Genomic DNA, 72,089 nt, shown 5'->3' with positions numbered 1-72,089 from the left:
TGAACAATATCAGAAAAACGGATCCCGGCTATCAGAAGTCGAGTGTTTCCTGAATTTGTCTGTATTGAGGATGTCGATAAAATAATCAGCAGCGTGCACTACTCCGGGGGAAGGGTCTGCTTCATGCAGCCAGGAAAACACTTAACAGCTTCTGAAACCAGATTTACTCCTATCGAGAACTCAAGATTTCCTGTATGAACGGAAAGGGTCAGGCTCTTTCACTGCACAAGCTTGTTGAACCAGGTCCAGCCCCGTAACCACCCGGGGCCCGACAGCTATCCCTGCCCCTCAGGGGCGGCCCGGGGCACCTTGGCACTGCCTTCCCGGTCCCTCCAGCTAAGGGAGCCTCCCAACCCCCGGAAGACAAGCGCCCCCAAGGCTCCTTCGGCCGCCGGCCCCCGCGGCAGCGCCGGCGGTCTAGCTCTGGCCCGCGCGCCCCGACGCCTGCAAGGTGCAGGAAAACCAATCTGAGTCATGGTGCGGTCAGTCTGGGCCGCGCGCCGCCCGGGCCCGCGCCTCCGGTCCCCCGCGCACGCCCGGCAGCCGCTTTTCAATCGCTTTTGCCACAACTTTCTATTGCCTCCCCCTCCGCCCCCGCCGCCTCCAGGGCGCTGCCACCTGCCGAGTGGCGCCTTCCTCACCGCCGTCCCGGCTCGGCCCCGCCATGACCCCGGCCGCCTTACCCAGGGGGTCGTGGCGGAGCAGGGCGTGCGTGTAGTCGTTCACCGACCGCGGGAAGGGGTACAGAGGGCCCCCGAAGCCGCCGGGTCCGTAGGCGGCGGCCAGCGCGGCGGCGGAGTGGTGCGAGAAGGCGGGGTGGATCGGCGTGGGCTCGTACACCGGGGCCCGGTAGGAGGACACGAGGCTGGTGAAGGAGGAGTTGGGGGACGGCAGCGTGGGCGTGGGGGTGGGCGCGGCGGGCCCGCGACCCAGGATGTCCTCGATGTAGAACGGCGTCGGGTGCGCTGGCTGCAGCAGCGGCGTGGGCGCGTACAGCGGCACCCCCACGGCGCCCGCCGCCGTCGCCGGCCCGGGGTGCGGGTACTGCATGGCTGCGCCGCGCTCCGGCCCCTCGGAGAGCTGCCGGCCCGCGCCGCGGCGCTACATTTATCCGCGCTCCGCGCTCCCGGCGATAGGCTCCGCCGGCCGCGGGGTGGGGCCGCGCTCTCTGGCCCCTTCCTGCCGCCGGGCCCTGCGGCCAATGGCGCGGAGCCCCGGGAGCCGCCTCCCGCCCCCACCCTTGGCCCGCCCCCGCCGGCCGAGCTCTCCGCCCCCGGGACGCGCTCGCTTGCTAGCCGCCTCTGAGCACCCGGCGCCCGGTGTCCAGCCGCCGCCGACGCTCGGGACTCAAAGCACCCTGGCCCGGGACGCCCTCGACGGAAGCCCAGTGCCGCGTCCGTCGAGCGAGGCGCGAGGCCAGCAGCTGCCTGCAAGGCAGACTCAGGCGGCCCTAGCTTCGGCGGGGAGGCATCTCCGCCGAAACTCGAGGGCACTGGTCTAGGCACGGACCCACGGTGGCGGCAACCGGCCCGAGCAAAGGGCTACTGGACTCGGGCCCCGCAGGCGTGGACGCCACTGGTCGGGCCGCGCCTTCGCCGGCCTGAGAGCACCCTCCCTTGTCGGCGCGCTCCCTGGAGTAACGGTAGCACTGGCTGTGGCCCCGGGCGTCTCCAGAGTGCTCGTAGCGGGAGAGTGCCCTGGGTTCCTGGGGGAGCTCCAGGGAGAGAGAGCCACGGCCCTTCCCTGCGTCCCTGTGGGTAAGGACGATTAGACATCAGGTGCTCCGGACTCAGGCCTCTCTAGCCCGCGTCATTCGGGGGCCCCAGGGACTCAACCACTTCCCCGGGGACGCTGGTAGAAGTCCCTTCGGGCAGGAATCAAGGGAAGGTCGGGGTCCTACGGCGCCTAGCAGGAGCTGTGCAGTCTTCTCTGACCCCATGCGGGCTGCTCCATGTCCCCGGTCCCCAGGTCCTGGGGGATCGCAGCTGCGCGCAGTCCCGCTTTCCCGTTTTGCACGTGTTTTCTATTGAAGCGGCGACGCTACCCGGTGTGGCCTCGGCTCTGTGCAGCTCCACTCGCCTGCGGGGCAAGGGGGCATTTTCTTGATTGACGCCCTCCCGCGGTTGTCACACCTCGCGGTGAGCGGTTTCTGCTAAGGTCCTCCGTCAGTCGTGGAATTGGAAGAAAGAAAAAAAAAAAAACTTCCCGGCTTTTTCTATTAAGAGTTTTTATTTACATCTTGGGATTGTTTTTCCGACTGCAGCGGGACAGCACTAGACAGAGTGGGCTGGGAGCCGGATGGCTTGAGTTCGAGTCTCAGTCCAAACTCTGTGTGTGTGTGTGAGCAACTACTGTATGCCAGTGTGATGTGTGTGTGTGTGACTGAGCAACTACTGTATGCCAGAACAAATTTTAAACAGTGACTTACGTCTGCGCTGGGAGAAGTGCGCGATGACCAGAAACCTTGTAAGAGAGGACATCTCCTCCTTGGGGGAGGAAGATGAATTAAGGAAGGGAAAGGGTTCCCCAAGGAAGTGATGTTTGAAAAATGAGTAGGTGTCAAGGAACCCGGAGAGGAACTAACATTTCCAGTCCAGAGAGTATATTATTTGAGTGTTCTCAGTACAGCTTTTCAAGTCACCGTCCCTGAGTTTTTCTTATCTGAAACATTTAGCATTTAGCCTAAAGGTTTCTAATCTTTTGGGATTGGGATCCTAGGCATCTTTCAAAATCTGATGACAGACAAGAACTACAATATGATAAAGTGATAATACAAAGTGATAATATGCTATCACTTCAGTTAAAATGTTGACAGAAGAATATTTATCTGCATCTTTGCTCTATTATAGAAACTATCTCCAGAAGTATACACAAAAACCTAGTAACATTGGCTGTCTATGAAGAGAGAGGTAGGGTTAGAGGGAGAATGTACTGTACGCTTTGTGACAGTCTGGAATTGGAGAATTGAACCGTGTAGATGTATATAAGTAGGTCCTTGAAGGAGTGGCTGATTCTAGGTTGGGGCAGGAAAATACAAGGTGAGCTCCAGGCATCTGGTACCAAAAACCACAGAAAGAAAACAGGAACCAGCTTGAAGGGTCTTCCATTGGCCAAATTTGGGGTCATTTAAGCATCAAAACTATGGATTAAAAGAGTTCATAGTATCACTGCCTATAGTAATACTCAAAGAGAGACCAGAAAGGGATGGTAGATGGTAAAACTGGACGCATGCTAGCTAACAAGTGATAAAAATCAGAAAAGTAATAATTCATTCAAGAATCACTGGACACCAAAACCATCAAGGGAAACATTGTTAAGGATGAGGATTTTCACAAGGTCTCATAGTGTCACCCCAGATTGATCGGATTCTGGATTTTTTTAAGCTATAAAAGACATTTAGGAGGATAATGGGCAAAAACTGAATAGGAACTGTATGTTAGATGACATCATTAGTGTTCACTGTTTTAGATGTGATATTGGTATCACAGGTGAAATATCCTTATTCTGAGAGGTACAAGCTAAGGTACTGGGGTGTGAAGAGTCATGAAACCTGCAAGTTACTTTCAAATTGATACACAAACATGTATACATATATGTATATGTAAAGATGGAGATAAACCAAATTGAAAAATTATTCATTTGTGAATTTAAGTGAAGAGCATACAGATGTTCATTGTGCTAGTTTCAGCTTCTCTGTAAGTTTGACCTTTTTGAATATAAAAACTTTTAAAAAGTATGATTTTTATTTAAAAATGAAAACACTCAAGTCTTTTTAAAAGGTAAAATTATTTAAATTGTTTGTTAAATCTGCATACAAGCTTAGGTAGTGCATACCTCCTGGAAACCATCCGTGGAGGGCCATTTGCAAATCACTGGTCTCTCTGGGGTCTGGTTTGATGTTGTGTGCCCCCCCAACCCCACCGCACCCCCACCCCACCCCACCCCCAAGTCATAATTCTCCTCCAAAGACGATGGAGAATTCAGTCAGGTGCTGGGAGACTGTGGCATGAGGGGTATGTTCTTCTGTACCAAGGACGGAGATTGGATTTGGGGACAAAAAAAGAACAGTGGTTATGTTAAAGGACTTCAGAAGTTATGTTTGAGTCTTCAAAGATTGGGACCTCAGGAAACTGACCAGGTGACTGTGATTTAATATTTTGTCACAAAAATTTTCTCCCTCATCTTTGTTTTTCTCCTTTTTCCTGCCCCTTCTACCTAGCACATAATTGAGATTATTATTCCAATTCATTTAATGCCCTTACAGTAAATCACTAGTGAGCCTTCATTCTCCATCTTCATAAATAGTATGAGTTTATAGTTTATTCTGTACATGACTCAGCCACAAGCCAAAAAGATCTAGGTCTACAAGCATTCCAAAAATAAATATTAAAATACTAGGGAAATAATCACTAATATAGGAAAAGGAAGCATCATTCCTTTCTTTGATTTAGCCACAGATCCTGTGAGGTGATGGAGATCTTATAAGGCATTGGTATAACATTCCAACTCAGCTACATAATCCTAACCAGCAAATTGAAGCACTTAATTCTGTTAAGCTATATAACACCACCTCTTCTAAATCCAGTCGTCAGATCCATGTTCATTTTGCTATAGTTAAAAAAAAATTACAACCACATTTGTGAATGTCACATTCATTGAACTACATAATTTTTAATATCACTTGTGTAGGTTTTATAGTTTGTTTTATTGTTTTAAAAGTCATTTGGGGCTCTAAAAGAACTAGATTTTTCCAAAGTTGTCCTTATAATTTTTTTTCTCCCAGTCAGAACCAATAAAACAAAACTGTTGTAGCTATTTAATTCAAAATCTCTTGGAGTTTCAATATTTTTTCTCTGCTGGATACTAAAACCAATAAAGCTACATGAGATTTTAATTATATTCTGAATTTAAAAAGACTCTTTAAAATTTTGGCACCATTTATTTTAGTCACTACTATTGTGTGAGATACCAAAATTTGTAAGAAGAGAAGGTGGTTCTTACCTCTAGTTTATCTAATATCAGCTTTGGTAAAATTTTTGCCACTTATTTTCAATAATTAAATGTACATAGAAGTAAAACTTCAAATTAACTATACCTTGAGAGCACGAATGGATTTTGTATAACAATGTAATCCTGTTTTTGCTTATACTAAAAGTTTTATTATCTTCAGCCATTGGAATGACTAAATCATTTAGTAAGTCACATATTGAATCATTGTATTATATTTTATTTAAAATTTGACAATATCTAATTAGTGTTTTAGGGTTTTACTGACTTACAAGATGCTACTATGATCAAAAGAAATATTTTGTCCTTGTCATGAGTGGGATCAGAGCTCTGGAATACACAGGCAACAGTCATCAGGACATTGCTTCAGTGGTCACATTTCACATACTCTCATGTACTTTACATAACAACATAATGTGGATAAATTTTACCAACCATTGAGCTTTGGGTGGAGCTTATGATATTTATTTGCTCCATTTAAATAATGATGAAGAATTCAATAACAAAAAAGACAGAGATCACTATTTTTTAAATGGGCAAAAGATCTGAATAAACATTTCTCCAAAGAAGATACACAAATGGTCGATAAGCACGTGAAAAAATGTTCGATATCATTGGTCATCAGGGAAATGCAAATGAAAACCACAATTAGTTACCACTTTGTAGCGGTAGGATAGTTATAGTAATTTCTTTAAAAAAAAATAATGTTGGTAAGAATGTATAGATTTAGAACCCTATGCATTGCTGGTGGCTGTTTAAAATGAAGCCACAGCTGTGGGAAACAATCCGGGAGTTCCTGAAAAGGTTAAATAGAGTTACTGTATGACCCAGGAATTCCACTCCTATGTATACACCCAAGAAATGAAAATGTCTGTCCATACAAGAACTTGTACACAAATGTTCACAGTAGAAATATTCATGACAGCCAAAAAGAAACACCCCAAATGTCCCCAAATGTCCACATACTGATGGATGAATAAATGCATGTCAAGCAATGGAATATTATTTGGTAACAAAAAGGAATGACATAATGATACATGCTACAACATGGATGAACTTAAACATTTTGCTAAGAAGCCAGACACAAAAGGCCACATTTATGTTTATATGAAATGTCCAGAAAAGGCAAATCTGTACAGACAGAAAGTAGATTAGTGGTTGCCTAGGGCTAAGGAGAAGGCATTGGCACCCCACTCCAGTACTCTTGCCTGGAAAATCCCATGGAGGGAGGAGCCTGGTAGGCTGCAGTCCATGATGTCGCTAAGGGTTGGACACAACTGAGCGACTTCACTTTCACTTTTCACTTTCATGCATTGGAGAAGGAAATGGCAACCCACTCCAGTGTTCTTGCCTGGAGAATCCCAGGGACGGGGGAGCCTGGTGGGCTGCCGTCTATGGGGTCGCACAGAGTCGGACACGACTGAAGCGAGTTAGCAGCAGCAGCAGCAGGGCTAAGGAAGTTGGAGGCAAATGAAGGGTGACTGCTAGTATGTACAGTTTCTTTTTGAGGTAGTGAAAATGTTCTAGAAGTTATTGTAGTGATAGTTATAAAACTTTGAGAATATCCAGAACAGAAAATATTTAATAGGTGCATTATATGGTGTGAATTATATCTAAGTAGAGTTGTTACATTATTTTTTTTTAACGATGAAAGAGTGTCACATGAAAGTCAGTAACGTGCCCTATAATAATTTTAACAATAATATCAGAAGTGACAGTTTGACATGTAATCGAAACTTGTAGATATTCAGCTAAGCTCCCAGGCAGTAGTCCTGGAGAAAGAACAAGAAGTGATGAACTGGGACTCATGGTGTGTGGACCATGGGCCCTTTCTATTCAGTGCGCCAGCCTTCTCCCCTGGCCCTGTGTTCCTTCATTTGCAATCTTTCACCAGGCAGGTGCCCTTCTTTCTGATCACACCCTAGAAAGGAGAGAAAGAGGAAGTTTATTACCAAGGAACCGAATAATCCAAAGAAAAAGTTAAAGCCATTTCAGACTTTGGTTCTGATTTTTTAAATTTTCATGAAATCATTTGAGATCTAATGGGCACAAAATCCCGCTGTCCTTAACTCTAAAGAATACTCTAAAGATTATTTTCTGAGACAAGGAAAAGGCAACAAATTTCATGATTACCAGACCACAAAGATGCAGGCCTTATTCAGCAGGACTGGGGTGGTGATAGAGAAACCTTCAGTTCAGACAGGTGAAGTGGAAACATTTTGGAAATCCTAAGTGTGAGGATCACTGAGACCTAGGGTGGATGACCTCCTGGACAATTAAGTGCCTCACGGTCAAGAAACTGTGAGCTGCCTATAGGCACTCACTCTCTTGCTTGGCAATGACCTCGTCTCAGATAAAACTTAATCTGGCTTCCCAAGGACACATTTTTCCCCCAGCTGTGAAATGGGCCTGAAATACTGAGTTGTTTCACACAACTCATCAAAGAAGTCTGACACTATTAGGAGAGGTGGGGAATATCGATTATGCCAAGGTTTGACCTAAAAGGGAAAGTCCTGCCTGAATTTATAGGTCCCAAGAAACTGGTAACATCAGTAGCTTTGAAGGCAACTGCATGGTGGTGCAGGCGTAGGAGTGGGAGTAAGAATGAGACTGGAAAGGCTTTAGGCTGTACTTTTGTACTTTTTGAATTGTGAACGCAGTTCCTGAAACTGTGTCTGGCATGTAGTAGGTGCTCAATAGATACTTTTGAAAGGGTGAATGGAGTCAAACAAACATAATTTTTTAATTTGAGCTCTGCCATTTTTACTGTGAACTTTGATAAGTTTCTTAACCATTTTGGGGCTTTCCAGGTGGCAGTAGTGGGGAAGAATTCAGCTGCCGGTTCAGGAGACATGGGTCCGATCCCTGGGTTGGGATGATCCCTTGAAGGAGGGCATGGCAACCCACACCAGTATTCTTGGCTGGAGAATCCCCATGAACAGAGGAGCCTGATGGGCCACAGTCCATAGCGTTGCAAAGAGTTGGAGACTACTGAAACAACTCAGCACACCCTGGCCCAGTGCGTTCTCAACCTCCTTCTGTCTGAAAGGAGTAGAATAAATGTTGCCTAGTACAAACACTAAGCAGTGAAGAACTTACTTTAGCCCATCTTTCCTTCTCCCTCAGTGAACACAAGCGATTTTTGGTTGATTAATTTTTAACCTCATAAATTATGCAAAATACTATTTGCATGGCTTATGTTGAAGAAAAAGGGAATTGATAACAGAGGCAGGGCTATATATTTCCTAAATTGTTGCTAGTTGGGGAAAGATCATTTTGATTTGTTCCTCTTCTGAGTTCAGGATCCTGGGTATTAGAACCTTGTATCACTCAGCCACTTAAGGTAAAAAGAGAAGACTCGTGTTGGAGACAGGGAAGAGGGAAGAAAAGAGAAGAGGGATTGAATGATTGAAGTGGAAGTAATGTAAGGGAATTCCCTGGCAGTCCAGTGGGTTAGGATTCCACACTTCCACTAAAGACGGCACAGGTTTGGATGTAAGATCCTGTATGCTGTGCAACAGGGCCAAAAATAAATAAATAATAATAATAATAAGTGGAAGTGTCTACCCAAATTCATGTCTATTGAGTCGGTGATGCCATCCAACCAAAGAGAAAACAAGAACATGAATGCCAGGTTGATTTGGGGTACTGAACTTAATGAAATAGGATATAGTCCCCAAGACTGGAGAAGACTAATGGTTCCTAAAAGCAGAAGCTCTGTCTTGGTCATCCCTGTCTCCCGTCAGCATCCATCACTGTCCCTGGCCCCAGAATGGTGTCATCAAATATGGGTCACTAAGCATCACCCCAGCACTTCTAGGAGAAAGAAGAGTTTGGCAGGCTGATAGCCCAACCCTGAATACAAAACGGGTTTTCTGGGTTTCTAGGGAGAACAAGCAGAGGAACCAGAGATCAAATTGCTAACATCCACTGGATCATCAAAAAAGCAAGAGAGTTCCAGAAAAACATTTATTTCCGCTTTATTGACTATGCCAAAGCCTTTGACTGTGTGGATCACAATAAACTGTGGAAAATTCTGAAAGAGATGGGAATGCCAGACCACGTGACCTGCCTCTTGAGAAATCTGTATGCAGGTCAGGAAGCAACAGTTAGAATTGGACATGCAACAACAGACTGGTTCCAAATAGGGAAAGGAGTACGTCAAGGCTGTATATTGTCACCCTGCTTATTTAACTTATATGCACAGTACATCATGAGAAACGCTGGGCTGGAAGAAGCACAAGCTGGAATCAAGATTGCCGGGAGAAATATCAATAACGTCAGATATGCAGATGACACCACCCTTACGGCAGAAAGTGAAGAACTCAAAAGCCTCTTGATGAAAGTGAAAGAGGAGAGTGAAAAAGTTGGCTTAAAGCTCAACATTCAGAAACGAAGATCATGGCATCTGGTCCCATCACTTCATGGCAAATAGATGGGGAAGCAGTGGAAACAGTGGCTGACTTTATTTTTGGGGGCTCCCAAATCACTGCAAATGGTGATTGCAGCCATGAAATTAAAAGATGCTTACTCTTTGGAAGGAAAGTTATGACCAACCTAGACAGCATATTAAAAAGCAGAGACATTACTTTGTCAACAAAGATCTGTCTAGTCAAGGCTATGGTTTTTCCAGTGGTCATGTATGGATGTAAGAGTTGGACTATAAAGAAAGCTGAGTGCCGAAGAATTGATGCTTTTGAACTGTGATGTTGGAGAAGACTCTTGAGTGTCGCTTGGACTGCAAGGAGATCCAACCAGTCCATCCTAAAGGAGATCAGTCCTGGGTGTTCATTGGAAGGACTGATGTTGAAGCTGAAACTCCAGTACTCTGGCCACCTGATGCCAAGAACTGACTCATTGGAAAAGACCCTGATGCTGGGAAAGATTGAGGGCAGGAGGAGAAGGGGACGACAGAGGATGAGATGGTTGGATGGCATCACGGACTCAATAGACATGAATTTGGGTAGACTCTGGGAGTTGGTGATGGACAGGGAGGCCGGGCGTGCTGCGGTTCATGGGGTCGCAAAGAGTCGGACATGAACTGAACTGAACTGAACTGAACTTTTTCAGTTCAGTGACTGAACTGAACTGAGGGAGAACAAACCTATTCTTTCTCAATAAGGAGGTGACCATCTGGATAGTCCAGAATATTTAGAGGGGATGATGACAAAGAATACGGACAAGAGCAGCAGTCACAGGGCAGCAGCAGGGGTGCAGCAGCTGTAGGTCAAGATGAAAAGCAGCATCTCCTAAACGTGGTGGCTCATGGCACTGAGCAGAGTTCATGAGATCCTTCTCATTTGTGGTCTTCAGGAGCACTCACTGTGAAAGTAGAGCAGGAGGTCATCACACATGGAGGTCCAGCCTTGAAGCTGATGGAAAACCAGCCACCAAATGACTATAGACTCAGGCTTCCCTGGTGGCTCAGTGGATGAGAATCCCCTGCCAATGTAGGAAACACGAGTTCAGTCCCTGATCTGGGAAGATACCCCAAGCTGCAAAGGAACTAAGCCCATGCACCACGACTACTGAGCCTGTGCTCTAGAGCCTGTGTGCCATGACTACTGAAGGCCGAGTGCCCTAGAACCTGTGCTCCACGACAAGAGAAGCCACCGCAATGAGAAGCTCATGCACTGCGACTAGAGAAAAGCCCGCACAGCAATGAAGACCCAGCACAGGCAAAAAAAAGTAAACATTAAAAAATGACTCTATTTCCAGTATTCTGGGAGGTGGGTCATAGAGGATCCTGCTGTGATGTATGTCAGAGAGTGTTTTGCCTATGTTCTCCTCCAGTTCCATTCTTCTTTCTCAAGATCGCTTTGGCTATTCGAGGTTTTTTGTATTTCCATACAAATTGTGAAATTATTTGTTCTAGCTCTGTGAAGAATACTGTTGGTAGCTTGATAGGGATTACATTGAATCTATAAATTGCTTTGGGTAGTATACTCATTTTCACTATATTGATTCTTCCAATCCATGAACATGGTATATTTCTCCATCTATTAGTGTCCTCTTTGATTTCTTTCACCAGTGTTTTATAATTTTCTATATATAGGTCTTTAGTTTCTTTAGGTAGATATATTCCTAAGTATTTTATTCTTTTCGTTGCAATGGTGAATGGAATTGTTTCCTTAATTTCTCTTTCTGTTTTCTCATTATTAGTGTATAGGAATGCAAGGGATTTCTGTGTGTTGATTTTATATCCTGCAACTTTACTATAATCATTGATTAGTTCTAGTAATTTTCTGGTGGAGTCTTTAGGGTTTTCTATGTAGAGGATCATGTCATCTGCAAATAGTGAGAGTTTTACTTCTTCTTTTCCAATTTGGATTCCTTTTATTTCTTTTTCTGCTCTGATTGCTGTAGCCAAAACTTCCAAAACTATGTTGAATAGTAATGGTGAAAGTGGGCACCCTTGTCTTGTTCCTGACTTTAGGGAAAATGCTTTCAATTTTTCACCATTGAGGATAATGTTTGCTGTGGGTTTGTCATATATAGCTTTTATTATGTTGAGGTATGTTCCTTCTATTCCTGCTTTCTGGAGAGTTTTTATCATAAATGGGTGTTGAATTTTGTCAAAGGCTTTCTCTGCATCTATTGAGATAATCATATGGTTTTTATTTTTCAATTTGTTAATGTGGTGTATTACATTGATTGATTTGTGGATATTGAAGAATCCTTGCATCCCTGGGATAAAGCCCACTTGGTCATGGTGTATGATCTTTTTAATGTGTTGTTGGATTCTGATTGCTAGAATTTTGTTTAGGATTTTTGCATCTATGTTCATCAGTGATATTGGCCTGTAGTTTTCTTTTTTTGTGGCATCTTTGTCAGGTTTTGGTATTAGGGTGATAATAGCAAATGAAGCAACCGACAAACAACTAATCTCAAAAATATACAAGCAACTCCTACAGCTCAACTCCAGAAAAATAAATGACCCAATCAAAAAATGGGCCAAAGATCTAAATAGACATTTCTCCAAAGAAGACATACAGATGGCTAACAAACACATGAAAAGATGCTCAACATCACTCATTATCAGAGAAATGCAAATCAAAACCACTATGAGGTACCATTTCACACCAGTCAGAATGGCTGCGATCCAAAAGTCTACAAATAATAAATGCTGGAGAGGGTGTGGAGAAAAGGGAACCCTCTTACACTGTTGGTGGGAATGCAAACTAGTACAGCCACTATGGAGAACAGTGTGGAGATTCCTTAAAAAACTGGAAATAGAACTGCCTTATGATCCAGCAATCCCACTGCTGGGCATACACACTGAGGAAACCAGAAGGGAAAGAGACACGTGTACCCCAATGTTCATCGCAGCACTGTTTATAATAGCCAGGACATGGAAGCAACCTAGATGTCCATCAGCAGATGAATGGATAAGAAAGCTGTGGTACATATACACAATGGAGTATTACTCAGCCATTAAAAAGAATACATTTGAATCAGTTCTAATGAGGTGGATGAAACTGGAGCCTATTATACAGAGTGAAGTAAGCCAGAAGGAAAAACATAAATACAGTATACTAACGCATATATATGGAATTTAGAAAGATGGTAACGATAACCCTGTATACGAGACAGCAAAAGAGACACTGATGTATAGAACAGTCTTATGGACTCTGTGGGAGAGGGAGAGGGTGGGAAGATTTGGGAGAATGGCATTGAAACATGTGAAATGTCATGTATGAAACGAGATGCCAGTCCAGGTTCAGTGCACGATGCTGGATGCTTGGGGCTGGTGTGCTGGGACGGCCCAGGGGGATGGTATGGGGAGGGGGGAGGGAGGAGGGTTCAGGATGGGGAGCACGTGTATACCTGAAATTAAAAAAAAAAAAAATTAAAAAATTAAAAAAATTAAAAAAAAAAATGACTCTAGGCTCATTATTTTCCACCTTATTATCCCCCTAAGGCTGGAAACCCAAGAAACTTTGCTACCTTTTAATAGTCCAGCAGATAGGTAACAACTTCATGTTATGGATGAGGTATTAGGCCCAGAGAAATCAAACAACTTGTCTAAAGGCTCAGAGCTGCTGCTGCTGCTGCTAAGTCACTTTAGTCGTGTCCGACTCTTTGCGACCCCATAGATGGCAGCTCACCAGGCTCCCCGGTTCCTGGGATTCTCCAGGCAAGAACACTGGAGTGGGTTGCCAGTTCCTTCTCCAATGCATGAAAGTGAAAGTGAAGTCACTCAGTCATGTCTGACTCCTAGCGACCCCATGGACTGCAGCCTACCAGGCTCCTCCGTCCACGGGATTTTCCAGGCAAGAGTACTGGAGTGGGGTGCCATTGCCTTCTCCGAAAGGCTCAGAGCTAATGCACAGCAAAGCAAGGATTTAATCTCAGAAATGATTCTTAAACAAGATCTTTCTGTGGCTCTATTGGTTAAGCAATTGTAGCAGGTGCAAGTACTGTTTTTAAACAAGTCTATAACTATTACTTTATTCCCTGGGTATGCAACCATTCCTGAGTGATCTGGAACATTAAAGTGAAAAACAATAAGTCTCCTCAAAAGAAAAAAGGAGGGCAAGTTATTTCATTAAATCTAAATGTATAAGCAAGTATATATTGTCTATTATGCTCAAGACATAAGTACATACATATAGTATACACAAAATTATTAACCAGTTAGCTCAAATATGATTTCTACTCCACTACCTTTTATTTTAAAAATTGCAATAATTGCACTGAGTTCAGTTCAGTCGCTCAGTCTGACTCTTTGCGACCCCATGAACCGCAGCACGCCAGGCTTCCCTGTCCATCACCAACTCCCGGAGTTCACTCAGACTCATGTCCATTGAGTCGGTGATGCCATCCAGCCATCTCATCCTCTGTCGTCCCCTTCTCCTCCTGCCCCCAATCCCTCCCAGCATCAGAGTCTTTTCCAATGAGTCAACTCTTCGCATGAGGTGGCCAAAGTACTGGAGTTTCAGCTTTAGCATTAGTCCTTCCAAAGAACACCCAGGACTGATCTCCTTTAGAATGGACTGGTTGGATCTCCTTGCAGTCCAAGGGACTCTCAAGAGTCTTTTCCAAAACCACAGTTCAAAAGCAGCAATTCTTCGGCGCTCAGCTTTCTTCACAGTCCAACTCTCCCATCCATACATGACCACTGGAAAAACCATAGCCTTGACCAAATGGACCTTTGTTGGCAAAATAACGTCTCTGCTTTTGAATATGCTATCTGGTCATAACTTTCCTTCCAAGGAGGAAGGAAATTTCATGACTTTAATCTTTTAATCACCATCTGCAGTGATTTTGGAGCCCCCAAAAATAAAGTCTGACACTGTTTCCACTGTTTCCCCATCTATTTCCCATGAAGTGATGGGACCAGATGCCATGATCTTCGTTTTCTGAATGTTGAGCTTTAAGCCAACTTTTTCACTCTCCTCTTTCACTTTCATCAAGAGGCTTTTTAGTTCCTCACTTTCTGCCATAAGGGTGAGGTTATTGATATTTAATATCAATTATTTATATTAATATCAATATCTGAGGTTATTGATATTTCTCCCAGAAATCTTGATTCCAGCTTGTGCTTCTTCCAGCCCAGCGTCTCTCATGATGTACTCTGCATATAAGTTAAATAAGCAGGGCGACAATATACAGCCTTGACGTACTTGATTCCAGCTTGTGCTTCTTCCAGCCCAGCGTCTCTCATGATGTACTCTGCATATAAGTTAAATAAGCAGGGCGACAATATACAGCCTTGACGTACAGGTTATTGATATTTAATATCAATTATTTATATTAATATCAATATCTGAGGTTATTGATATTTCTCCCAGAAATCTTGATTCCAGCTTGTGCTTCTTCCAGCCCAGCGTCTCTCATGATGTACTCTGCATATAAGTTAAATAAGCAGGGCGACAATATACAGCCTTGACGTACTAGCTTTCCCTATTTGGAACCAGTCTGTTGTTCCATGTCCAGTTCTAACTGTTGCTTCCTGACCTGCGTACAGATTTCTCAAGAGGCAGGTCAGGTGGTCTGGTATTCCCATCTCTTTCAGAATTTTCCAGTTTATTGTGATCCACACAGTCAAAGGCTTTGGCACTAGATTATTTCAAACCCTGGGCTTTGAAATAATGGGCTTTCCTGATGGCTCAGATGATAAAGAATCTGCCTACAGTGTGGGAGACTGGGGTGTGATTCCTGGGTCGGAAAGATCCCTTGAAGAAAGGAATGCAACCCACTCCAGTATTCTTGCCTGGGGAATTCTGTGGACAGAGGAGCCTGGCAAGCTACATTCCATGGGGTCGCAAAGAAATGGACATGACTAAGTGACTTTCACTTAACTTCAAACTCCATATATTAAAAGTGTTTTGATTACATTTTAATTATCCAATATTTTATTTTAAATAAGTAAAAGATACTTTTTCATCCAAAGGATAGAAAACAGGCACAGTATTTATAGAAACTTCAAGAAAAGCTTATTAGTTTCATCAATTCATGGTGTATTCCCTTTGATAAAAAAAATCAGAGTGATTTTAAAAGTTTAGCTTGATTTTGTTTTTGCTATTCATTTTTTCCCTTTTTGATGGCACCACACAACATGTGAGATCTTAGCCCCCTTGCCAAGGATCAAACCCACATCTCCTAAATTGCAAAGCAGATTCTTAACCACTGGACCACCAGGGAAGTCCCTGTTCTTGATCTTCTAATTGGTGCTCTTGTAACTGGTAGTGTAGAAATCAAATTTATTTTGAGCATGGTGCTAACTGGTTAATTCTTCTAATTCTGAGTTATCCAACCATGTGATCTATAAATCAGTGAGAAATTAACAGCCATTTAAAATAATATTTTAAATAGAATATCTACGAAATAGTTTTTATCAGTTTCTCTTCTTTCTCTTCCTCTTTAGGGGAAAAAGTACCAAGTGAAATGTGCTTCTGAAGCTTCTATTGAGCGAAAGCACTTGCTCCTGCAGATAATTTACCACCCAAGGTACAGCAGCAAGGTTTTCAGTTTCCTTCAAATAAAAGCTTTTCAACATGGAGATTAGATTAAACTTAATAGGATCTAATTCTTATATGCTTAAGTGTTTTTCAGATACACAGGGGGAAGTATCTTTGAAGGCATGGGAGGTTATCATAAAGACTGAGAAAGATTTGGCTGGTAAGGAGCCAGAAGAAACAATAAATAAGAAGAGTCAAATAGGAACAAAACAGGCACACATTTGAAAAGGGAATCTCTCTTGAAATCAGTCCTACTATTTATCTAACAAGTTAGAAGATGTTAACAGGAGACTATTGATTTTGCTCCCACCTAGGATGCAGAAAGTTGTAAAGACCATTGTTGTCGCTCTAACAAGAAAAAATCTAGACAAACACAATCATAACTTTTCTGCACCAGTCAGAGAGCTGAGGTCTCAGGCCAGCCAAGCACTTTGAGAAAAAAGGACTTCCTATTGAGAGACAGGGAAGAGTGATAGCTGACCTGGGAGAAGGAGACACCAGATATCATGCAAGCAAGTAAGAAGAATTCAGCTAAAACATTTAACAAATTGACAAAGGTTTAAGAAGGCAATGGCACCCCACTCCAGTACTCTTGCCTGGAAAATCTCATGGATGGAGGAGCCCGGTAGGCTGCAGTCCATGGGGTCGCTGAGGGTCGGGCACGACTGAGCGACTTCACTTTCACTTTTCACTTTCATGCACTGGAGAAGGAAATGGCAACCCACTCCAGTGTTCTTGCCTGGAGAATCCCAGGGACAGGGGAGCCTGTTGGGCTGTCGTCTATGGGGTCGCACAGAGTCAGACACGACTGAAGCGACTTAGCAGCAGTAGCAGCATGAAAGTACAGAACCCCTGGGAGCTGCAGACACAATGGAAATTTGCACCCACTACCAGGCTCTTCACAGACTTTACAGGTGCTCAAGAAAAACAGAAACCCAGGGAGGAAATCAGAAGAAGCCTCTATTTGTGATGCAGGCTTAGAAAAGGAAGCAGCCACTACTACAAAAACAGGCATGAAGCTCTGGCCAGAGACTTCTTCCTTAGAGACCAAAGCCACAGGGAGAAGGGCAGCAAAAGTTGTGGCTCCTAGGGATGCATGTGAAGACTGCTGGGCATGGGTGCTAAGTCGCTTCAGTTGTGTCCCACTCTTTGCGACCCTATAAACTGTAGTCTTCCAGGCTCTGCTCTCCATGGGATTCTCCAGGCAAGGATACTGGAGTGGGTTGCCATCCAGGGGATCTTCTGAATCCAGGAATTTACTGCTAGCTCCTGCATTGGCAGGCGGATTCTTTACCACTAGGGCCACATGGAAAGCCCACTATGATCAAGGTTTTAAAAAAAATTTACTCATAGAGGAAGGGCAGGAAACTCTCCTGCAAAGAACCTGCCAAAGTTCCCAGCAGAGTTTGGCTACCCCATAGAGGGACAGGATCACTGAGAAAGCCCAACTCCCCCAAGACCCAGGACACAGGGCCTGCTAGGACGAAGGCTGGACCTGGACAGCAGAAAACACTTCCCAACCCCCAGCTTCAGGCCAGCGAGACCCAAGAATGAAAAGAGAGTAGCACCTTCCCATGGCAGAAGTGCTCAGAAACCCTTCACCGGTTCAGGCACACAGGGAAGGCTGAAAGCTGAGGGTGGAGAAAGAACATTGAGAAAAGCTCTCTAGCAACCTAGCTCCCACCCTAATCCAATCACTGAAAACTAAAGTTAAAGAGAAAACTTTGAAGGCAGCCAGAGAAAGAAGACATTAAATGCAGAAGAACAAAGATAAGAATTGCACATTAGGCTTCTTAATAGAAACTGTGCAAACCAGAGGACAATGCAGTGACATTTTTAATGTGCTGAAAGAAAATAACTGCCAACCCAGAATCACACACACGATGAAATATCTTCCCAAAATGAAAACAAAGAATATTTTAGAAAACAAAAGTGACAGAATTTATTACCAGCAGTCCTATACTGCAAGAAATATTAAAGGAAGCTCTTCAACAAGAGTGTATTAGAGAATATGGTATCATACATAAAGACAGATCTACAAAAATAAAGATCTCTGGAAATGGTTAAAATGAAAATAGACATTCTTTCTCTTATTTTTAATCTCTCCAAAGATAATTATCTTTCAAGATGAAATACAGTAACAATGGATTGTGGTTTTATTGCAAATATAAGAGTAAAATGAAAAACACAGAAAAGATGAGAGAGAATAATTAGAAGTGTGCTGTTGTTAGGTTCTGAAGCTATATATGATTCAGTATAATTTTTTTTGAGGGCAGACTATGATTAGTTCTATATATATATGTATAGTAAGCCTTTGGAAAAAACAAAAGTTTTAATGGAGATAAAATGGACTCATAAAAACATTATTTCTAAAGGAGGTAGAAAAAAAAGAAAAAAAAAACATAATTATTAAAGAAATGCAAATCAAAACTACAGTAAAGTATCACCTCACACTGATCAGAATGGCCATCATCAAAAAGTCTACAAACATTAAGAAAGAGAAAGCTGGAGTTATAAGTCAACTATACAATTTTTAAATTAATCTTTTAAAAAGGAAATAAAGCTAGAGTATCTACATTAATATAGAATAAGGAATGGGCTTCCTTGATGGCTCAGATAGTAAAGAATCTGTCTGCAATTCCAGAGACCTGGGTTCGATCCCTGTGTCAGGAAGATTCCCTGGAGAAGGGAATGACTGCCCACCCCACCGGGCTTTCCAGGTGGCGATGCAGGAGACATAACAGACGTGGGAAGAGCCCCTGGAGGAAGCCATGGTAACCCACTCCAATATTCTTGCCTGGAGAATCCCATGGGCAGAGGAGCCATGGGCTACAGTCCATAGGGTCACAGAGTCAGACATGACTGAAGGGACTAACTCTTTCACTTTAAGGAACGTCACAAAGAATAAAAAGGGACAATACTGATAAAGGTGTTGATTCATCAAGAAGTATACAATTCTAAATATATATGTACTTCACAGCGCAAGTGGCTCAGCTGGTGAAGAATCCACCTGCAGTGTGGGAGACCTGGGTTCGATCCCTGGGTTGGGAATATCCCCTGGAGAAGGGAAAGGCTTCTCACTTCAGTATTCTGGCCTGGAGAGTTCCATGGACTGTATAGTCCATGGGGTTGCAAAGAGTCACACACAACTGAGCAACTTTCGCTTTCATAGCACAAGTCCTAGAAGTAGAAAGAAAGAACTGAAAGGAGAAATTTTAAAATTTACAGTTAGAGAGTTCAACACTTTTTTTGTGGGGGGGAGGGGGTGGGGGCTGCACTAAGTGCTTGCGGAATCTTGGTTCCCTGAGCAGGTATCAAATCTGGGCCCTTGGCAATGAAAGCACAGAATCTTAACCACTGGACCACTAGAGAATTTCTGAGACTTTAAAATTTTAATTAACAGAACAACTACACAGAAAATTAGTGATGTTATAGGAGACCTGCAACCCTATCAATCAACTTGGCCCTACTGACATTACAGAAAAAATTTATCCAATGATAGAATATATTCAAATTTAATATTTAATATTTTCCTTAGACTTTACTTATCAAAGTCTAATATTAGAATCTTTACTACCTCCCCAATAATCAAAGAATCTTTGACTGTTTTAATTCCTCCTAACTTTCTTCCATCTTTTGTGTTATTCTTGAGGATTTTAATTCCATATATATTTTAGACTCATAAAACACTGCTACTGTTTTACAGTGATAATTTACCTTTCTGATGCATTTATATTTTTTACTGTTCTTTATTCTTTCCTACATCTCTGAGAGGCCATTTGATACCATTTTCTTTTTGCCTAAAGAACGCCCTTTAGTGTTTCCTTTAGTGCCAGATTGGTGATGACAAAAATAAATTTTCATTTCTTAGACACATAAAATGCCTTTAATGCACCATCATTCCTAAAAAATATTTTTACTGTGGTGGCAATCACAGTTATTTTGTTTCAGCAGTTTAATTATCTCTATTTTTTTTTTTAAACAAGAAATCAGTTTTTTATTTCATCATTTCTTGCATTTGAAGTACTCCTCGATGACATCCTTGGCCTGAGATTCTTTGCCATAGTCCTTAACCACCACACAGCTGCATCCAACCACTTTACGAGGTTTTCCCTCTCTCAGTTTTACAGAGGCCTATCCATTCCCCTAGTTTCTTGTTGTCATCAACCCTAATCAGGTTGATTTGATGTTCAGCACAAAGGGCCTCCACCAACTTGACATACATAGGCTCATTACAGTTGGATGCAAACACACAGAGATGGGCTTGGCGCTTGTCTAAAGCGTTCGCAGCTTCGCGAATTCCACGTGCTAAGCCATCGTGGATGAGGACGGTCTTCAGCACCTCTTGCAGAGCAGTATGAACGTCCATTACACCTCCAGCAGCAATGCCTTCCTCGGCCATGGCGGTGGGTTACGGGTGGAGCCGAATCTTGAATGCACCCGAGCCTCTGCCTCCGCGCGGCTCCGCGGCGGCAGGGAAAGACATCTCTATTGTTTTTACTTCCTTATTTCATTTATCCTTTTAGCAGTTTGCCTGGAGTGTACCTAGGTGTGATTTTGCATTTGTCCTGTTCAGGATTATAAAGCTTCAGTCCCATTCTCTCTTCTTCCTTGTGAGGCCCTAATTATATACATGTTTAATTTCTTCACCATGTCCTGTTTCTTTCGTGTTTCTTATACTTTCGTCTTGCTATGCTTCAGTGTAATGATTTTCTTCCAACCTATCATCCACTTTTTTTAAAGTATATATTTATGTGGCTGCACTGGGTCTTAGCTGCAACATGCTGCTGCTGCTGCTAAGTCGCTCCAGTCGTGTCTGACTCTGTGCGACCCCATAGACAGCAGCCCACCAGGCTCTGCCGTCCCTGGGATTCTCCAGGCAAGAACACTGGAGTGGGTTGTCATTGCCTTCTCCAACATATTGGATCTAATTCCCTGACCAGGGATCAAACCCAGACCACTTGCACGGGGAGCACTAAGTCCCAACCATTGGACCATCAGGGAAGTCCCTATCATCTACTTTTAAAAACTCTCTTAACGAGGTCTGTTCAGCAATTAAACCCATTCCCTGTGTTCATAATTTATTATATTTTTTCAGTTCTAGAATTTCTATCGATTCTTTGTAAAATAATTTTCATCCAAAATATTTCATTGTCTATAAATTCTTTAAATGTTTTAAAATTATCTTGTTTGGCAACTCCATTAGCTTTAATTTCTGTAACTTATTTCTGTTGTCTTTCCTGTTGATGTCCAGTCTCTTTGTATATTGGGCTTCCCTGATAGCTCAGTTGATAAAGAATCTGCCTGCAATGCAAGAGACCCTGGTTTAATTCCTGGGTCAGGAGGATCCCCTGGAGAAGGGCTATGCTACCCACTCCAGTATTCTTGGGCTTTCCTTACAGCTCAGCTGGTAAAGAATCCACCTGCAATGCAGGAGACCTGGGTTCGATACCTGGGTATTCTGGCCTGGAGAATTCCATGGGCTGTACAGACTCGCAAAGAGTCAGACACGACTGACTTTCACTTTTACTCTTTGTATACTGGATTATTTTTTGAAAGTGAAAGTGCTAGTCGCTCAGTCATGGCCAACTCCTTCAGTCATGTCCAACTCTTTGTAACCCCATGGACTGTAGCCCGATAGGCTCCTCTGTCCATGGAATTCTCCAAGTGAGAACACTGGAGTGGGTTGCCATTCCCTTTTCCAGGGGATCTTCCCGACTCAGCGATCAAACCTGGGTCTCCTGCATTGCAGGCAGATTCCTTACCGTTTGAGCCACCAGGGAAGCCCAGTTACTTTTAAAGGAGGGTAAATAGCTGTGTTTTATGGGCACACAATGTATACAACATATGTTTAAATTGTCATGTTTCTTTAAGAACATTTTACTATCTGCTAATCAGTTCTACCTACAATATTAATGCCTTTATGATTCAAGTACTTCTTCTTTAATAGATGATAGGACTCATTTTATACTTTGAGTGGCTTTTATTCTTAGGTCAAAATCACATAAAATGAATAATTGTGAGAATTATTGTGGTGATTTTACAATGTATACAAATATCAAATTGTACAATTAAACTAATATGTGCCAATTATACCTCAAAATTTTTAGTTAAAAAAAATAATTCCATGGCATTCAGTATATTCAGTGTTGTACGACCACCACATCTGCCTGGTTCCAACACATTTCCAACATCATAAAAGTCCACATTTGTTAAGCAATCACTCCCTTTCTCCCAACTCATCTGCCAATCTGCTTCTATGAATTTACCTATCCTGGATATTTCATACAAATGTAAACATACAACATATGAATTTTTGCATCTGACTTCTTTCACTTAGCATTTTTTTCAAGGTTTATCCACACAGTAGCAGGTATCAGCACTTCATTATTTTTATGGCTAAGTAATAATCCATTATATGTTATTTTATCCATTTTATGTTGTATTGTTTATAGCATTTATAGTGCTAACATGAACATCTGTGTACAGATGTGTGTGGATAAATTTTTTCTTTTCTCTTGGAGAGCTATCTAGGAGTAGATTTGCTGGGTGAAATGGTAATTCTACGTTTATCTTGTTTAGGAACCACCAAGCTCTTTTTAAACAGTGGCTGACGTTTTTCATTCCCACAAGCAGTATATGAGGGTTTCCACTCACTGTCTTCACCAGCACTTGTTATTTTTTGTTTTGGGCCGCACTGTCAGGCAGGATCTTGGGTTCCCCAACCAGGGATCAAACCTGGGGCCCCCTGCGGTGAAAGTGCAGAGTCTTAGCCACTGGACCAACAGGGAGGTTATTTTTGTTTTGTTTTTGTTATTTTGTTTTTACTACAGCTATTCTTGTGGATGTGAAGTGATATCTAACTGTGGTTTTAATTTGCATTTTCTTGAAGACTACACTCTTGCTGCTTTCAAGATTCTGTTTGCAGTTTTAACAGTTCAGTTATAATGTGTCTTGTGGATCTGAGTTTATACTGTTTGGACTTGTTGAGCATCTTGGATATGCAGCTTTGAGTGTTTTAGCAAATCTAAGTTTTCAGCCATTATTTCTTCAAGTATTCTTTCTGCTCCTTTCTCTATCCTTCTGGTACTTCCTTTTTGCAAATGTTGTCTCATTATGCTCTACAGGTCTCTTAAATTCTATTTGTCCTTCATTCTTTTTCCCTCCTGATTCTCCAACTGGACAATTTCAATTGACTTAGCTTCAAGTTCACTGGCTTTCAATTGCCTGTTCATTTATACTATTGGGAGCCTCTAGTGATTTTTTTCACTTGTTACTTTTCAGCTCCAGATTTGTATGGTTCCTTTTTACAATTTCTTCACTGATATTTTCTATTTGTGGAGACAACTTACTGGATTCCTTTAGCTCTGTGAGCATATTTGAGACAGTTGATTGAAAGTCCAAAGTTTATGCTCCCTCAGCAAGTTTGTTATTTTCTTCTGCGAATGAGCCATACTTTGCAAAATTCCCAGTTTTTTGTTGAAAACTGAACATTTGAATATTATGGTAAGTTTGGCAATCAGATTCTTCATGCCTCGCGGTTTGTTTTTGTTCCTTGCTGTGGGCTGTAGCAGTTTAGTGACTTTTCTCAACTTTTTTTGTAAAGTCTCACTTGACTTTTCTTTGAAGACTTTTTTGCTTGTATTCAGCTAGTATTGACAGATTTCCTTGAATGCCGGTGGCAAAAATATAAGACAAGAATTAAAAGAAAACAAAAGGGGAAAAAACCTCCTCCTAGTCTTTGTAGAGTGGCTATATTGGAGCACTCCTTTAGTGCTTAGCTACATCATTTTTAAATCTGCTTAGCCTTCACTTCCTACTTGTGCTGAGCTGAGTTCAGCCAGCAGTGAACATTTAGGTCTTCTCAGGTCTTCTCTAAGGATGCAACTTGCCCTAAACATAGATGGCTTTCTCAGTTCCTTAGTATACAATGTTGTTTTTGAATAGCCTGACTTCCCTAGGAAATCCTCTCCCATTATTTCCTCTCAGGCTTTGGGCACACCTTTATTTACCTCAACTGTAATCTTTTGCCAAACGTGGCAGCAGGTTATTTGCTTACAATATTTTCGAGAAATGCCTTCCATTTTTCAACCTGAGTTCAGCGTTAGCTGAAACAAAGGAAAGTCCCTTGCTTCAGTCCTTCACTTTGGCCTAAACAGGTTTCAACAACTTTTTGAGATTAAAACTTGCCTCAGCTTCTTTGGGACCAGGGAACAGGTCCCTCTCTGAGAACCCTGGGCTTCTGCCTGTCTTCAAGACTACCACAGTGCTGGGAAGGGGGATGGAGCAAGGGCAAGTAGAACACCAAAAGGCTTTCCTAATTCTTAGGTTACTTTGCTCCTGATGCGACATTTGCTTGGTTCTATAAAATTCTGTTTTTCCAAGTTATGACAAAATTATTTCTGAATGTTTTCATCTCTGAGGAGGAATGATGGGCCCTTGAAGCTACCTACTCTATTTTTGCTGAGGGTTACCTTTTGAGTGCTTCACAATGTATATTAAAATGTACCAAGTTAATTTAAGGCTCTAGAAGTTAAAATTCTCCTGATTTATTTTGGCTTCTGTAGGCTGTTCAGCCAGCTGCATTAGCATTCCTGCTGCTGCTGCTGCTGCTGCTGCTAAGTCGCTTCAGTCGTGTCCGACTCTGTGCGACCCCATAGACGGCAGCCCACCAGGCTCCCCCGTCCCTGGGATTCTCCAGGCAAGAACACTGGAGCGGGTTGCTATTTCCTTCTCCAATGCATGAAAGTGAAAAGTGAAAGTGAAGTCGCTCAGTCGTGTCCAACCCTCAGTGACCCCATGGACTGCAGCCCACCAGGCTCCTCCGTCCATGGGATTTTCCAGGCAAGAGTGCTGGAGTGGATAAGCTTAAAACAGTTTGGGAATGAGATGGCTTAAAGCTGGACTCCAGGCCCTGTGAGGGCCAATCTGTTTGTCATTCATCTCACACTAAGGTATAGCCCTGTGGGGTGCAACGGAAAGCTGGGATGTTTACCAAGGCCTTTCTTCCTTGCTGGTACCTGTGCAGAAGTCTATTTTAGGAATTTTAATACAACTTGCTTAACTCTGTAAACATACCCACTGCAAAATAAGAAATAATGAGACAAGGAAGTTAATGTAGAGATCAAATTTATTACCAAGGGTAGCTTATGTTTATTAGATATTATTCATAGCTTGTATTGACATCTGATTTTGCAGAGAAATTATATGATCATTTTTATTAAGATAATTAATACTCTGCAAGGCAAATTGAGTTCCTTGAAGTAGCACGTTTTCTAATTCTCCAACAGGGCTTGGTTTTACTTAGTTATCAAAATCAAACTCTGAATTTCTACACTTAACTTGACGTGGGCACAAATTTATTCTTTGCAAATATTCTAAGTGCTCTGGTTCTTCATGCTGAAACATCCCAACTTCCAGAAATTTGGCTGCTAGATCAAAAAAATATCAGGGACCTTCAATGAAGGGTTAAGATTTCAGTAGAGAAAAATATATACACACATATTTTATTATATACAAAGAACAACAAAAAGTTTCACCAAGTAAACAAAAGAATATAAATTACACTCATAATCAATAGCTTCAAAAAGCCCTTAAATCAGTGTGACCTTTTGCACAAGACATAGGCCTCAAAATGGGGTCACACAGCCATTAATCAGAACTCAGGGTTTTCCTCCCATAATAGCAATCTATATTCTGGAGAGAATGGCTTTTTGTGAACTGTGTAGGGGCTGATACGTTAGGCCTCATAAAGGAATGAAATGCTTTTTCACATGTAGGGGTAAACAAAAATATTGACGGGATATTTCCAGGGTTATGTTTACTGTTGACAGTGATTTTAGAGATAACCACAGAAAAGTGTCAAAGATTTCTAGATAAAACTCTGGCTATCTCCTAATAATAATGGATAGATACCATTTTCTAGCTCTACAAATGGTTTGGTGACAAATAGAAAGGGAGAAAGTGAGCTGAGAAAGCAGAATAAAAAAGTCTAGGGAAGGAGGTAAGGAAAAATAAACATAATTCAATCATACTAAGAAAAGAAAGGATATGGCCTTCCTAAGACCAAGTGCTGGTGATATTTACCCATATAAGTTCAAGCCTAAAAGAACACTGCAGCGTCTATCTATCTGCTATTTAGTAATATACAAGAAAACACTTTTCATTTGTTCTGAAAGAGCTATTTTATATCAAAAGCTAGAAATACATATTTACTCCATGCAAATCCCAAATGAAATCTAACTTAACACAGAGGGAACTACAGCAATGACAGAAAAATAAGTAGACAGTAAATTCAACTACATTTACAGTATTGCCTTGATATTTTCTACTCATTTTTAATCTACACACAAGGCTCAAGTTCTGGGGTTACAGGTTTTATTTTTCATTTTCCTTAAAAAGTAAAATTACCAATCCTCAAGTTAACTAAAAATTGTTCTGGGCTCGTAGAGGTAACCTGCTGCTCTTCGTAACAGATTGCTCTATGATTTCTTCTACTTTAGACTTCTCCAATGGATTAGTGCCTCTGTTTTCTTTGTCTTTTCCATGTGATTTTTTATGCTGTGGATTTAAGGGAGAAAATTAAGTCAATATAAAGTAACATGTGACACATATTAATCATATTCTATTTTCAAAATTCTCTGGGTTATAGGGAAGAAATTAGGTGTGGAAAACTTTAGAAATACTCAGCACAAATTGGAGCCAACACTTTGCCTGGAAAGTAGAAATGAATGCCTTCTTATTTTATCACCAAGTGGGGGGTGTGTTTGAGAAAGAAATTTAATTTTATGTATGGTTTTCCAAAAAAATAATTACAGATTTTACTGTAGGGCCACGGTTTATCAACATGGAGACTTTTGCCTCTAGGGACATTTGCTTATGTCTGAAGACATTTTTGGTTGTTAAAGCTAGAGGGGCACTACTGGCTTTCGGTGGATAGAAGCCAGGGAAGCTGCTAATGAATACCACATAATACACAGGGCAGGTCACCACAACAAAGAATTAGCCAGCCAGCTCAAAATGTCAATAGTGCTGCTGCTAGCAATCTTGCTCTAGGGAAACAAAGATGGGCTATTGTACAAAAATGGCAATTCAGGGACTTCCCTGGCAGTCCAGGGGTTAGGACTCTGTGCTTTCACTGCCAGGGCCAGGGTTCAATCCCTGGTCAGGGAGCTAAGATCCATGGGCTGCAAGATGCAGCGCCCCCCACCCCAAAAAAAGAGGTAATTCTATTTTAAGCATAGATCTATAGGCTATCTCAAGATACTTTTTATTTAACCTATATTTTATCTTTTAAAAAACTTATTTCGTGTTTCTCATTTGGGAATACTTCATTGGAATCCTTGTACTTGCCCTTAGAGAGCTTTAGGTAACTGATGACTTTTCTTATAGACCCACTCATCAATTCTTAGACAAACTGTAAAGCAGCTTTAGAGTTTCTAACCTAGAAAACTTCCCAAAATCAGATAGATATCAGAGAAAAAAATAATTTCTGGACTTTAGCTAAAGGTCTAAAATCCAGTCCCAAGTCATTTCTGGTACTGTAGGAACTTCCTTGCCATAACTGAACCACTAAGCCTGGCCTTCAGAACATCATATGCTGTAATAATGAAAGAATTTTCAAATAGGGATTAAGCAGTCACTTAAGTCCTCTTAACTTTCCCTCTTTTCTTAATTTTATAAGATAGAAGAGAGGGTTGAAAAATAGAAATGTATCTAGCGTTTTCTAATAGTAAAGAATAAAGCAAAAGGTAGGAAGATTTGGAGGATAAAATTGCCTTGATGCAGAGAGAGAGGAATTTAATGGAATCTGAGCTAGAATAGGAAATTCTTACTTCACAGACTCTGTTGAGGCTTATGCCTTTAAATGAGAGGAAAAGATTAGACAGTTTAGAGTATCATACTCGCAAAAGGGGTGAAAAGGGGGAAGGAGAGGGCACAGGATGTAAATGCTCAAGATCAAGGCAGGTGAGAAGTGCAGGCTACCTGGGGGAATAGTTAATAGGAGAAAAGCCTCAGGCAGGAGACTCAGTCATTAAACCGGAGAGGCATTCTGTCTCAATTTAAACGTCTTAGCCTTCAAAGTCTTACTGTGGGCAGAGATAGGCTCCAGGACATCCACTTTGAAGGTGGAGGGAAGAGAGAAATGACTGCTTTTAGTATCATTCTGAGTATGGAGGAAGTAGAAAAGGGGTAAGGATAACAACAGAAGATTACCAGCCAAGGATGGGAATAAGTCAAATTTTGCATTTATTTATCCTACCAATAAAACCCTAACCAATTATCATACTTGTATAAATTCTTTAAACCAGAAAAGTTAACAAGCCATCCCAAAGGAATGACTAAAATACTTTTCCTGTTCCATCCATCAAGAGCAATGCCTTGATACTGAATAGCAAATAACAGATTTATGTTAGATGTGGAAGGGTTATCTAACAAGATACAGTCAGGTACCTGGAAAAATGGAACCCCACCACTTGATGAACAATCCAAACTAGTATCTACAGATGGTTCCTGAGTCAGAGGTTCTTCAACAGTGAGCACCAGAACCGCATTTTCTTCATCCAAGTCCTAAAAGAAGAAGCTAGATGAATTGATAAATTCCCAGGGCTCAAAAATCTTCACATGGTGGGGGTGGGGTTACAAAAAATCTTCACACAAGGCAGTTTTCCTCTTTGAAAAACAACACAATGTCCCTTACTTAAAAGTTAAATCTCAACAAAATTAGCAGAAAGTCTACAAAATAATAAAAATAATTCCTGTTATGTTTGCACATAGAGAAGTACCTATAATAAAGTGTTAAATGTGATAATCTCAGAATAAAGAGATTATAGTTTACTTTTTACTTTCTTCTTTGTTACTTTACAATTTCCCAACTTTTCTATAATTACTATAGTTAAATGCACAGATTGTAGAGATTCTCTACATTCTACTTCCAGCTCCATCCTTGTGATTTGGGACAAGGTGATTCTTAGTTTCCTCACCTGTTAAAATGGGGATAGTACTAGCATTCACCTTATGGAGTTACTGAGAGAACTGACTAAGTAAATACATATGTAAAATGCTCAGAACAATATCGAGCACATAATATAACACAACATAAACATCGTCTAGGGCTTCCCTGGTGGTCCAGTGGCTAGGAGTCCGTCTTGCAATGCAGGGACATCGGTGGATCCCTGGTTCAGGAAGCTCCTACATGCCAAGGAGCAACTAAGCCCACGTGCCCCAACTCTTGGACCATACACCTAGAGCCCGGCTCTGCGACAAGAGAAGCCACCACCACCAGAGAGTAGGCTCTGACTGTCACGACGAGAGAGAGCCCTCAAGCGGCAACGAAGACCTAGCACAGCCAAAATAAGTGATACAAGAAATAGATAAAGGTAAATTTAAAACAAAGTTTATGGGAGAATTCTAAAATTATGATGCCTAAAATAAATTTTACCTGACTGGTCTCTTTGTTGTTTTCTGAACAGTTTAGCATTGTTAACAGCTCAGGCTGTTTCATTTTCAACTGATCAAGGAGCTGTTCACGTGGCTGAGTTCTCACCAGTGTTGATGGGTATACATAATTTTTCCTCTGTGGGGTCGTACCTTTAGTGGATATAAGTGGTAAAAATTGAAATGTGGCTTATGAGTAAGGTTTTTTTTTTTAATTGAAAAATAACTGTTTTATAATATTGTGTTGGTTTCTGCCATACATCAACATCAATCAGTCATAGGTATACATATGTCCCCTCCCTCTTGAACTTCTCTCCCAGCATTTTTTTAATGCTAAAACTTATACTTCCCAGTAAGTCTTTGTCTTCCAAAAATATAAGCACTGCCACATATGAGAATCAATTTTGTTATCTGTCAGGCATATGTTGCTTAAAATATTTCCTAAATTGACAACTCAACCAATTGCAAGATGCAATCTATGCCAAAACATGAAATTTTCCACCTACAGAAGATGTATTGTAGGCTCTAAAAGGATTCAGAGTGTTCTGAAAAAGATGGCAACATTATTGGAATAAGATACAATTTTCTCAGCATGATCAGTTAGACAGGAATAATCATTTTACTGTAAATTTGGTGGAAAGTAAATATTAACCCAGTTACATTTCTTTATAATAATTCATGTTCTAATAATTTACATGGGCATTGGCCTTTTCACTTAACATTTATATTTCTAATTTCATTGGAAAATGGATAATAAATATCAAGAGTCTTGGGGGGAAAAATTAACTAGCATCCTTTAGTGCCATCTCCTTTTATAACTGCTAAAAAAAAAAAAAAGACTGTAAAGTATAATTTCCATACCACAAAATACACTCAATGAATTTTAGTAAGTTTACAGTGTCACCACTACTGCAACCTAATGAATACCTCAATTACTCATCCTGTGTTAAACAGTTGTTAACATCCTGTGTTAAACCTTCTTTCATGAAGGTTTCACATTATAGCTTACACTGCTCTGACCTCCCCAAATGGTAATTCCTGATTGCCAATCTAAACGGTCCACGACAAAAGGAGAGGTGCACATAAAAAATGTACAGTGTGGTGAACCTTGCATTGAACTAGATTTATTTAATTACATTCCTCCACTTTTGGTATGAAAATGTCCTTTAATAGACAGTGCTACATAGATGGTAGGCTTTCTTTTTGTGTTCTCTTAATAAAGCCAGTTGCCTGAATGTTTGTAAACTTTTACTGAATTATGATTGCCCAAGTTTCTGGGAGTATATGCCATGTATATCATCTAATGCTTGATTAAACCTACTTTAGGATTCCAGTTTTTCCATATTTGAATTAATCAGAGTGAGATGGTAAATGTGTGTCAGGGAATGGCAGGACCTAGTTTCTAAGAACAACTAGCACTGTATACAGTTGAATTCAACTTCAAAAATTTAATTCAATTTCCCTTTAAAAGTACCTGTTGGGATATCCAGTTTCAGATCCTGTTGTAGAAAGCAGTTAAGCTTATTCAAACCTATTTTTACGGTTTTATTAAGTTCTTGACTTCGTGTCATTAATTCTTCTTCATCAATAGTTATCTGACTGAGAAAAAAGTTTTGCTGGTTCTCATTAGCTGCTTTATGCCCACTTAACTGTTCGGTAATCTCTAAACTTGAAGTCTCACAGCCTTGGTTTACAACCTGTAAATGATGCAAATGAGATTTCATTACTAAGATCAAAGTTGCCAGTGCTTTATGCAACATTTTAACTTCTTACCTTGAAATTTTCCATAACAAAGGTTTTAGAAACACACGTAAAAGTATAAATAGTAATACTAATAATCCCTTTATATTCACTACCCAGCCTCACTGTTTATTACTACATGGGATATAGATCAATTAAGACTGGCCAGTTCTGAAGCCAAGACAGTTCTGAAGCAATTTCTGTATCATTTTATCCTTTTACATCGTGTACTTCTCCAAGAGTTAAGAACTTTTTAAGACCACTCTCACATCTAAATGGCATCACCGACTCAAGGGACATGAGTTTCAGTAAACTCCAGGAGTTCGTAATGGACAGGGAGGCCTGGCGTGCTGCAGTCTATGGGGTTGCAAAGAGTCTGACACGACTGAGCAACTGAACTGAACTGAACTCACATCTAAAAAATTTAGCATTCCTTTCTTTATATCAAATGTCTAGTCTGTTTAAATTTCATGAGTTCTCTCATGTTTTTCAGACTTGTTTGAATCAGAATTCATCATTAGATTTGGTTGATATGTCTTAAGTAAGTGACTATATAATTTCTCATCAAAACTGAGATATTCTAAGAGTAAAAAGGGCCATTAATAATAATTATCCCAGTGCAATAAATATAAACAAGGACTATCCTAGGCAAACCAGGGCTTAAGGCCCTCTAGGTCTGAACTCTCTTTTGATATAGGTTATCCATACTTTCTTCTTTAAAAGAAAATTTCATTGAAGAAACCAGGTATTTGTGCTCTACTAAATATCTCAATTATTAGATATGTTCAATTGCACCTCTGTTATTTTCACATGTTCATTTGTCCTCTGTATCTTCTACAAATTAGTTAGATCTAAAGGCTTGATCTAGACCAGGTTTTAACTTTTGGGCAAGAATATTTCATAGGTGGTACTGAAAGTACATAATGCCTGGTTGTGTCTCTCACGTTAAGATTAATCGGTGTGGGGAATTCCCTGGTCGTCCAGTGGTTAGGATGCAGTGCTTTCACTGGCAAGGGCCGAGGTTCAATCCTTGGTTGGGAAATTAAAATCTCACAAGCTGCACGGAAAAAAATCAGCCAGTGTGTTTGAGTATGGTCACCTTCTTATTATAAAGATCTCTCGTCAGCTTTTGCTCAAATGGTGTACGCAGTCACTAAGGTCCACAAGGATTATTTCACTAGGGTTTTGCAAGATGGTGATATCCTAATTCTATCATTTCTTCTGCATTTTACTAGCTGGAATTCTTCTTTGAAACACTTTTCGTCATCCACTACCCTGCTAAACCAAGACAGAGTTCTTTCAGGAAAGACAGATGACCTTTCAATTGTTTCCCTTCATTTACCACTTCTTAGAATAATTTACTGCTTCCCTAGCATGATCCAAAGGAGACTAATGAAATTTCTATGAATTTATCAATTTTAACATATTTGATATATCTTTACTGCAGCAATTGTTGCTCATGATGCTCCAATTGTACCACCTCTATAGGGAGTGTCTCCTAAGTCTTTTTGAGACAATTCCATTCATCTTTAACAGCATCTTTACTTTCTGGTATGACAAGATCTATAGGCTCATCTGGTATATTTCCTGCTCCAAACCTGAAATTATCTATTTTTCTACTAGTCATGGTTCCTTTTTGTGAAAATAGGTTATATAGCTTAAAACACGTAAGTTCTTTTACCTAATTTCTAAGAATAGTAGTAAAATCCTTTCCTTGCACAGAAGGAAAACCAAGGCACAAAGGGTTCATGCAAATGTTAAGTTCAAGCAAACCCACAAACCTATCAGATATCTTCTGAGTAACCAGAACAATGTCCTAAATACTTAAAGCAATAGAAGGATAAGTGAAAAGTATTACATACCAAAAGACAGCAAGCTCTAAACCAAACTAACAAATCAAAAACCAAAGATAGATATAGGACAGATCAGACAAATGTTAAATCATCTGGAGATCTAGAAAACGCATATATGTGAAACAAGATCGTGTATAAGCATACCAACTGTTAGGCCTACAATTTTAAGTTATTCATTATACTTTAGCATGTGTTTTGAAGCCAATTCTTAGCCAAGAATATAAAATCTTCTGATTATCACTGTTATCCCCAAGGGAGGTTCCAGTTACAAAGTAATTACCTTCAATAAATTCTGAAGTTCCTCTTGCCTTTTACTTAACCAAGATGCCCACTGTTCAGAAAAACAAAGTGTGCTTGTGTTCAGAGCCTCGCATCTCTGTTCGGTCTCTTTAGAAATTATTTCAAGGTTGCTACTGAGTTTATCACAGTGTTTCTTAGACTCTTCAACCAATTTTGTACCTTCTTGGTTAAAATGTCTGAGTTCCTCTGACAAATCATCAAAATCAGCACAAAATTTTTCACTGTGAGAAATTGTTTTGCTAATTATATCTTTAGATTTCCTATAGGAAAAAAGAATAACACTGTTAAAATGAAAAACTAAGACTCAAAGGATACATAACTTGCGCAAGATCACACAGCTCAAAAATGGAATATTCAAACCTCAGTAGTCTTATTCTAGAGTTCAAGTTCTTGTCTTTTCACAGCAGACTGATACCACATCTGTGACTAAATGACTTTTGAAAATATCTCTTTTCTTATAAAACCTTTTTCAGCCCTTTTCCAGATGTGACACTTTACTTCATACCTCTTATAATACTAACTATATGGTTATTAAAATGAACTCTGCCGAAGTGTTTTACTCCTTCCAGGTTGCTCAGTGGTAAAGAATCTACCTGCAATGCAGGAGACGAGGGTTCAGTCCCTGGGTTGGAAGGATCCCCTAGAGAAGGAAATGGCAACCGACTCCAGTATTCTTACCTGGAAAATCCCATAGACAGAGAAGCCTGGCGGGCTATAGTCCCAGGGGTTGCAAAAAGGCTGGATACAACTTTAGCCAACTAAACAACCACTGAATTACGTTACTTAAGAACATCTCCTATTGCCTGTAGCCTCTAGTTTACAGTTCCTAAACTGTCCACAATCAGTTAAGTCATTCTGTTCTTAAGCAGTTTTGCCTTGTCTATGACACAAAATAAATAAAAAATTATAAATACTATAGAAAAAAGCCAATTATAAAACTTTCTAATAATTAAAAGACAAGTATATTGAGGTGTGACAAATTATACATATAGAACATATACTGCAATGTAACATAATGCTGATACGAAACTAATACCAAAATATATATTTAAAATTCATCAATGGCTTCCTTCTCTCCTTAAAGTTCCCTATAATATCAATAGCATTCAAAGTCATCTCATAGGAGCAGAGTTAAACTTTGGGGAATGAAGGTTACCCTTTGGCACCCACTCCAGTACTCTTGTCTGGAAAATCCCATGGATGGAGGAGCCTGGTAGGCTGCAATCCATGGGGTCACTAAGGGTCGAACATGACTGAGCGACTTCACTTTCACCACTAAATGGTACACCATGTGAGCAAATCAAGTGGGGAAGCAAATGTGCCCGAAACCAAAGTTCAGCTACAGACAAAGTGGAAATAATTGAAAAAGGAAAAGAGAATTAAGTGGTAAGCTTACAGGTTATTGACACAAATCCATCCCCTCAAGGAATCACAACCCACTAGAAATAAAAAGTGGGGAAATGCTTCCTAGATTCGGAATCCAGAAAGAAGAGTTCAGAATGGAACATGTAATAATGAACAGGACCAACAACAGAACTGAAAAACTGATGACAGGAGTTAGTAGTAGGAGAGGTGACATCCAGAATTCTAGAGCTGTGTCATTCAACAGACATATGAGTCATATACACAATTTAAAAATTTCTAGAAGCCATATTAAGAAAGAAAACAGATAAAGCAGAGGAACAATGTACTGGGTAAAATACATGAAAACAAAGCGTATGCGCTAGGAAGGAGGGATTGGGGATATACTGTTAAGGTCCTTTCATTATACACGAAACAGCAAACTATTTGGAGGTGGATTAAAATCATTTTAAAACATATATTATTAATCTTAGGAAAACCAGTTTTGAAAAGTAATTTTAAAAGCATAAATGACAAGTCAATGGGAGATAAAATGAAAACATAAAGATGCTTGACTTAAATTAGGAAAGGAAAAAATGAAAACAAAGCATAAATGATGCAACAAATAGAAAATGACAAAATGGTAGGTTTTAATCCAACCATACCAATATTTAAATGAGAATGGTCTAATCACACCAGGTAAAAGCCATACATCGTTAGATTTGATTAAAAAAAAATAAGCAAGACCCAATTATATGCTGTTTATAAGAAATCCACTTTAAATATAAAGACTTACTTCAAAAGTAAAGAGATGGAGAAAGCTATATTATGCAAATAGCAGTCAATGGAAAACTGACATTTTTTGTATTGAAAGAAAGTGAAAGTGAAGTTGCTCAGTCCTGTGTGACTTTTTGCAACCCCACAGACTGTAGCCTGCCAGGCTCCTCTGTCCATGGGATTTTCCAGGCAAGAATACTGGAGTAGGTAGCCATTTCCTTCTCAGGGGATCTTCCTGACCCAGGAATCGAACCCAGGTCTCCTGCACTGTAGGCAGACTCTTTACCATCTGAGCCAGAAGATTTTGAATTAATTTCAGACAAAGTAGACTTCAGAACAACAAAAACTATCACAGATAAAAAGGGACTCTATTAATACATAATGATAAAAGGTAAATTCTCCAAGATATATCAACCCTACTGTGTATGCATCTACAACAGAGTATCACTTATATGAGGCAAAAACCTGACAGAACTGAGAAGAGAAACAGACAAATCTACAATTAAAATCAATTTCAATACCCCTTTATTAGTAGAACAAGTAAACAGAATCTCAGTAAGGATATGGGTGACCTGAATGGCACTACCAATTGTCCTACATAACATGTTTAGAACACTAGTCATCAAAAGCAGAATACAGATTTTTCTCATATAGGCAGCACGGGAATGAAGCATGCCATAATAATACTACTGGGGCTCTGAAAAGTAAATTGTTATTGGAATCACAGCCCCAAAAGGGGGCCAAGACCTTCCCATTTAAAAAAGATTTTAATAATAGGTTCTGAATCACCTAACATAACAAACAAAATGTTCAGGAAACAACTGAAAACCGCTCTGGAAAATCACACCTTGAATGTGTAAAGACAATACGTACCAACACTGAGATAATTCAAATGTTAGAACAATTTCATAAGGATTTTAATCAACCATCATAAAAACGTTTTCAATGAGCAATTAAAATACATCTAGAAAACAGACAAAGAGAATCTTAACAAAGAAATAGAAGAGATTTTTAAAAAGAAGTAAAAGGAAATTATAAAACTGAAAAAAAGCAGTAATTGAAATAAAACATCTCACTGAATGGGTTCAACAGTAGATCAAACAGGAAAAAAGAAGGGTCAGTGAGCATAAAGACAGATTATAGAATTTACTCAATCTTATCAAAGAGAAAACAGACTATATATCTATAGTCTCAGAGAACTATGGGACCACAATAAAAAAAATAAAACTGAACATTTGTGTCATCAAAGTTCTAGAATCAGAGGAGAAAAAACACAGTGCGGAAAAATGTTCAAAGACATAATGGAGGGAGTTCCCTGGTAGTCAAATGGTTAAGACTTGGTGCTGCCATGGCCTGGGGTTCAATCCCTGGTTGGAGAACTAAGATCCCACAAGCTGTGTGCCAAGGCCAAAAAAATCAATCGATCAATCTTGGTTTTAAAAAAAAAAGGATGAAAATTTCAAAGTCTGGTAAAAGACATAAGTCTACAGATTCAAGAAGCTGCTGCTAAGTTGCTTCAGTTGTGTCTGACTTTTTGCAGTCCCACGGACCACAGCCCACCAGGCTCCTCTGTCAATGGGATTATCCAGGCAAGAATACTAAAGTGGACTGCCATGCCCTCTTCCAGGGAATGTTCCTGACCCAGGGATCAAACCCACATCTCTTACCAGTTCTTTACCACTAGCGCCACCTTCAAGATGCTGAGCAAACCCAAAGATGATTAAATCAAAGAAATACCTAAGCAAACACAATATAATCAAACGTTTAAAAACTAAGGACAAAGAAAATATCTTGACAGCAGGTACAGAGAAACTGCCTATACATGAACAAGATTTGAATAACTGTGGATTTCTCATCTCTTGGAGACCAAAAGGAAATGAAACAACATATTCCAGGTGCTGAAAGAAAAGACTTGTCAACCCTGAATTCTATAGCCAGTGAAAATACTGTTCAGGAATTAAAGGAAAATCAAGATATTGTTAGACAAAGCAAAACAGCATTTGTGGGCAGCAGACCTACCCTAAAGACTAAAGGAAGTTCTCCAAACAGAAGAAAGCTTGAAACTTCAGGAAGGAACAATTTAATGGGCAAAAATAGGGGTAAATATCAGAATATTCTTATCCTTGTGAGTTTATAATATCTACAGGCAAAAATCTTGACAAACCCCACACCTTACACAAAAAATTAAAAACCAGATCATGAGGAATTCCCTGGCAGTCCAATGGTTAGGACTTGGTACTTTCACTGCCAAGGACTCAGATTTGATCCCGGTCAGGGAACTAAATTACTGCAAGCCACGTGGTAAGGTCAAATTTTTTTAAAAAAAACTCATGTATTTAAATCTTACATAAAACTATAAAACTTCTAAAAGAAAACATAAGTCTGATTGAGCTATATGATAAGGATATGAGACTGGCAAGCAATGAACTATAAAGTAACATTAAACACTAATGCAGGAATCAGCAAACTTTTTCTTTAAAATCCAGATAGTAAATATTTTAGGCTTACAAGTAGTCTTTGATATACTCTTTGCGGTACAAAAGCAGCTAAATACAGCCAAAGGCAACACATAAACAAACTGGCAGATGGAGTAAACAAACATGGATATGTCAATAAAATTATCTGCAGTAGCAGGCATCCAGCCCAGAGACAGAGTTTGCCAAGATCAGATCAGATCAGATCAGTCGCGCCCGACTCTTTGCGACCCCATGAATCGCAGCACGCCAGGCCTCCCTGTCCATCACCAACTCCCGGAGTTCAATATATATTTACTAATTAGAGCAGGGTATTTCATCATGAATATGAGTTAGAAATTGTTAAATTACTTAATGTGTATTCTAAAATTGAGCAAATATGTAAATACATTGTGGATGAAAGCCAAGTTTCTCACAGTCTGAAAAAGTAGCACAAATATGAACTGAAAAGATACTTATGTGCACACATACATATGTACACATTCACACATATATTTCCAGCTATGTCCACCTGAGAAGCCTTAGAAGAAATGACACCCCAGTAGCAGTAAGAACGTCTAGTGCCCAGATCTTGGTTGCTATTACTGTGATTTTAGAGCTGGAGCTGAGAAAGTACAAGATTACTGGAACACCACGCTATGTGTCTGTCTGTTAGTTGCTCAGTTGTGTCTGATTCTTGGCAACTCCTCAAAAGAGACAGATCATATCAAAAGGACACAGAAGACAACTTGAAGAGGCTCTCACTAGTCAAAACTGGGACAGGGAGCTGCCTGGCTGCCCAGTAGTTAGGGCTCCATGCTTCTACTGCAGGGGACACAGGTTTGATCCCTCTTCAGGGAACTAAGATCTGACATGCCATGCTGCACAGCCAAAAAAAAAAAAAGATAACAATAACAAAACAAAAACCTGAGATAATTTGAGCATCAAAATAAAAAAATAGTGGATTATAACCCAGAGGATAAAAGAATCCATGAGTACATGATAATATAAATGAATAAGAATAAATGGCAAGGGAAAGGGAAAGCTCTTCCTCTCAACAGAATGCCAGCTAACACATGTAGAAGGAATGATGGAATTAGAAAAAGATCATTTGACAACCACTATCATAATTATTTCAGATATACATATCAATGGATTCTAGGAAGAACAGGATACTTATATAGTTTCAAAGTATCTCTCCTTAAGTTCTTTATTAATTGCAAAGGAACTTTACAGGGGAGAAATCTAGAGGACAATACTATACCCAAATTATCAAAGTTAAACCTCTTGATATCTGAGATGCACTAAGAACACACTACTTTTGTGTTATGCTTGGCAACTCCAACTAACCATGAAGGCCACCCCAAATAAGGGACACTCTACTAAATAAATATTCTATGCTCACGGAAAAGAAAAGGCCATGAAAGACAAAGACTAAGTGACTGCTCTAGATTAAAGGAGACTCAAAGAGACACGACAAATGCAATGTGTGATTCTGAATTAAATCTTGGACCAGGAGGAAAATCTTTTTTTATTTTTTTCTTATAAAAAACATTAGTGAGAGAAGTGGCAAAATTTGAATCAGGTATGTATATTAGATAACAGTAGTTCTCAATATTAACTTTCTAATTTAAAATACTTGTTACAATAGATAATAAGAACCTACTGTATACACAGGGAATTCTAGTTAATATTCTGTAATACTATACATGGGAAAAGACTCTAAAAAGAAATGGGATATATGTATATGTTTAACTGATTCACTTTGCTGTATACTTGAAACTAACACAACATTGTAAATCAACTATATTCCAATAAAATTTAAAAAAAATTTTTAATAAAATAATTATTACATAAGACAGTATCTTATATTTTTAGGATATACACTGAAGTATTTGGGGGAAAGTGGAGATTACAAAGACTGTAACTTATTCAGAAAATTATATATATATAGTATTATATGCTATATAATATATCTATATCTATATCCACTGTCATTCAAAAGATTGTTCATCTACAGGCAATATTATATAATACAACATACAAACTATATGGGCTTCTCTGGTTGCTCAGATGGTAAAGAATCCACCTGCAATGTGGGAGACCTAGGTTCGATCCCTGGGTTGGGAAGTTCCCCTGGAGAAGGGAACAGCTACTCACTCCAGTATTCTGGCCTGGAGAATTCTATGGACATAGAAGCCTGGTGGGGTCACAGAGACACAACTGAGCAACTTTCACTTCACATCACTTCAACGTACTATATAATATTATATAATTATTTAATATAGTATATAATATTACAGAGAAAGGGGGAGAGAGGAAATGAGGATGATAAAATGAACATAATAAAATATATGAGAAAATGGGTTGATAGTATTTGTACTATTTAAACTTTATTCAGAAATAATTTCAGGGAGAGAAAAGCTAAAGAAATTTAAAAACAGCTTACTGCTCTGTATTTTCTTGAACACTGCTAAGTGGTTTCTGGATGTTTTTACACTTTTCCTCCAAATCACAGTATCTCTCCTCCCAAAGATTGATTAACTGGTAAAGTTCCTGTAAGAAAGGTGTGGGGAGGGAAAAGATTGAAATTATAATGGTTAAACTTTTACTCCATACTGATATAAAGTATTTTCCCATAGGTGAGAATGATTCACATTCCTGATAAGAGATCTTTAACTCCACCTCTCTGACAGAGGAAGGTAGTAGAAGTGATGTTAAAGGAATAATCGTATTACAGGCACTTTTTAAAAAACTAAATAATTACCAAACTTTTAAATTAGCAAGCTATTTTAACTATAAGTAACAAGTTGCTTTCAGTGTACTTCAGAACTAACCAAATAAACCAAAAAGAGAACCATTCTGACAGATACACATAGTTGCTTCTTAACTGATAACACTACTAGAAGGGAAAGTAATGCTGAAAATCTAATGAGTCAAGCAATCCAAAAATATTATCAACCAATATAGCTGAAACATTTTATAGAACCTAGTTGGATCATTTTAATGTTAAAAGAGCTTATCATTTTCTCATATGTGGCATCTTGAAACACATCTCTGAATAAAACAGCAGCTGACAATACACATTTAACACATTGGTTTTGAATAAAATGTCAGTATTTCTGCTAATCTCAAAGTAGAGGGAAATGCAGGTATTAGATTTATCTACACGTAAACAGGTTTGTCAGTGCTAACCTCAAGTTCTAGAATATCTAAGAAACAGTTCAGTTAGTAAACCTGCTTCTTTTAAGCCAAGGAAGTCAAGTCACTCATGCTAAAATACTTTTCACATCATAGGTGTTCCTCAGAATATATACCTAAAAAGATCTAGACAGGTTAAAGGCAAACACTCTATGAAGAGGTATAAGAAATTGCTGCAATTTCAAATTTCAAGAATATGTTCTAGAAAGATTTAGAAAAGCTCCTTCAAAAATGGATTCCTAAAAAAAAAAAAAAAATGGATTCCTTTCAGGCAGTATAATCCCCACCATAGCTATATGGGGATCTAAATATTGTCAGATGTTCCCAAGGACTCAGTTTCCTCATCAGAAAACTGAACTAGTAATAGAACCTGTATCTACGCTGGTGGGAGGAATACATACATAGTGAGTTGCTCAATAAATGTTAACTATTACTTGTACGAATTTCAATATTAACCTTTTGTGTGAAAAGTTTTATGCTTATCAGTTAGGGAAACAATCTTATTTTAAAGTTTCTTTTTTTTCATTCCATCCAAGAGGGGTGTATTTGTTTTGGTTGGTTTGGTTTCTTTGGTCACAGTGCGCAGCTTGTGGGATCTTAGTTCCCTGGCCAGGGATAGAACAACCCGGGCCACAACAGTAAAAGCATGGCGTCCTAAGCACTATACACCAAAGAATTCTCTCAAGAGGTTATTAAATGATTACACATGATAATGGATGATTCACAAGCTTCACTCCATCTAGAACTTTACATGGCACCACAATTCAAGTTAGATATATTGCATAGGATGTGCCAACAATCATATTAGTAACCTAAAAACTCCATGACTTTGCTTGGGTGACCTTTTTAGCTGTGAACGCCAGGTCATAACACAGTAACTGTTAGTTCAACTACAACAAGCTTTCTGAAGACAAGGCCTTCTCCACCCAAGCAGGCTGTAAATAAATTCCGAACCCAGCATCACCCTGAAGGAAATCTGACTTCACAACGTTGGGGTATTTACCAAAATGGCTTCAGAGTAGACTGTTTTTAAAAAGACACATTTATTCAGTGTCATGATCAGACTATTACATTTAGCAAACAACAGAATAGGTGCAAAAAAATAAAATCTACATTAAAACCCTCTGCTGGAATGCTTTACACTTTCCACAGAATAGAAACTAAAATAAACTGTTACACAATTAGTCACAAATATAGTTCTCAAGTTTTTCTGCCCATACACATAAGTATTGTCTAAAACGTGTCTTCTTTGAGGCAGCTAGGCTCTGCCACCACCATTCTTGGCTGAGTTCATAAATCTATTGCAACCTATAGCTTTCCCTGTCACTTCTCTGGCTCTCCTCTCCTGCTAAGCTTTGTTTCCTTCTGCCACTACTACAGCTACTGTGCTGCTGGAATCACTAGAGTCATCTGGGTTATAATGTAGACACAAGTTCACTTTAAATGCTTTCATCATTTTCTTCTAATTGTATTCCCAATGGAATATTTCTGCAGCTTCAGCTTTCTTCTTGATATGAAGAAAGGACTGTCTTGTCTCACTGTGCTCTGAATGTAGCAAATCATCAAATGTTAACTGATCAAGAGAAGTACTCTTATTTCACATTAATTACTGCTATAAGCACAAGTGCTGACAGTCTTTTCAGGTGTCTAATTTAGTTACCTAGCATTCAGTCTGTAACAGGGATCTAAAGATCATAAAGCTTTCTTTTTACACTCAAATCACCTATATACCTGTGACTGGATTTTCTTTGTTTTCTTCATGTCTTCAGTTAAGTTTTCACACAGCTTCTGTGATTCAGCCAAGGAAGAAACTGTATTTTCTTTTAGTTCATGTAGATTGTTACACAATGTACTAAGAAAGCCATCCATTTCCTTCTTCTGATCTTCTATCTTTGAAGAGAAAAAAATAATTTTTTTCTTTCTTTTCTTAAATTAAAAAAAAAAAAAAAAAATGTCCTAGGGGCTTCCCTGGTGGCTCAGTGGTAAAGAATCCACCTGCCAATGAAGGAAGACACAGATTCGATCCCGGATCCAGAAGATTCCACAAGCTGCAGAGCCAACTAAGCCTACAAGCCACTATTGAGCCTGTGCTCTAGAGCCCAGAAGCACAACTACTGAGCCAACATGCTGCAACAACTGAAGCCCATGCACCCTAGAGCCTGTGCTCCAAAGGAAGAGAAGGCGCCACGATGCGAAGTCCACACACCACAACTAAAGAGCAGCCCTGCTCACTGCAACTAGAGAAAAAAGCTCTTGCAATAACAAAGACATAGCACAGCCAAAAAAAAAAATATTTTTTTAATGTTCTAAGTTTATTTTTTATTTTTACTTTTTTGAATACATATAAATTAGAAAAGGTAGAAAACAGTATTGCAGAGAAAAGTCCCTTCCTTTCCCCTCTAGCCCCTAGCGCCCCCGTCCCACTCCCACCTCTGAGAGACGATTATTACCATTTTTAAACACATCTAGAGGAGCCTGGTTGGCTGCAGTCCATGGGGTCGCTAAGAGTCGGACACGACTAAGCAACTTCCCTTTCACTTTTCACTTTCATGCATTGGAGAAGGAAATGGCAACCCACTCCAGTGTTCTTGCCTGGAGAATCCCAGGGACGGCGGAGCTGGTGGGCTGCCGTCTATGGGGTCGCACAGAGTCGGACACGACTGAAGTGACTTAGCAGCAGCAGAGGTATTTTGGGGCTTCCCAGGTGGCCCTAGTCATAAAGAACCCAACTGATAATGCAGAAGATGTGAGTTCAATCCCTGGGTCAGGAAGATCCCCTGGAGGAGGGCATGGCAACCCACTCCAGTATTCTTGCCTGGAGAATCCCACTGACAGAGGAGCCTGGTGGGCTACAGTCCATAGGGTCGCCAAGAGTCAGACACGCACGCAGAGGTATTTTATTATCCATATTTAGGCAGGTATGCATACATATGTATATATAACCACATATGTACACACACACACCATATGATAGACTGCTATGTATGCTGTGATACTTGAAGATCATTTCCTCTCGTTTTTCTTAGCCATGATTCTGCAGACCACATCAATGGTCAGCATCCTGACCACAGCATCCTCTCTTCCTCCCTCCTCCAGATTCCTTCTCAAAACCCACAGATTCTGCATGTAAACACTTCTCAACTAACAAGTCCTGGGTCCCTTGAATTCATGTGGAGTTTCTTTCTTAACAATTTGAGATAATAAGAATATTTATTACCTTATTAGCCACAATCGATAAAGTCTTGAAAATATTCTCCAGTTGACTATTGATTTCCAGTATAGATGCCACAGTGGGGGATAAAACTGTTCCCAGTGAACTGAGGAGCTCAGTCTTAAGTACGTTCTGGTTTGAAAAATACACACACAACTCTTTAAAAAGGATATTTTCACTTCCATAAATCTGGATAGTTAAATGATAATATCTTAAATACCCTGTTAACTAAACACTTGTATATTAAAATCCTAAGTGTCCATTCTCTTTTTTTAAAATAGTTTAAACACGTTCTCTTTTTTATAGCCTATAGAGCCTACTAGAGTTTATATTCATCATAAATCACTTAATCCTGCATATAGGAATTAAGAAATGGTCACTTTATGTACAATAAATTCTTAATACTCTACTGTAACATAAGTCAGAAGAATTCAGAAGAGGGGAAAATGACAGTCATTTGATAAAATTTCAGCAATGCAACCAAAGAAAGGAAAAAAACACCTACAATTTTATTTCAAAGAAATAAATTTCAAACAACTTTAGGTTACTAAGTCAAAAGGGCTGAAACCACATAGCCTTGAAAAGTAGGCTTTGGGTTGGAGGCATTTAAGTTTGAAGAACTGGTGACTTACATTCTATTGGATAAGAACTTGTCATGGTTCTGGTTCTTGTCAAGGTATATACAAAAGTTAGAAAGTATTGTAGATTGGAAATTTTTATAAAACGAAGAAAAAAATTCTGAACTAAGCTCCTATTACTAGGGCAAGGATGAAGAACTATAACGAAATAATTAGTAAATGCTTAAAAGAGTACTGGTTTTCTTTGGAAAGAAGAGCTATCATACTAATTTCAACTCATTCTGTGGGAACAGCAATCACCTATTCAGACTCAAGCTTGCTTATAACTTGGTAGGAAGACATCAATAAACAGAGACTACCATTTATTTAGTGAGTGAATCAATTTTCATACAGCAGAAACTAACAGAACATTGTAAAGCAATTATACTCCAATTAAAAAAAAAATCCCAAAAACTAAGTGCCAGTGAGCATCTTTTAACTTTGTCAAATTTGGGTGACTAAAGAAATCTACCTAATAATGTCATGCAAGCACTGAATTTAGGCAGATGTTGGCCAACATGAGCAGTATTTACTTGGAAAATGTTCAACAAATATTGTTAAACTCAAAAAGGGAGGCAGAGAACCTATACAGAGGGAAAAACCAAAGTAAGTTATATGGCCAAGAACTTCCTAGACAAATGATACAATTACAAAATGAAGGGTATAAAGAAATCAAGTGTGGAGAAGGTAAACAACATTGTATAATTAGATGACTGGCTTCTAGAGAATTATGGGAAAAAGCCTCACAGTTACAGGCCAGAAGGACTTGATTACACATACTGGACCCCACAAATTGTTTTATAACAATATATAAATTGTTATATATGTTCCCCAAATTCTATAAGTCATTTTTCTTACACGTTTTTCTGTATTTCTGTAGTTTTAAAATTCACTACTTAATATACCCTTCAGGTTGGATCAGTGTAACATTAGCATGACTATTCCAGGACCCTTAAGAAAAGGATAACTGACCAATTTCTGAGCCAGCTAACAAGTCATAGGTCCCCTGAATTCATGTGAAGCTAAACCTACAACTCTTTTAAAAGGCATATGAACTCCTCACTCTATGTTACAGAATATAAGTGAAAAAAGTTTTGAAGGTTATATATATGCTACTGGAAATTAATCTTTCTGGGAGGAAAAAAACAGTGAAGAGACCTGTCTTTAAAAATATAAACCTACTCTATTAAAGTAATCTGTTTACCACTGTGTCTAGTAAAGCTTAAGATGAAAGAAGAGGGACTTCCCTGGTGGTCCAGTGGCTAAGACTCTGGGCTCCCAATGCAGGGGGCCTGGGTTCGATCCCTGGACAAGGAGCTAGATCCCACATGCAGCAACTAAGACCCAGTGCAGCCAAATTAAAATAAATAAATGATTTTAAAAAAAAAAAAGATGAAAGAAGAGCAGTTAACATTGTTTTTAGAGACTTATCAAATGTAATAAAAGATTTACTAACAATTAATCCCTGAAGTACAGTTTTACTTTCTGCTGCTAACGACTGTTCTTTCAATATCATATTAGAAATCTGAGAAACAAGTGTAGACACATTTTCTGGAATCGATGAGAGAGATCCAAGTGCTGTTGTAGTAATAGAGTCTAATGCAGAGACACTGGAAGTCAGCAGGTTACCTACACCAAAAAGAAAAAAAGATGTAAATCTGGACAAGAATATATTTAAACATAAATACAATCTTGGCAAAATTTATACCCCTGTTGTGGAAATTTATAACAAATAAGCTTAAAATAATTGACTCACTACATAAGCATGGAATTATATTAAACATAAATTATGTTCTATAGTATTCAGGAAGCACTTGGCACATCTGTAAGTGTATCAGACCTGAAACTGTAACTAGTGTAAGAGTCAGAATAATCTAAAAATTAATCTGTAACTAAAAGTAATACACAGTATTACTGAAGATAAAAAAGGTTAAAGAAGAGAAACTAGAAATCAATAAATAAATTTTTTAGTGGTTAGCTAGAGTGACTAGACTCTAAGTGACCTTTAAAATTTTTCATGTCTGCATCTTCAAAATTTTCTATAGTGAAAATAATACTTTAATATCAGTTTTGAAATTAGTCTCACACTAAACACAGTAAGACTGAAATAAGAAATGCTTGAACTAAAGATGGTACTGATGAATTATTTGCAGGGCAGCAAAGGAGACACAGATGTAGAGAACAGACTTATGGACATGGGTTGGGGGAGGAAGGAGAGGGTGAGATGTATGGAGAGTAACATGAAAAATATTACCATATGTAAAAATAGATAGCCAATGGGAATTTGCTATATGACTCAGGGAACTCAAACAGGTGCTCTGCAACAACCTAGAAGGGTGGAATGGGGAGGGAGATGGGAGGGAGGTTCAAGAGGAAGGGAATATATGTATACCAAGGTCTGTCTAGTCAAGGCTATGGTTTTTCCAGTGGTCATGTATGGATGTGAAAGTCGGACTGTGAAGAAAGCTGAGGGCCGAAGAATTGATGCTTTTGAACTGTGGTGTTGGAGAAGACTCTTGAGAGTCCCTTGGACTGCAAGGAGATCCAACCATCCATTCTAAAGGAGATCGGTCCTGGGTGTTCTTTGGAAGGAATGATGCTCAAGCTGAAACTCCAGTACTTTGGCCACCTCATGCGAAGAGCTAACTCACTGGAAAAGACGCTGATACTCAGAGGGATTAGGGGCAGGAGGAAAGGGGACAGAGGATGAGATGGCTGGATGGCATCCCGGACTCGATGGATGTGAGTTTGAGTGAACTCCGGGAGTTGGTGATAGACAGGGAGGCCTGGCGTGCTGCAATTCATGGGGTCGCAAAGAGTTGGACACGACTGAGTGACTGAACTGAAATGATGGCTCATTCATGTTGATGTTTGGCAGAAACCAACAAAATTCTTTAAAGCAACTATCTTTCAATTAAAAGAAAAAAAGAAATGTTTGTACTTACCAAACAAGGTCTTATGAACTTCTAGCATGGCCTTTTGTTTCATGCTGCCATCCTTAATTAATTCTTCCATGTTATTAAATAGACTATTCAAGTTTTGGCCAAAAACATCTTGAGCTTCTGCGTTATGCTGATCAACTGCCTTCTTACGATCCAGTTTAGAATGGAGACCAAATACATCTTTTGTAGTTTCTTCAACTGTGTTAAGCAACTATATATGATTTTTAAAAATAAGTGTTGATAAGATGGATATGACAAAAGCAATCTAATGAAAATATCTGTGCTTCATTAAAGACTTCTAAAAAGAACTAGTAAATTTTATATATAGTATCAGAAGAAAATTTTAAATTCATGCCAATGTTTATTTCTCCTCCACTAGGCATCTAGACAAGGACAACTGACTTTGCCAATCAATTTTAATAATTATGCTCCCTCACAAATGTTTCCCCAATATGTGTTATTAAGGCAGGAGACCCTGGTTCAATTGCTGGGTCAGGAAGATCCGCTGGAGAAGGGATAGGCTACCCACTCCAGTATTATTGGGCTTCCCTTGTGGCTCAGTTGGTAAAGAATCTGCCTGCAATGTGGGAGACCTGGGTTCGATCCTTGTGTTGGAAAGATCCCCTGCAGAAGGAAAAGGCTACCCACTCCAGTATTCTGGCCCGGAGAATTCCATGGACTGTACAGTCCATGGGGTCACAAAGAGCTGGACATGATTGAGTGACTTTCACTTTCATGTGTTACTAATTTCTGAAGGATACACCTAATAAAAAAGTGAGTATTTTCAACATCGCCCATCATTAGAAGATACTAAATTCTTGATGACTAGTTTCAACCATGACCACAGGTAAAGCAGTACTACATTCTAAACATTCACAAAATATATTAAAGTCAGGTTCTATTTTCAAAACTTAAGGAATAGATTTTTCTTAAATAAGCATCTCCAGTGAAGAAAATCTAGACGAAATAGTAAAATAATGTTTCTTAAATGGACAGAAGTATCATTTGGAGTGAATACACAGAATTTCACAATTTCTTAGCTTATGCTAAGAAAGTTACTTCTATGCTTTCTTATGCTTTCTAACTTTCTTATGCTAAGAAAGTTAACTTCTTTAACTCGACTTCAAATAAAAATAAAAGACAAACCCGGTTGGCAGCATTATGAAGTCTCTCCTCAGTACTTTCCAAAGCCGAGGTGATATATTCTTCTTCAACAAGCTGTAATTTAGTTTCCTGCAACTGTCTTTGAGTGGTTTCAAGTTCCTGTGTCTTACTTTGCAGGTCAGATTTGCACTGGTTAAGTTCATTTTTACTATCCATAAACAATTCTGTAACCTACATATAACACATGAAACATTTTTGTTTTAGAATTTAAAAATGCCGAACTGGTCGTTGACACACCGGGCTAGTTTATAATACTAAAAGAACCAAACAAATTATTTCCATATAAAAGTTGTAACAAGTTACCAGGCAGGTTAGAGCACTTCACATAGTAACTGGTTTCTTCCTATAACTACTACTAGTACTGGTGGTTCCGTAGTTAGGACTCTGCGTGTCCAGTGCTATGGGCACAGGTTTGATACCTGGTCAGGGAATTAAGATTCCGCAAGTCGTGGGGCACAGCCAACCAAACACAAATAAGTAACAGGTCTAATGAAATGGTGTTAATTCTTCAGATTCCTTTCAACACTGCCAGTGTGAGGGTGGCACTGAAGGGTCAGGTCTTTCAACCTTAGTTATTTAACATCTGGCTTCTCCCAACATCTGCCTTTTGTCATCTGATAAACATGTTGATGAAAATGTCTCAGCATTCACTATACAACTTTCATATTAAATTATACAATTCATTTAATTTCTTAAAATGCTGCATTAGTATGTGTCAAATTGAATAACTTCCTCAAAAAAGACTCACTTCTTCATTATCATTAATGATAAAAAAAACTGTGATACAACTTAATTTTAGTTTAGAGGTCAGCAAGAAAAAAAATCTTAAAGAAAAAATATCAGGTGCCTCACATTCTTATAGTGCCTTTTAATATTTGCTTTTTACATGACAGTCAATACAGTTTTGAATGCTTACCCTATTTAGCTCTTCCTCAACAGCAGCGATTTTTTCAACCAATTCTACAATTTGTTCCTCTTGAACAGTTAGTTTTCCACTCATAGCTCTAAAATAAAATTTAACAGGATTTTAACAGTGAATATTGTTTCCTAATGCCTATAAAATTTACTCTAACACAACTGAGGCAGTTACATATCATCTCTACTATTTATCACTATCATGATATGATGCCTAAGTATCAATAAGCAATAGATACAAAGTGCAAAAAACAAATATATTCTTTGTCTTAGGTTTATAAACAGACTGTTTTTCTTGTTTTCTCCATTTTGAAACTGAGAATCCCTACCAGTTACAGGGGAAAAAACCATGTATGGATATAAAATTTGAGAAGCTACAAAGGTGACAGAGGACAATAACCCACATAAAGCAGAGGTAGGGGATACCAGGTGTCTATAATCAGGAACATGAAGAATAATAAACCAGACAGGCAGAATCCTGAAGAGGCTTGTGGTGTGAAAACGTCAGGTCTCACAGGAGGAAGGGAAGGGGCTAAAACCTGGAAAACTAAAGCTATGTATACAGAGCAATTAAACCTCCCGCCCCCAGCACACAGACCCCAATACACGCCCCAACACACATACCACTATCACTCCACCACAAAAGTCCTCATGAGATAAACGATTCTTCTCTGCTGCTGCTGCTAAGTCACATCAGTCGTGTCCGACTCTGCAACCCCATAGGCGGCAGCCCACCAGGTTCCTCTGTCCCTGGGATTCTCCAGGCAAGAATATTGGAGTGGGTTGCCAATTCCTTCTCCAGTGTATGAAAGTGAAAAGTGAAAGGGAAGTCGCTCAGTCGTGTCCGACTCTTCGCGACCCCATGGACTGTAATCCCCCAGACTCCTCTGTCCATGGGATTTTCCAGGAAGGAGTACTGGAGTGGGTTGCCACTGCCTTCTCCGGATTCTTCTCTAGAGCACAGCTTCTCAGCTTTAGCACTACTGACATTTTGCACCAGACAATTCTGGTCTGCTTTAATGAGCCTCTGATTTCTTGAGATTAGCAAGTGTCAGAAGCGAGTGCTATCGTTTGCATTCCTCTAGTTCCTTCATAACTACCAACCATTTTCTATTCCACATTGTGCTTAAATGACAAAGAATTTTAAGAATGCAGATTTCCTCAAACTATTTGCTAGAGATATTGATTAAAGGAAAAGATAAAGTTGAGGGGGTATAAGAAGAGAGTTCATTCTAACAGTCTTTTGTTAACTATATCATACATCAGTTCTTTATTGGAAATAGCTCTTCAAAGTAGATGAGCTATTTGAAATACTTTTCTACATTAAATGTACAAGAGGAATGCAACATTGTTATTAAATGAATGATATAGTTTAGATAAATAATTTTTAATTGACGTATAATTGACTTATAATATTACATTATTTTTGGGTGTACAACATAGTGATTTGATACTCATACATTACAAAATGATCACCACAATAACAGTACAATACTACTGACTATACTCCCTATGCTGTACATTCTTAGAAATTAATTTCCATAACCAAGGGCTTACCTAAAATTTTCTTCAGAAATGTACACTCCATTTTTTTCACGAGCTGCAGCAAGATCCCGTTTCAGACGCTCTATCTCTTCTGTATATTCCTATGAAAGAAGAATGTTGTGTCAGTTTAGCACTTCACTTTTTTTTCATTCAGTTTGGGGAAGATTTATAATAAATAAAACAAAGTTAGCCCTCTTATCTTTTTTAAAGCATAAAAGTATGTGATTAAAAAGTCACAATCTTACTTTTCATTCAATATTAATATGGTTAGAATAAAGTCAATAGCTTTCATTCATTATAAAAATACAGGCTTCTGAAGAAAAAATAACCCCCAGTAGCCAGGTTGGTCTCCAAATCTCATTTCACACTAAAAGGAACCAGGGTTTCTTAGGGAAGTGTCTGACTCCAGGATTGGGGCAAGAAACATTCAAGATGAACCTGGAACATCTTGTAAAACAAAATAGGAAGGAAGCGAAGGAAGCTTAGGCCAACAAAAAAGACTAAAGAACCCACTGAAAGGGTACCCAATGGCCAGAGAAGGAACAATTTGAATGTCAGTGAGGTTGTTAACTACAATTGTTAGCACAAATATTCTAAATCCATGAGTTTATAATGATGTTAAGAAAGTTGGGAAACCAATCCATTATTCTCCAAACTGTCAAAGGAAATGAATCAAGCATTTGTCCTGTCTTTCCTATAAGAAATATAGCCTTGGGGAGCTGAGGGAATATTCCTCTTTAGAGAGTTAGTCCAGCAGTCAACTAAGGAATAACAATTCGAAAATTATTATTATTTTGCAACCCTTAAAGAAGAACTAGTGGATCAGGTCATTTCAATATAATGAATCCCTTACCAAAAAAAGGGAAAGACCCAGATATTATGTGCTTCCAAGTGGGAGAATATACCACCACTTATCAAGTATTTTGGCCAAAAACATATAAATAAGATAAAACCTGACTCTATCAAGCCTCAAAATCCAACTACTAATTTATGGCAAACCTTATTTGGATCCTAAAACAAAATATTAAAAGTCTACACTGAAACAACGGGAATTTTAAACAATGATTAAATATTTTATCATAATAAATTACTGTTAAATATTTTTAGATTTAATAATAGCAACAGGGTTCAAAAATTAAAGTGTCTAAAATAAAATGAATGCTTATAAAATAGTATGGCCTTTAAAAAATCAGATCAGATCGGATCAGTCACTCAGTCGTGTCCGACTCTTTGCGACCCCATGAATCGCAGCACGCCAGGCCTCCCTGTCCATCACCAACTCCCGGAGTTCACCAGACTCACGTCCATCGAGTCATTGATGCCATCCAGCCATCTCATCCTCTGTCGTCCCCTTCTCCTCTTGCCCCTAATCCCTCCCAACATCAGAGTCTTTTCCAATGGGTCAACTCTTCACATGAGGTAGCCAAAGTACTGGAGTTTCAGCCTTAGCATCATTCCTTCCAAAGAAATCCCAGGGCTGATCTCCTTTAGAATGGACTGGTTGGATATCCTTGCAGTCCAAGGGACTCTCGAGAGTCTTCTCCAATACCACAGTTCAAAAGCATCAATTCTTCGGTGCTCAGCCTTCTTCACAGTCCAACTCTCACATCCATACACGACCACTGGAAAAACCATAGCCTTGACTAGACGAACCTTTGTTGGCAAAGGTCTTCTTTTTAATATACTACATAGGTTGTTCATAACTTTCCTTCCAAGGAGTAAGCGTCTTTTAATTTCATGGTGCAGTCACCATCTGCAGTGATTTTGGAGCCCAGAAAAATAAAGTCTGACACTGTTTCCACCGTTTCCCCATCTATTTCCCATGAAGTGATGGGACTGGATGCCATGATCTTCGTTTTCTGAATGTTGAGCCTTAAGCCAACTTTTTCACTCTCCACTTTCACCTTTATCAAGAGGCTTTGTAGTTCCTCTTCACTTTCTGCCATAAGGGTGGTGTCATCTGCATATCTGAGGTTATTGATATTTCTCCCAGAAATCTTGATTCCAGCTTGTGTTTCTTCCAGTCCAGTATTTCTCATGATGTACTCTGCATATAGGTTAAATAAACAGGGTGACAAAATACAGCCTTGACGTACTCCTTTTCCTATTTGGAACCAGTCTGTTGTTCCATGTCCAGTTCTAACTGTTGCTTCCTGACCTGCATACAAATTTCTCAAGAGGCAGGTCAGGTGATCTGGTATTCCCATCTCTTGAAGAATTTTCCACAGTTTATTGTGATCCACACAGTCAAAGGCTTTGGTATAGTCAATAAAGCAGAAATAGATGTTTTTCTGGAATTCGCTTGCTTTTTCCATGATCCAGCGGATGTTGGCAATTTGATCTCTGGTTCCTCTGCCTTTTCTAAAACCAGCTTGAACATCAGGAAGTTCACGGTTCACATATTGCTGAAGCCTGGCTTGGAGAATTTTGAGCACTCCTTTACTAGCGTGTGAGACGAGTGCAATTGTGCGGTAATTTGAGCATTCTTTGGCATTGCCTTTCTTTGGGATTGGAATGAAAACTGACCTTTTCCAGTCCTGTGGCCACTGTTGAGTTTTCCAAATTTGCTGGCATACTGAGTGCAGCACTTTCACAGCATCATCTTTCAGGATTTGGAATAGCTCAATTGGAATGCCATCACCTCCACTAGCTTTGTTCGTAGTGATGCTTTCTAAGGCCCACTTGACTTCACATTCCAGGATGTCTGGCTCTAGGTCAGTGATTATACCATCGTGATTATCTGGGTCGTGAAGATCTTTTTCGTACAGTTCTTCTGTGTATTCTTGCCATCTCATCTTAATATCTTCTGCTTCTGTTATGTTCATACCATTTCTGTCCTTTATCGAGCCCATCTGTGCATGAAATGTTCCTTTGGTATCTCTGATTTTCTTGAAGAGATCTCTAGTCTTTCCCATTCTGTTGTTTTCTTCTATTTCTTTGCATTGATCGCTGAAGAAGGCTTTCTTATCTCTTCTTGCTGTTCTTTGGAACTCTGCATTCAGATGTTTATATCTTTCCTTTTCTCCTTTGCTTTTCGCTTCTCTTCTTTTCACAGCTATTTGTAAGGCCTCCCCAGACAGCCATTTAGCTTTTTTGCATTTCTTTTCCATGGGGATGGTCTTGATCCCTGTCTGTCATGAACCTCATGCAATAGCTCATCAGGCACTCTATCAGATCTATCTAGATCTAGGCCCTTAAACCATACTCACAGAAAACTAGTCAATCTAATCACACTAGGACCACAGCCTTGTCTAACTCAATGAAACTAAGCCATGCCTGTGGGGCGACCCAAGATGGGCAGGTCATGGTGGAGAGATCTGACAGAATGTGGTCCACTGGAGAAGGGAATGGCAAACCACTTCAGTATTCTTGCCTTGAGAACCCCATGAACAGTATGAAAAGGCAAAATGATAGGATACTGAAAGAGAAACTCCCCAGGTCAGTAGGTACCCAATATGCTACTGGAGATCAGTGGAGAAATAACTCCAGAAAGAATGAAGGGATGGAGCCAAAGCAAAAACAATACCCAGCTGTGGATGTGACTGGTGATAGAAGCAAGGTCCGATGCTGTAAAGAGCAATATTGCATAGGAACCTGGAATGTCAGGTCCATGAATCAAGGCAAATTGGAAGTGGTCAAACAGGAGATGCCAAGAGTGAATGTCAACATTCTAGGAATCAGCAAACTGAAATGGACTGGAATGGGTGAAATAAACTCAGATGACCATTATATGTACTACTGCGGGCAGGAATCCCTCAGATGAAATGGAGTGGCCATCATAGTCAACAAGAGTCCAAAATGCAGTACTTGGATGCAATCTCAAAAACGACAGAATAATCTCTGTTCGTCTCCAAGGCAAACCATTCAATATCACAGTAATCCAAGTCTATGCCCCAACCAGTAACACTGAAGAAGCTGAAGTTGAACGGTTCTATGAAGACTTACAAGACCTTTTAGAACTAACACCCAAAAAAGATGTCCTTTTCATTATAGGGGACTGGAATGCAAAAGTAGGAAGTCAAGAAACACCTGGAGTAACAGGCAAATTTGGCCTTGGAATACGGAATGAAGCAGGGCAAAGACTAATAGAGTTTTGCCAAGAAAATGCATTGGTCATAACAAACACCCTCTTCAAATAACACAAGAGAAGACTCTATACATGGACATCACCAGATGGTCAACACCGAAATCAGATTGATTATATTCTTTGCAGCCAAAGATGAAGAAGTTCTATACAGTCAGCAAAAACAAGACCAGGAGCTGACTGTGGCTCAGACCATGAACTCCTTATTGCCAAATTCAGACTTAAATCGACGAAAGTAGGGAAAACCACTAGACCATTCAGGTATGACCTAAATCAAATCCCTTTAAAAAATAATGAATATAAAAATCACTGTAGTGTTTCTCAGATCCTGACAATTTTGACACCGTTTATCAAGAAAGGTTTGCTCATATAAGCTTCCTTTTAAACAGTCTGATTCCAAGAGTTATTATAAAGCTACAGTAATTAAAGCTGTGTTATTAGTGAGGGACAGACATAAATCAATGCAACAGAATAGAAAGCCCAGCTATTTTGGAAAACAACTTGGCAGTTCCTTAAAAAAAAAAAAAAAAAGAAAACTTATATTCAATTACCATACAACACAACAATTATACTCTTGGGCAATTATCTCAGAAAAATGAAAATTTACATGTACACAAATTACTATTAACAAATATGATCAAAGCAGTTTTATTTTCAACCGTGAAAAACTGAAATCAGCCCCTATGTCTCTCACAGGTGAATCTGACAACAAACTATGTGTGGTGTATACATGTGCCGTGCTGTGCTGTGCTTAGTCGCTCAGTTGTGTCTGACTCTTTGCTACCCCATGGACTGTAGCCCACCAGGCTCCTCTGTCCTTGGGGATTCTCCAGGCAAGAATACTGGAGTAGGTTGCCATGCCCTCCTCCAGGGGATCTTCCCAACCCAGGTATCGAACCCAGGTCTCCCACATTTCAGGTGAATTCTTTAGTCTGAGCCACCAGGGAAGCCCAAGAATACTGGAGTAGGTAGCCTATTCCTTCTCCAGGGGACCTTCCTGACCCATGAATTGAACTGGGGTCTTCTGCACTGCAGGCGGGTGGTATATACATACCAAGGAATATTCCTCAGCATTAAAAAGTAAAGATCTATTGATATGCACCACTCAGGTTAACCTCCAGAGAATTATGAGTGATAAAAGCAATCCCCAAAGTTTACATACTGCATGATTCCATTCAATAACACTCTTAAAATGACAAAGGTTTAGAAAGAGAACAGATCATTGGATAACAAAGATCAGGGTGTGAGGTCAGAGTGGGAAGGAAGTGATTATAAAAGGGCAATGAGGAATCCTTGCTGAGATGGGACTGTTCAGGACCTTGACTGTGGTAGTGGCTCCATGAACCTACACATAACAAAACTGTATAGAACTAACTAAACACACACACATGATTACCAGGAAAATTGAGGAATAAGACCAATGAATTGCTATTAACGGTGTCCCTACAGTGATTTTACTGTATAGTTTGATAAAATGTATAAAGGATCTCTCTGTATTCTGTATTACTTCTTTCAACTGCATGTGAATCTATAGTTGTCTCAATAGAAACAAAAAAAAAAACCCACTACCAATAAAAGGAAAAGACAAGCCAGATTGGGAGGAAATATTTACAAATTATTTCATAAAGGATAGTATGTATAAAATATGAACAATCCTTTACAACTTCATAAAAAGACAACCCAATTAAAAACTGGCAATTTAAATAGATATTTCACAAACGAGATATACATATGGATGATAAGCATGTGAAAAGATGCTGACTATCACTATTAAGGAAATGCTAATTAAAACTGCACTGAAGTACCATTATACACTTAAATTTTACTGACTGGATAGAGCTTGTAAGGTCATCTATTAGTATTAGAAAAAGCATTTTAACACACAGGGCATTTAATTCAACCCATTAAATGAAAAGCCTTATCAAAGGCAATTTAATAAATTTTTAAAAACAATTATCTATTTCAGTTCCTCATTTTCACATTTGTCAAACAAATTTATATTACTCCATTAAAATTCACAATTACCTTTATCAGAGCTTTCTTGGTGAGTTTCTGGTTAACCTCAGGCTTATTGAGTATGTTCTTTGCTCTATGAGCATATTCCAGTGTACTCAGAGTTTCCTGTGATGAAAAGAAAAGGCCAATTACTGAAGATATGAGAATAAAGTAGTTCTGTTACCTAAAATGTACGATACAATAACATAATAATTTTTGGTTATATCTAATATAAACATTTACCCAGTAATACTACTATACCCAACCTTTAAAAACAAGGAATGTTCTTGAAGCAACTATACTCCAATTAAGTAAATAAATAAGACAGAGGACTGTTTAAAACATCCTTATTTTTTACTCCTCAAGGTTCAGGGTCTTTAACTTTACTATAATTTAATCTAATAATTTTTTGCTTTAGTCTTAAGCTCTATTAAAAAAAAAACCTCAATGAATTTCATCAACTGATGAATAAACAAAATGTCCTATATCCATATTATTCACCCACAAAAAGGAATGAGTTCTGATGCTGCAACATGAACATTGAAAACATTATGCTAAGTGAAAGAAGCCAGTCACAAAAGAACACTTATTGTGTGATTCCATTTATATAAAATATTCAGAATACGCAAAGGCATAGATGAAAGAAAGTAGATTAATAGTGACCTAGGGCTAGAAATGGAAACTGATGGGGAGTGACTGCTAATAGGTTACAGAGTTTCCTTCTAGGATAAAAATGTTTAGATTTTGGTGACAGTTGCATAGCTCAATGAATATAGTACAATCACCTAATTATATACTTTCAATGGATGAATTTTATAGTATACAAATCATTTCTCAACAAAAATAGTTTTTAAAATGAAAGAGGAATTAAGAGACTTTATAAAAGTTTTTCTAATTCCATTTAAAGAGGATAATCCAGTAAAATTAAAGTAGATTTTACCATCTTTGTTGTTTCTTTTGGTTTTCCTACCTGTACCCCCACATCCAGCCCCATTTTTAGTGATCTCTAAGCAGCCTCTAAAGCACCAGTATTCGCTTAACCCACTTCTAAGGCCTCAATTAAACCATCCACTGTTAATGACCACAGCAATTATCTTTGAAGACGGGAAAAATACAACTAAGTAACTAGCTTTTTAAGATTGAAAACTGCCAGGAAGGAGAAAGACAATTTTTCAGTGGTGTTCTCCTCCATGTGTCCACCACATACAATGTCTAGATTATTTTTACTGTAGTATAGAATGAATGAAGCTAATTAGTGAACTCTTAAAAATATTACACATGATAGTTAGGGAATTCTCTGGCAGTCTAGTGTTTAGGACTCCAAATTTTCACTGCTGAGGGCCCAGGTTCAACCCCTTGTTGAAAACGAAGATCCCACAAACCACGCAGCACAGCCAAAAAAAGTGATAGTTAAGACCTTACCTCCAGATTGAGAGATGCAGGAGAAACTGTTGCAATGATAGATGTTCTTGTACGTCCCCCAAGAGAGTCCTGGAGGATTCTAGTCAGTTTAGATTCTCGATAAGGAACATGAGGTGTTCTTTCTACAAGAGCAGTAATAACCCTTCCCAGAGTCAACAGGGACTGATTGATATTTCCAGCTTCCCGAGCTCTCTTGTCAACTGCTCCAGAACGGCCAATGTTCTCACTGCCTGCAAGATCAACCTTGAATTTTAAAAATAAAAATAAGTCCTCAGTCTATGGATTTGGAATAGAAGACTTTCATTCTCATATTGTACATAAAGATATTAAATAGCCAGTAAAATAATTTTCTATAAGTAACAACCCACTACAAAACCAATAACCCAGTGACTACAAAAGTACTGTCTCTAAATACACAATTTTCAAACTGCTCTATGAGGTGATAAAGAAGAAACAGTGGAATAGAACTACCATTTGACCTAGCAATCCCACTTCTGGGTATGTATGCAAAGAAAATGAAAATCATTCTCTCAAAGAAATGTCTGCACTCCCACGTTCACTGCACTGTTAATGATAACAAGGTATGGAAATAGCCTAGGTACCCACTGACGAATGAATAAAGATGTGACATGATGTGCATGCACACGCACACACACACACACACACACACACTCGAATATTATTCAGCATGAGAAAGGATATCTTGCTACATTGTACATTTTAAATACATAATTTTATTTGTCAGTTATACCTCAATAAAACTACAAAAAAAAAAAAAACCTGATAGAATGAACAGTGGTATTACAGTTGATGCTTACCAAGTTCAACTTTCCAATTTTAACAAGCTCCTCTCCATCAACTGTAGTTTCTTTCATATGTATTGTAACAGAGAAAACTGAGTGGGATCGACTAGAAAACAAGACCAAGTTGCCCAATCATTATAATGCAAAACATTATTTCTTTCTGTAACATAATGAAAACAGCAAAGAAAGATCTAAATCCACCAGGGTAGAGAAAGATAGTATCAGACAGGATATCAGTAAGATTTTGGAAGACAGTAGATAGATAGAATGATGCTAGGTTTTGGCTTTCTTCCTCCTGCTGCCTGCATAGAGGAAACCAATAATAAGCTACCTGAAAACAGCTTAAATGACTTAGAATCCTCAGGCACCTCTGAAAGCTGGATGTGGAATAATGTTTGAACAGCTGCCTGGTATGTCAGAAGAGATGGCTTGCAACTGATCTAAGAACCACTTGAAATATCATTACCTTAAACTCAAACAGCATCAGGCAAGCCACCAGATCACTCCCCCTCAGTGTCAACTGTCCTAAAAGTACATTGCTCTGCCTTAAGAAGGTCACCAGAGACAGGTAGGTCCTTCCTCTGAACAGCACAAACAGTAAATAGCAGTGTTCACTGAAACACCACAAGCAATCACTGCTAGACTACAAGGTTTTCCAAAGTCCTTCTTAAGCTGTATACTGACACTCAACTTTTATCTTAGTGATATAAAAAACAATACAGACAACCAAAGACAGCATTCCTTTCTGTATCAATATCTGATGAAGAACATTATGTTTGTTAATGTCATTGATGGTTGGAATATGGTAATTTCTAATTTTCTCATTTGTACTTTTCATGTGACTTGGAAAATTTTATAAGTATCATTTTTACAAAATTATTTAAGTTATTTTAAATAACAGAAAAAGGGAGGGACAGAGGGAAAAATATAAACTATAGATTTGAATTATAAAATTAATCTCATGTTTTCCTACCATTATTTGCCCAGGAGATCAGTCCTGGGTGTTCATTGGAGGGACTGATGCTGAAGCTGAAATTCCAATACTTTGGCCACCTCATGTGAAGAGTTGACTCATTGGAAAAGACCCTGATGCTGGGAGGGATTGGGGGCAGGAGGAGAAGGGGACGACAGAGGATGAGATGGCTGGATGGCATCACCAACTCAGTGGACATGAGTTTGAGTAAGCTCTGGGAGTTGGTGATGGACAGGGAGGCCTGGAGTGCTGCGATTCATGGGGTCGCAAAGAGTTGGACACGACTGAGCAACTGAACTGAACTGAACTGAATTTAAGATAATAGGACTAATGCTATTAAGCATAAAAGTCAATTCTGATTTTGGAAAACTGAATCATGTTTCTTTTCTTTATCACATACATTGATAAGAAGATATCTTTCCTGCAGTCTTCAGTGAAAATTAGGAAATTTTAAATTATTCAAATTTACAGAATAATGGGAATTTTATATTTCAGAGAAAAGTATTTAGAGAAAGAAAATTTCTTAAATTCCTTCTTCCAAAGTCTAAATCAAATGAAGTTATAAAGCAAACATTTAATTCAAGTGGAAACTTCATTCTATGATTTGTTTATAATTCCATTTTTAATGGAAAGCTATTACAGGAAATTTAATTTAAATTATAAAATAACCCATAATTCCATGATACTGATTACTTTCATGTTATGCTATTTTTCTTCTTTCTTTAAATACACACATATTTATATAGAGCTACAATTATAATTGTTATAGCATATTGTAGAAATGTCCGACTATAAGAGAGCAACTATAAGAGAGCAAGACCTCAAAGTCATTTTGCAGTTCAGGGAAAATGATATTCAAGTAAGTTTAACTACCTAAGGTAACATATTTAGTTAACTGCACAAATACCTAACTCCTAATCTACAACTCTTTCAATTACATTCTGATATTTCCTTCAAAGATGAGGGAAAAAAAAAAAAAAAATCACCTCTGATTTGGTAAAGTGCATTTGTAGAGTCTGGGATTCATCTCATAAGGGATACTATCAAATATGCCTCTTTCTCCCCTTGAAAACCTGTATTAGTGATCATGTGTATTCTATTAGTGATTATGTGTCTTCCTACATTAAAGTGAAGCCATTTGAGAAGAAAGAAGTCATGTTGTACAACCTAAATATATAAAATTTTGTCATTTATACCTTGATTAAGCTGGGGGGGAAAAAAACAGGCCATTTGGTTTTCTTCTAATCTTTACTCAAAAAAGGGATTTTCAAACTGTATTCTAAGTATCCTTAGGGGCTCCAGAAAAGTACTCAGGGCAAATCTCCTGAAGGCTGAAGAAGTAAGCCCCTGAGTATCCCACTGCCAAATCAACTACCCCAGCCACATTTTAATCAGGGCTCCCATGTATAATTTCATTTGGGAAAAGAAATCTTCTACTTAAAAAAACAATAATTCTGCTCAAGTTTAACTTGTCTTTGTCCTCCTTTCAACATTCTCCCAACACTGGTGCTCTCCTTATAAACCTCAAGCCAATCGCTAAGGCAAGCAATCCAGCACACGATCTAGCTGTGTGGCTCACATACTTGACACGCCCCAATGTGATTTCCCAAGTCTGGATATTCTTCTTGAAAACAAAATGGAGCAGAGGGGGAAACAAGGGCTTTCTTACCTAGAGTAGGCGTTCATCAGAGTTGCTGCAGTTGTCCTTTTTGCTGCCCCCTTCTCCAAAATTTGATAGACTTCATCCTTGTTGTGTACTGTGATTTCCTCTAAACCTTTGATTATCACTCCCCTCTGACCAAATATCAGAAGAGCACCCATTAAATTGGTTAAAAAGAAAAAAAACATATATATATATATATTTCTCAAAATATCACACATTAACATTTGGAGACATTTCATTGTCAAAGACTCAAGTTACCTTGTTACGGGGATCATCAAACATCTGCAGTCTCTCAGAAACATCAGAAGATGGATTAAGGAGATCAAAGAGCTCTTCATTATAGATTTCCAACAGCGACACTTTCACTGAAAATTCAGTACCGTTATCAGTAAGTTTCTCAAAAATTTGATGAAGAGTACGTGGAATTATACCAGCTAAAGGATCCTGAAATTATAATATTAATAAAGACTTAAAGAATACCATTTACTGCAATAGTTAAAACACACATATAACAAGGGCCTCTTTTATAGTATATTTAAACATAAATATGTCAAAACAGGTTTTAAAAAAAAATCAAAAAACTAACCTAATGTTAGAGAAGCCAAATCATTTACAAGCCATTTACAACAATCTGTTCAATAGCAATTATTCTTCCTTACACCTTCCACAAATCTGTCATTCCAGTCAGCTATTTCATGCCTGAGCATTATACAGAAACCAACTGAATCAAGTTCCTTATAAAGCCAAGTTCAATCATCCTCTCCAATTTTTCTCATGAGAACACAGAACCATTCTTTTAATCAGAAAAGTGGCTCATCTAACAGTATTCCCTAATTCCGACATAAAACAAAGTTGTTTCTCAAATGTCTAATTATCCTTAAAAAAACTTATGACTCTAAATTTTGAAACTGTGCTTTAAGCCTAGTCCATATTTTCTATGATTACAATTCCATAACACTATTACCCATGCATAAAGTAAGTTAATGCCCCAACCACTAGAAGAAAGGATCTACCTAAATGTTGGTAATTTGGAAAATATTAGTCATTAAACTCATTTAGGTTTAAACACATTTCTTTGTGAAATGTACTATGTGCTTTCTATAATCTTCAGCAATACAGTGATCTTAATTTTATACTCAAAGTCATCATTAATAAAGTACCATACTGCTCCCATGGTTGTGCTAACTTTACAAGACTCACTCCCTCACTGCAAAGCCTTCCTCTTCAAGTCCTACTCACATTCCACTTTCCCACAATAGTCTGCTCCAACTCTCTGTCCCAAAGAGACACTTCTCTCATCATCTAACTGTACCATATGTATTGCTCCTCTCTCCCAGTAAGACTTTATGTTTCTTAAACAGAAGCCATTACATATACTTTAATATCATTATACTAGTAGTTTATCCTAAATTCATGTTTGACATGGTATTCTGATCTATTTCAGACAGAGGCATCCAACCAAGTTTTATTCTGCTGCACTTGAGCCACTTTAGAGACAAAAGTCTGATATAAACAATAAATACCTCCTCCCAAGTATACTCTTCATTAGGGGACCTTTCACCTTCCATTGTAAAGGTTTTTCCAGTGCCGGTTTGGCCATATCTGTCAAAATTAACAGAAGTGTTAAACAAAAAAAAATGATTACATGCATCTAAAACTTTTCATCAATTTGAAAAGTGTTTAACTCACGCAAAAATAGTGCAATTATAGCCCATAATAACTTCATCCAGAATTGGACAAACAACACTTCGGTAAACATCAATTTGTTTAGTATTTGCTCCAAAAACCTAGCCAAAAAACAAAAGGCATTTCTTAAAAAAAAAAAAACTTCAAAATTACCTTAATTTAATATATTAACTTATCCAGCCCACTAGAAACCATTTGACAACTCAAAGGATCAACTGCAATTTCTAACTACACCAGAACCTACAGAAAATATACATACTAGGATAATTTTACATTAGTGGATAATAAGAAGTAGCAGCACTTTAGGAAGTAAGTACCATATCAAAAGTGTATGTTTTCCTTGAGCTTTTGTCCGCCAGTCCTCCAGTTCGAACACTAACTTCTTTCCGCACATGATCACATTCTACTACCGAATGGGCATTAGCTTTCCGCTCTGCCAAATTAAATGGTCTGTAAAATGAAACATACAAGGTTATTCAAGAACTCTTTTTTTAAAAACTTTTTATTTTGTATTGGGGTATATATAACCAATTAAAACTGTTGTTATAGTTTCAGGTCAACAGCTAAGGGACTCAGCCATACATAGGCTGCTAAGTCGCTTCAGTCGTGTCCGACTCTATGTGACCCTATAGACGGCAGCCCACCAGGCTCCTCCATCCATGGGATTTTCCAGGCAAGAGTACTGGAGTGGGGTGCCATCGCCTTCTCCACAGCCATACATATAAATGTATCCATTCTCCCCCAAACTCCTCTCCTATCCAGGCTGCCACTTAACAGTAAGCAGAGTTCTATGTTCTTGTGCTTATCCATTTTAAATATAGCAGTGAGTCCATGTCAATCCCCAACTCCCGAACTATCCCTTCTCCCCAGCAACCCTAAGTTTGTTCTCTAAGTCTGTGAGTCTGTTTTGTAAGTTAAGTTCACTTAAGAATTAAGAACTCTTAGTTATCAGGTTACTGATGACATTTTTGTTAATATCTCAGACAAGAACAATGGGAAGTTTTAACCACACTGTTGGTGACAGAGATTAAATGGGGCCTAAACGACACTGCTAAAGCAGACAGCAGAATTTTAAGGGTTTCAATTGCCAGAAATAAAATTAGTTTAAAAAGTTTTGAAAGATATATACAATTCTGACAGTTTCTTGGAGTAGATGCTAAGAGAATTAATTTGTAAAAAAGGTGAAACTTATTTTTCAGAATTCTATTTCCAATGTTCCTAGAATCCGGCCAAGTTAGGTTATGATGTATTAGAAAGAACATGCCAAATTTGCATCCAAAATATTAACCTGCCAAGGGATAAGTGGCACAAAATTAAAAATATATTAAAATAATGACTAATACACAGAGCGCTTACTACGTGCCAGGTACTCACTGTTCCAAGTATTTCACATGTGTTAATTCAATCTGTCCTCAAAACACTGAGGTCTAGTGGGGAACATAAAACAAGTGATTATAAGAGAGATGATGTTTAGTAAGGGGAAGTAAAAGGTGCTGTAGGAACTTACAGCAGAAACTTAATGGGGCCTTGATTAGGACAGAGCAGGATAGAGGAGGTGTGATGGGAAAGACTCCATGTGAAGTAAAATAAGATAAATGCCTCCTTAGGCATTTCAGTAGAATGAGGACTCTTCATCCAGTCTGCCTGGGCAATGGAGCCCTTTGTGCCTGTCTCCTCATTTGAAAATTAAAAGGTTGGTAATAGTACCAACCTCAAAATGTAGGGAAACAAGTCCTATGTAATTTACTGTTTCCCCAGCATCTACTACTCTGCTTAGCAGACACTCAAATATTAATAATATCTGTTATACTACACTGCTTAATAAATGTCATCCCTAGGGGAACGAAAAGGAAAGCTAAAAAGAACCACAGTCCACAGAGTAGCATCCGTAAGATACTGAGCACAAATCTGAGCCAAAGGGAGAGGTACTCTTGCCCTGAGTTCACTTTTCCCATTCATTATCACATACTGTGACAGGAAATGCCAAATAGGAAGTTATCTTTCCCCTCATCACTAGACTAACCAAACTGCTGTTTATGTTAAGGATACCTCAATGTCCCTGTCATGCCCCACCCCCATGTATGAAAACCACATTTGTGATCCTGAGAAATCTAACTCAGTAACTTCCAAGTAATATCTTGTCATGTTATCATTTGTTAAATGTACTGAAACCTAACAATGCACAAAAGTCACAGTATCCATAACTGCTCTCCTGTGGTTAAAGCTTTTCCAATTGGTCTAATCTCTCGTCAGGATGTGTGATTAAGTTACCAAATGAATACCATTCAAGTTATTTGGGCAAAGTAGTAGAAATTCCCACAAATCACACATTCCTAAAAGTTATCAAAGCTCCCACAAAGGAGCTTTAGGGACTGTTTATAGCTGCAATAAAGTACTGTCAACCAACTATTTTCCTATCCAGACTTCTTTAATTAGAAATTGCAAGGTTGCTGCTGATGACACTAGCAAAACCATCAATTGTACTTGGCCTTCCCTGGTGGTCCAGACAGTAAAGAATCTGCCTGCAATGCAGGAGACCCGGGTTCAATTTCTGGGTGGGGAAGATAACCTGAAGAAGGGAATGGCTACTCACTCGAGTATTCTTCCCTGGAGATTTCCATGAACAGAGGAGCCTGGCGGGCTACAGTCTATGCAGTCGCAAAGAGTCATACACAACTAAGCGACTAACACTAATGCTTTCACTACAGTCATTTTAAAATTCAAACAACCAAAATGGTAAGACAGACTGAAGATTAAAAAAAAAGTCCTGTCCACTAAATTCATTCATTCACTCCATAAATATTCATATAGCTACTGTACAAGTAAAGAACATCATAAAGATTGTATTCATTATAATCAAAAAATGAAGTCATCTCTCAAAATTTTGCTGATTTCTTAGGTTATCACAAAGATTGCATTCATTGTAATCAAAAACTGAAGTCATCTCTCTTAAAAATTTGCTATCTCTTGGTGGTTTAGTTGCTAAGTCGTGTCCAACTCTTGTGACCCCATAGACTATAGCCTGCCAGGCTGCTCTGTCCATGAGATTCTCCAGGCAAGAATACTGGAATGGGTTGCCATTTCCTTCTCCAGAGGATCTTCCGGACCCAGGGATCAAACCCAGGTCTCTTGCATTGTAGGCAGATTCTTTACCAACTGAGCTACTAGGGAACCCCTTAGGCTGATCTCTTAGGTTATTACAAACTGTTGCCATTAAAAGTTTAAAACTGGGAAAAAAAAAAAATCAGACAAGATTATGTGACAGAAACCACATGTAATCTGAAAAGCCTAAAATATTTACTATGTGGGCCCTTTGAGAAAAGATTTAATAACCTTCAAGGGCATAAGTTGTTTATTTAGTAAAGTTTAAGGACACACGCAAAGAAATAGAGTAAAACAACAGATTGGGAAAGACTAGAGATCTCTTCAAGAGAATTAGAGATCCCAAGGGAACATTTCATGCAAACATGGGCTCGATAAAGGACAGAAATGGTATGGATCTAACAGAAGGAGAAGAGATTAAGAAGAGGTGGCAAGAATACACAGAAAAACTGTACAAAAAAGATCTTCACGACCCAGATAATCCCGATGGTGTGATCACTCACCTAGAGCCAGATATCCTGGAATGTGAAGTCAAGTGGGCCTTAGGAAGCATCATTATGAACAAAGCTAGTGGAGGTGATGAAATTCCAGTTGAGCTATTTCAAATCCTGAAAGATGATGCTGTGAAAGTGCTGCACTCAATATGCCAGCAAGTTTGGAAAACTCAGCAGTGGCCACAGGACTGGAAAAGGTCAGTTTTCATTCCAATCCCAAAGAAAGGCAATGCCAAAGAATGCTCAAACTACCGACTGCACAATTGCACTCATCTCACACGCTAGTAAAGTAATGCTCAAAATTCTCCAAGCCAGGCTTCAGCAATACGTGAACCGTGAACTTCCAGATGTTCAAGCTGGTTTTAGAAAAGGCAGAGGAACCAGAGATCAAATTGCCAACATCCGCTGGATCATGGAAAAAGCAAGAGAGTTCCAGAAAACATCTATTTCTGCTTTATTGACTATGCCAAAGCCTTTGACTGTGTGGATCACAATAAACTGTGGAAAATTCTAAAAGAGATGAGCATACCAGACCACCTGACCTGCCTCTTGAGAAACCTGTATGCAGGTCAGGAAGCGACAGTTAGAACTGGACATGCAACAACAGACTGGTTCCAAATAGGAAAAGGAGTACGTCAAGGCTGTATATTGTCACCCTGCTTATTTAACTTATATGCAGAGTACATCATGAGAAACGCTGGGCTGGAAGAAGCACAAGCTGGAATGAAGATTGCTGGGAGAAATATCAATAACGTCAGATATACAGATGACACCACCCTTATGGCAGAAAGTGAAGAGGAACTAAAAAGCCTCTTGATGAAGGTGAAAGAGGAGAGTGAAAAAGTTGGCTTAAAGCTCAACATTCAGAAAACGAGGATCATGGCATCTGGTCCCACCACTTCATGGGAAATAGATGGGGAAACAGTGGAAACAGTGTCAGACTTTATTTTTGGGGGCTCCAAAATCACTGTAGATGGTGACTGCAGCCATGAAATTAAAAGACGCTTACTCCTTGGAAGGAAAGTTATGAACAACCTAGATAGCATATTCAAAAGCAGAGACATTACTTTGCCAACAAAGGTCCGTCTAGTCAAGGCTATGGTTTTTCCAGTAGTCATGTATGGATGTGAGAGTTGGACTGTGAAGACAGCTGAGCACCAAAAAATTGATGCTTTTGAACTGTGGTGTTGGAGAAGACTCTTGAGATTCCCTTGGATTGCAAGGAGATCCAACCAGTCCATTCTGAAAGAGATCAGCCCTGGGATTTCTTTGGAAGGAATGATGCTAAAGCTGAAACTCCAGTCCTTTGGCCACCTCATGCGAAAAGTTGACTCATTGGAAAAGACTCTGATGCTGGGAGGGATTGGGGGCAGGAGGAAAAGGGGACGACAGAGGATGAGATGGCTGGATGGCATCACTGACTCGATGGAGGTGAGTCTCAGTGAACTCCGGGAGTTGGTGATAGACAGGGAGGCCTGGCGTGCTGCAATTCATGGGGTCGCAAAGAGTCAGACACGACTGAGCGACTGAACTGAACTGAACTGAAGGACACGTTGGGCTTCCTAGGTGGAGCAGTGGTAAAAGACGGCAGAGACACAGGTTCAATCTCTGGGTCAGGAAGATCCCCTGGAGAAGGAAATGGCAACCTACTCCAGTATTCTAGCCTTGGAAATCCCATGAAAAGCAGAGCCTGGTAGGCTACAGACAATGGAGTCACAAAGATTCGGACACAATTGAGCACACACACACCACCACCACACCAAGAACAGAAATCTTTGCAGTAGGAGGGCTATTTGAAAAAGAAAAGGCTAATTTGAAGAGAAAAACATCTCTTTATACTGAAGTTATTGTAAACATTGGACACTAAGCACTTTTCATTAACAATAAAATAAATCTCTTTTAAGTTAAGGCTTTAAATGTATGGAGGTAATAAACATGAAATTCAGGATAATGTTCAACTCTTAAGGTAGAAGAAAGGGATGTGGAGGGATACAGTGGGATTCTAGCTGTAATGATTCTTCTGTTTCTAAACAAAGATGCTTGTTATATTCGTTATATTTTTTTATAGGTCTGACCTATTTTTTAACTCACAATAAAAATGATATTAAAGAAAATAAAGCCACATAGAAAAGGTAATACTGCCTGACTTAATTAAATGATCCAAATCATATAAAAATTTGTATTGGAATATGGGCTGGTTTTTTTAATCTTCAAGACAAGTAACTATTAACAGAGGCCCGAGAATGCAATTGGTAATTGGCTAGACTTTGGGTTACCACCAAGTGTCTTGTCAGGCACCTACTTTAGAGTTAGCTATTACCTTTGATACATACAACTCAAGCTACCAAAGCTGTGTGGGCAATAACCTAAGAAAGTCTGTTAATACACTTTTAAAATAACCTTTTAATTTTAGAATACGTTTGGATTTACAAAATAGTTTCTGAGAGTTGGTAGAGTTTTTAATATCACAGCAACAAAAATAGACACACAAAATACACATATACCAGCAAACTGTGTAGGGTGTCTAAAAAGCCAAATCAATCCAATATTTGGTTAAGCAATAGATTGTACAAGTATGTTCTTCCTCTCCTGAAGTGATGAAGTGAAGTCGCTCAGTCATGTCCGACTCTTTGCGACCCCATGGACTGTAGCCTACCAGGCTCCTCCGTCCATGGGATTCTCCAGGCAAGAATACTGGAGTGCGTTGCCATTTCCTTCTGGGAAATGATGCATAAACTAATCAGGAGAGAGCTGAACACCTTCACCCACCCACTGGAAAATGTAGCACAACTTTAGTTGTCTCCTTGATTTTTTAAAACATAAACTCATTCTACAACTTCAATTTTAAAAACAAAGATGTTTATTTTTTTACTAAGGATTAAGAAAATATTACTTCTAGAACAAAGTGAAGAGGTAAATGATTACTTTTTTAGAGATGATGGACAGGATGATAATAACAACATAAGTGCTAAAACATTTGTTTAGTAGGTGTGCAGTCGTTTCCAAACTGATCAACTGCAAGGAGTGGCATACAGAATGACACCTAAATCTTTGTCGACAGTATTTTTAAAAAAAAAACACATTTCACTAAAGAACAGCGACGAACTTCTCCTCAATAGCAGTTTAAACTATAAACTCAGATACAAATATCCTTTCTTCTGGAAAAAACAAAACAAAATACTAATTTACTCCTCATAGTGACCTGGTGTCATTTTCTCGAACAGAACGCAGGAAACTAAGAAACAGGAAGGTCTGGTTCCTTCAGAAAATAGCCAACAAAATCCCTCTTCTCGGCCCGCGCAGGAAGGAGCCCGGCAGCAAAGCCCAGGGCTCGAAACCCTGCAAGCTCGCCCTACCTGCATCGCACCACCACCTGGATGTTCTTCCCCTTTTCATCTTTCTTCTTCGCAGATGAATTCGGCTGAGACGCCATGACTGTCCCCTAAGAAGGCCGGGTCACGGACTCGCCGTGGGGCGTGGAGCGGCTCGGCGGCCGGCGCGGACCTAGGTGCCCTCCTCCCCTGCCGGGTGCTGGCGTGCCCGCGGAAACTGCTACCCACCAGTCACGGCCACCGTGACTGGCCGCGCCGTCTGCCCCGCACCAGTCCGAGCCTTGGAATCACAAACCTAGTCTCCGCCCGAAGCCCAGGAAACCGAGCAACGACTCGGCGCCTCAATTTGAAAAAGGAGCCGACCGGCCGGGCCAATGGCAGCGCTGGGGCGCAAAGCACCATGGGACGCGGTGTCGTCACCAGACCCCCGCCCCTGGGGCGTGGCCCGCGGGAAAGTAAATAGCTGGTCCGAAGGTGCCACCCTGGAACGTGTAGTCTTGTGGGAGACTCCCCGTGAGTAGTGTCACACGTCGACGTGGTCTTGCTCAAATTACAAAACGTCTCTAGGCCAGAGTTTCCTCATCTGCAGAATGGGACTGATAGCAACTGTCTCACTGGTGAGGGTAAATAGTTCAGACTAGAAAGACCCTGTAAGCGCTGGGGAAACCTAGCGGTTATTGTAAATGAAATTAGAGAATTGTAAGACTGTGCTGTGGAAGCACAGAAAAGAGAGGTCCAAAGCAAGCCCTTTCTCGGAGGAAGCGTCCAGAATCGTCTTGAAGAATAATTAGGAAATGTTAAGACTAAAAAGGGCTTCCCTGGTAGCTCAGATGGTAAAGCGTCTGCCTACAATGCAGGAGACCCGGGTTCGAAAAGACACTGAATGTTACTTTAGGACTATGAATTTATTCTTTGATTGATGAGAACTCGTCCTCGCCAAATGATTCCAAGCAAGAAAGCAAGGTCAGATTTGCGTTTTCCAACCACTGTCCTGCAGTAGCTGTTGCAGGCTCAATCTACGTGGCGCAGCATCCCGGCAGGCATCTCAAGGAGGTTGCGCAAACGCCC

General features: G+C 39.3%; 2 protein-coding genes and 1 pseudogene across 2 annotated transcripts in view; all 3 read right to left on the bottom strand.

Annotated features, from left to right (window-relative positions):
* The window catches only part of HHEX (hematopoietically expressed homeobox), a 5,802-nt gene extending 4,735 nt beyond the window's left edge, over nt 1-1,067 (bottom strand). The window contains 1 exon segment of the mRNA NM_001105424.1: nt 684-1,067. Coding sequence (NP_001098894.1) covers nt 684-1,050 — 367 coding nt within the window. The 5' untranslated portion in view covers nt 1,051-1,067.
* Nucleotides 1,068-19,958: 18,891 nt separating this feature from the next.
* Nucleotides 19,959-20,454, bottom strand: LOC784738 (small ribosomal subunit protein eS12-like; annotated as a pseudogene).
* Nucleotides 20,455-25,780: 5,326 nt separating this feature from the next.
* KIF11 (kinesin family member 11) lies at nt 25,781-71,145 on the bottom strand. Its single transcript, NM_001192185.1, is given in 22 exon segments — nt 25,781-26,531; nt 28,425-28,541; nt 29,413-29,561; nt 30,883-31,105; nt 33,282-33,561; nt 40,322-40,428; nt 42,805-42,963; nt 44,291-44,416; nt 46,358-46,530; nt 47,847-48,054; nt 48,990-49,178; nt 49,924-50,011; nt 51,480-51,568; nt 57,577-57,672; nt 58,969-59,211; nt 59,787-59,877; nt 62,414-62,538; nt 62,666-62,851; nt 63,931-64,009; nt 64,097-64,194; nt 64,411-64,543; nt 71,046-71,145. Coding segments are annotated over 22 exon segments (3,171 nt in total). The 5' UTR covers nt 71,123-71,145; the 3' UTR covers nt 25,781-26,396.
* Between the last annotated feature and the right edge of the window lie 944 nt (nt 71,146-72,089).

The sequence above is a fragment of the Bos taurus genome, chromosome 26 (genome assembly GCF_002263795.3).
Source record: "Bos taurus isolate L1 Dominette 01449 registration number 42190680 breed Hereford chromosome 26, ARS-UCD2.0, whole genome shotgun sequence".
Taxonomy (NCBI): Eukaryota; Metazoa; Chordata; class Mammalia; order Artiodactyla; family Bovidae; genus Bos; species Bos taurus.
This window is presented reverse-complemented; position numbering and strand designations above follow the sequence as displayed.